Source organism: Pristiophorus japonicus, chromosome 8 (assembly GCF_044704955.1).
Source record: "Pristiophorus japonicus isolate sPriJap1 chromosome 8, sPriJap1.hap1, whole genome shotgun sequence".
Lineage (NCBI taxonomy): Eukaryota > Metazoa > Chordata > Chondrichthyes > Pristiophoridae > Pristiophorus > Pristiophorus japonicus.
Genome location: NC_091984.1, coordinates 177,983,890 through 178,055,978, shown reverse-complemented (window position 1 = coordinate 178,055,978; position 72,089 = coordinate 177,983,890). Strand labels below are relative to the sequence as shown.

The 72,089-nt window shown below is 42.6% G+C and overlaps 2 protein-coding genes across 2 annotated transcripts in view; both read left to right on the top strand.

Annotated features, from left to right (window-relative positions):
• The window catches only part of LOC139268236 (immunoglobulin lambda-1 light chain-like), a 3,346-nt gene extending 2,970 nt beyond the window's left edge, over positions 1-376 (top strand). The window contains exon 3 of the mRNA XM_070886281.1: positions 1-376. This exon is cut by the window's left edge and continues 67 nt beyond it. Coding sequence (XP_070742382.1) covers positions 1-262 — 262 coding nt within the window. The 3' untranslated portion in view covers positions 263-376.
• Positions 377-33,351: 32,975 nt separating this feature from the next.
• On the top strand, positions 33,352-40,709 carry LOC139268235 (immunoglobulin lambda-1 light chain-like). Its single transcript, XM_070886280.1, has 5 exons — positions 33,352-33,403; positions 33,525-33,750; positions 38,305-38,420; positions 40,297-40,302; positions 40,387-40,709. Exons 1-5 carry the CDS (start codon positions 33,352-33,354, stop codon positions 40,707-40,709), a joined length of 723 nt encoding a protein of 240 aa, XP_070742381.1.
• The last annotated feature ends 31,380 nt before the right edge of the window (positions 40,710-72,089 follow it).

Here is a 72,089-nt window from a genome sequence, read left to right as displayed (position 1 = left end):
GGCGGCGACCCTGGTGTGTTTAGTGAATAACTTTTTTCCGGGGTCGGTGGAAGTTTCCTGGAGCGTAGACGGCAAGATCACGGACACTGGTGTCCAGACAACTCGGGCCGTGCGGGACACCGACCAGACGTACAGTGTGAGCAGTTATCTGACCCTGTCCGCCACCGAGTGGAGCTCACACGAAGTGTACACCTGCGGAGTCACACATGAATCTCTCGGGTCTCAACTCAAGCAAAGCCTTCAGAGATCAGGCTGCGAGTGAAAGAGAAAACCCACCCAGTCGGTGCAAACAGTTATTCACAGTGTTTATGCTCGAAGACGGGGTTTAGTTATTGACAATGCATTTCTTTCTATTTCCATATGCCTGGCCTATAATAGTGTCTTAAATCCATTTACATTGTGGCAGAAACCTTTAACCTTGTAATTGTGACGTCGATACCTTAGTTTAATAAAGAATGATATACATTTGTTAGCTGCGGTGTGTTTTGTGAGTGAGTGTGGGGGATAAGCGATTCAGTTTAGCACTGAAAGCCATTGATAACATTGCGCTCATTACCCCCATCTTTTACATCCTATTTATCATGATGTATAATCTAATTGCATTTCAGAAATAGATAGCACAAGCAGAAATCGAAGTCCGAAATAATTTAGTCCTCACTATTTCACACAATTTGTCAAAACGCTTTTTTACTAATGAGTTTGCAGTTAACATTTTTGATTTCATTCCGACATGGATTAAAGCAACATTTAGAAAATGTATACACAGTGAGAGTACAATGGAGTATATGTCAACATTTACATATTTTGTGATCTAGTGTTAATATCCTATTCATCACAATAATTAAAATTCATGGAATGTGTCGTATCTTCCCAGATTGAGTTAGATATGGTTCTGTAATTAAATATAATGGTGGGATTAGCCCAAAAAGCAGAAAGTTGACATATTTCCAATGGTGATTGAAGCCTTCAAAGAAAGCAAGAAGTGACGTACATTTTTAGATGTGTCAGTTGACTGCCCATTCTGTATAAATTGTAATCAAATTACTGTCTTTCTCATATGATAGTAATTCCAGTGTCTCATAGTAATGAACTCTCCCTCGCCGAAATCACCAGCAGTCGACCAGTTGTTCCTGAAGTGGGTCCCTTGTTAGGACGTGAAGTAGCCTGTCTTACTTCCCATGTTCCATTGATGCCTAAAACAACAGAGCTTTTCATTTATGGAGCACGTTCTGAATTCTTAAGCCTGACTGCAAAATAATGAAGGAAAAGTGTAAGCAAGGCATAGAAAAAACACTTCGTCGCATTTCCAGCTACATCATTCCATTCATCTTTCAGATTGACATGCCATGGCACGTACCTTTTCTGAGTAGCTTCAAACCTTCCTCCCAATAGCTCTATTAAATATCGAGCTCGTCCGTCGTCACCATCACTGGTTTCTCCTAGATAACGAGTGTCACATCAAAACATCGCTATGCCTTTCCTGCGACGTTCGATAAGCTTCCCCGCTGTGACCGAACCCCTTTTTCAGAAAGGAGAAAGGCGCGGAGAGGTGGACATTTAGGAAGGGAAGAACAAAACTTAGCACATGTATGGCTGAACGCGGGGCTGCCAAAGGTGGAGAGAAGGAAGTGGGCGTTGCACAGGAGGCCAGATTTGAAGGAACACAACCTTATTTAATAGCTGTAAGGTACTCGCTGCATCTGCTCCATCTTCTTGATAAGGCCATCTAGTATACATATGAACAAAATAAATAAGAGAAATAGTAGGGCATACAGCCCCCACCTCCCCCCCCCCCCCCGCCCTAGGCTGCTCCGCCAATCACTAAGGTCACGGATGGTCTTCTAGTTCACTCCAGTTTCCCACTCATCACAATAACCCTTGATTCCCTTAGTGCCTAAAAATCTATCGATCTCAGTCTTGAATATACTCAATGTCTGCGATAGAGAATTTTATAGCTTCACAATCCTCTGAGTGAAGACATTTCTCCTCACCTCAGTCCTAAATGGCCGACCCCATATGCTGAGACCAGCCAGGGGAAACAGCATCTCAGCATCTGCCCTGTCAAAGCTCTCTTAAGAATTATATAATTTCAATGAGATCACCTCTCATTCTTATAAACTCCAGATAATATATTCTACTCGATCTCTCCTCATAGGGCAATCCTCACATCTTAGAAATTAATAGAATCATAGAATGATAGAAGTTTACAGCATGGAAGGAAGCCATTTCTGCCCACCGTGTCCGCAGCTGCCAACAAAGAGCTATTGAGCTTAATCCCATGTTCTAGCTCTTGGTCCGTAGCCCTGTAGGTTACAGCACTTCAAGTGGACATACTTTTTAAAATGTGGTGAGGGTCTTTGACTTTACAACCCTTTCAGACAATGAGTTCCAGACCACCACCTCCCTCTAGGTGAAGACATTTCACCTCAAATCCCCTCCAGACACTCGACCAATTACTTTAAATCTATGGCCCCTGGTTGTGGACCCTCTGCTCAGGGAAATATATCCGTCCTATCCATTCTATCTAGGCGTCTCATAATTTTATACACCTCAATAAGATTGCACCTCAGCCTCCTCTGTTCCAAAGGAAACAACCCCAGCCTATCCAATCTTTCCTCATAGCTAAAATTTTACAGTCCAGGCAAGATCCTCGCAAATCTCCTCTGTACCCACTCTTGTGCAATCACATCTTTCCCGTATGTGGTGATCAGAACTGCACGCAGTACTCTAGCTGTGGCAGAACTAGAGTTTTATGCAGTTCAAGCATAACGTCCCTGCTCTTGTATTCTATGCCTCGACTAATAAAGGCAAATATTCCCTATGCCTTCTTAATCACCTTATCTACCCGGACTGCTACCTCCAGGGATCTGTGGGCATGCAATCCAAGGTCCCTTTGTTCCTCTGCACTTCTCAGTATCCGACCATTGAATATTTATTCCTCTACCTTGTTGACCCTCCCCAAATGCATTACCTCACACTTCTCCAGATTGAATTCCATTTGCCACTGTTCCGCCCACCTGACCAGTTCATTGATATCTTCCTGCAGTCTACAACTTTCTTCTTCATTGTCAACCACACAACGATTTTAGTAGCATCTGCACACTTCTTAATCATAACCCAGTCTAAATCATAGATATATACCACAAAAAGCAAGGGACCTCATACTGAGCCCTGTGAAACCCCACTGGAAACAGCCTTCCAGTCACAAAAGCACCCATCAACCATTACCCTTTGCTTCCTGCCTTGCCCCATTCCCCTGGATCCCATGGGCTTTTACTTTCATGACCAGTCTGTCATGTGGGACCTTATTAAATGCCTTGCTAAAATCGATATGCACTACATTAAATGCACTACCCTCATCGAACCTCCTTGTTACATCCTCAAAATATTCAATCAAGTTAATCAGACACGACGTCCCCTTAACAAATCCATGCTGATTGTCCTTGATTAATCCATGTCTTTCTAAATGAAGATTTATCCTGTTCCTCCGAATTTCTCCAATAATTTTCCCACCGCTAAAGTTTGGCTGAATGACTGGTACTTACTCGGAATATCCCGTTCACCCTTTTTAATCAAATGTACCACATTAGCAGTCCTCCAGTCCTCCAGCGTCACACCTGTAGCCAGAGAGGAATGGAAAATGATGGTCAGAGCCTCTGCTATTTATTCTTTTGCTTCTCTTAACAGCTTGGGATATATATAATCCGGGCCTGGGGATTTATCTACTTTCAAAATTGCTAAACCCCTTAATACTTCCTCTCTCACTATGTTTATTTCATCTAATATTACACACTCCTCCCTGATCGCAATGTCTGCATCGCCAATTTCTTTTGTGAAAACAGATGGCAAGTGCTCATTAAGAAACATACCCACGTCTTCTGCCTCCACTCACAGATTACCTTTATTGTCTTTAATAGGCCATTCTCTTTCTTTAGTTATCCTCTTGATCTTAATACATTTATAAACCATCTTTGGGTTTTCCTTGATTTTACTTTCCAAAATGTTTTTGTGCTCTCTCTTTGCTTTCCTAACTTCCTTTTTTAATGACACCCCTGTACTTTTTATACTCGTCGAGAGTTTCTGAGTATTCAACCCTCGGTATCTATCATAAGTCTCCGTTTTTTGGTTTCTCCTTCCCTGTATGTCCCCTGACATCTAGGGGCCTCTAGATTTGTTAGTCCCACCCTTTTTCTTTAAGGGAACATACTTGCGCTGAACCCTCAGCATCTCCCCCTTGAATGCCTCCCACTGTTCTAACACTGATTTACCTTCGAGTATCTGTTTCCAGTCCACTATGGCTAAATCACTTCTCAGCTTATCAAAATTGGCTTTTCCCCAATTGAGAACTTTCATTCCTGGTTTATCTTTGTCCTTTTCCACAACTACCCTAAATTTAACGGAATTATGATGAATATCACCAAAATGCTCTTCCACCTGTGCATCTTCATTTCCTAAAACTAATTCCAGAACCACCCCCTCCCTTGTTTGGCTTGCTACATACTGACTTAAAAAAGTTCTCTTGAATGCATTTCAGGAATTCGGCACCATCTTTTGCTTTGACACTAATGTTATCCAGTTAATATTAGGGTAGTTGAAATCCCCTACAAGTGCTGTCCTTTAGTTTTTGCACTTCTCAGACATTTGCCTACATATTTTCTCTTCCATCTCACTCTGACTGTTTGGAGGATCTATAGTACACTTCCAGCAGTGTGATCGCCCCTTTTGTTTCCTTCAATTCGACCCATGTGGCCTCATTTGATGATCCTTCCAATATAATCACCGCTCCTCACAGCTGTAATTGTTTCTTTAATCAATACTGCGACCCCTCCTTTTTACACCCCTCTCTATCCCGTCTGAAAACCCTGTAAACAGGAATGTGGAGATGCCGTTCCTGCTTTCTCGCCATACACCTTGATCCCCCTAGTAGTAAGGACTACATCTAACTCCTTTTTGAATATATTTAGTGAACTGGCCTCAACAACTTCCTGTGGTAGAGAATTCCACAGGTACACCACTATCAGGGTGAAGAAGTTTCTCCTCACCTCGGTCCTAAATGGCTTACCACTTATCCTTAGACTGTGACCCCTGGTTTGGACTTCCCCAACATTGGGAACAATCTTCCTGCATCTAACCTGTCTAAACCCGTCAGAATTTAAAACGTTTCTATGAGATCCTCTCTCATTCTTCTGAACTCCAGTGAATACAAGCCCAGTTGATCCAATCTTTCTTGATATGTCAGTCCCGCCATCCCGGGAATCAGTCTGGTGAATCTTCGCTGCACTCCCTCAAAAGCAAGAATGTCCTTCATCAAGTTAGGAGACCAAAACTGTACACAATACTCCAGGTGTGGCGTCACCAAGGCCCTGTACAACTGTAGCAACACCTCCTTGCCCCTGTACTCAAATCCCCTCGCTATGAAGGCCAACATGCCATTTGCTTTCTTAACCGCCTGCTGTACCTGCATGCCAACCTTCAATGACTGATGTGCCATGACACCCAGGTCTCATTGCACCTCCGCTTTTCCTAATCTGTCACCATTCAGATAATAGTCTGTCTCTCTGTTTTTAACCACCAAAGTGGATAACCTCACATTTATCCACATTATACTTCATCTGCCATGCATTTGCCCACTCACCTAACCTATCCAAGTCATTCTGCAGCCTCATAGCATCCTCCTCGCAGCTCACACTGCCACCCAACTTAGTGTCATCCGCAAATTTGGAGATACTGCATTTAATCCCCTCGTCTAAATCATTAATGTACAAAGTAAATAGCTGGGGCCCCAGCACAGAACCTTGCGGTACCTCACTAGTCACTGCCTGCCATTGTGAAAAGTCCCCATTTACTCCAACTCTTTGCTTCCTGTCTGCCAACCAGTTCTCAATCCATGTCAGCACACTACCCCCAATCCCATGTGCTTTAACGTTGCACATTAATCTCTTGTGTGGGACCTTGTCGATAGCGTTCTGAAAGTCCAAATATACCACATCAACTGGTTCTCCCTTGTCCATTCTACTGGAAACATCCACAAAAAATTCCAGAAGATTTGTCAAGCATGATTTCCCTTTCACAAATCCATGCTGACTTGGACCTATCATGTCACCTCTTTCTAAATGCGCTGCTATGACATCCTTAATAATTGATTCCATCATTTTACCCACTACTGTTGTCAGGCTGACCGGTCTATAATTCCCTATTTTCTCTCTCCCTCCTTTTTTAAAAAGTGGGGTTACATTGGCTACCCTCCACTCCATAGGAACTGATCCAGAGTCTATGGAATGTTGGAAAATGACTGTCAATGCATCCGCTCTTTCCAAGGCCACCTCAAGTACTCTGGGATGCAGTCCATCAGGCCCTGGGGGTTTATCGGTCTTTAATCTCATCAATTTCCCCAACACAATTTCCCGACTAATAAGGATTTCCCTCAGTTCCTCCTTCTTACCAGACCCTCTGACCCCTTTTACATCCAGAAGGTTGTTTGTGTCCTCCTTAGTGAATAGCGAACCAAAGTACTTGCTCAATTGGTCTGCCATTTCTTTGTTCCCCGTTGTGACTTCCCCTGATTCTGACTGCAGTGGACCTACGTTTGTCTTTACTAACCTTTTTCTCTTTACATATCTATAGAAGTATTTGCAGTGTGTCTTAATGTTCCCTGCAAGCTTCCTCTCGTACACTATTTTCCCTGCCCTAATCAAACCCTTTGTCCTCCTCTGCTGAGTTCTAAATTTCTCCCAGACCCGGATTCGATGGTATTTCTGGCCAATTTGTATGCCACTTCCTTGGCTCTAATACTATCCCTGATTTCCCTTGATAGCCACGGTTGAGCCACCTTCCCTTTTTTATTTTTACGCCGGACAGGGATGTACAATTGTTGTAGTTCATCCATGCAGTCTCTAAATGTCTGCCATTGCCCATCCACTGTCAACCCCTTAAGTATCATTCGCCAATCTATCCTAGCCAATTCATGCCTCATACCTTCAACGTTACCCTTCTTAAAGTTCTGGACCAGGATCTCTGAATTAACTGTTTCATTCTCCATTCTAATGTAGAATTACACCATATTATGGTCACTCTTCCCCAAGGGGCCTCGCACAACGAGATTGCTAATTAATCCTCTCTCATTAAACAACCGTCTACGATGGCCTCCCCCCGAGTTGGTTCCTCGACATATTGGTCTAGAAAACCATCCCTTATGCACTCCAGGAAATCCTCCTCCACCGTATTGCTTCATTATACTTGGTCCCCTAATCTAAGACATTGATATTGTTTGCAAATAGCTGAGGCCCAATCACTGATTCTGGCAGCACGCAAATAGTTACAACCTGCGAACCTGAAAATTATTCCCACTCTCTGTTTGCTTCCCACTAACCAATCTTCAATCTATACTAAAATATTACTCCAAATCTCGTGGTCTCTAATCTCGTGTAATAATCTCTTATGTGGCACCTTATTAAATGCCTTCAGAAAATCCAAATATCTTATATCCATTGGTTCCCCTGATCTGCCCTTTTGTTTACACCCTCAAAATCTCAGATTGATTTTAAAAACAAGATTTCCCTTTCATTAAATCGTGTTAACTCTGCCTATTCATGTTATGAATTTCTAAGTGCACTGTTACCACTTCCCTTACAATAGATTCTCGCATTTTCCCTCCTACTGATGTCAACCGAACTGGTCTATAGTTGGCCGTTTTCTCTCTTCCTCCTTTCTTGAACAGCGAGGTTACATTTCTTACCTTCCAATCCACGGGGACCAGTCTAGAATCTGGGGAATTCTGAAAGAATAATACCATGAATACACAATTTCTGCCGGCATCTCATTTAAAAACCAAGAATGCAGGCCATCTGGTCCAGGAGATTTGTCGGCTTTTACTGCTGGTAATTTCTCTAGTACTTTTTCTTAACTAATATTAATTACTTTAAGTTCATCATTCTCATCATTCCATTGGTTCCCCACAATTTCCGTTATGTTTTTGTGTCTTGTACTGTGAGACCGATAAAAATATTTGTTTAATTTCTCTGCCATTTCCTTATTCACCATTGTAATTTCTCCTGTCTGTGCCTCTAAGGGAGCTACTCTGTCCAACACAATAACTGATGTTATTAGATCTATAAACTGGTCCCACCAGAGTTTTCTGACCCTCGGTTATTTCTTAGCTCCACCCATACTTGTTCTACATCTGATTTTCTGGGCTAAGACCCTTTCTCACTGCTGTCTTTATGTCTTCCTTTATTTTCAGGGCTTATCTTTTCTAAAAGGCAAATGGCCTGGAATATTTAGTTCGCAATCTTGGTCACTCTGGAACCATGTCTCCGTAATGGCTATTAGGTCAAACCAATGTACTCTATTTGTGCCATTAATTCATCTATCTTGTTACGATTACTCTGGGCATTCAGATACAGTACCTTTAATTTTAACTTTTCACTATTATTCCCCTGATGCGTCCTTAGTTGCTAATGCCATATTACCATTGTTAAACTCTCAGACCCTTCCTGACACACTCTGCATGATTTTACCCAAATCGTTACTCTACTTTACAGCCTTGGCTTTTCTTTTCAGATGTATAAGTTCATCCTTACCTGAATATTCCCTCACCATTTTAATTGGTACTCCTATCTAACATGCAAATTGTTCGATACACAAGAAGACAGGTCCCAATCCAATGTAAGTTTACTCAATTCCAATGGCACCGCTCACTATTTCCCCAGTGCTGCTCAGGTAGTACTTAGAACCGTAGAAGTTCTGCTCCTCAAACTCCCTCAACAGAACCTCTTTCCTACTTCTATCTGTGTCGTTGGTTCCTACGCGGACCACAACAACAGGATCTTCCCGCTCCGCTCTAATTGTTCTCCAGCTGCGAGGAGATGTCATTACCCCTGGCAACCTAGCCCTCTGGACTTCCGGTTGTGGCCGCAGAGAACAGTATCTATCCCCTTGTCTGTACTATTGACTATCACCTTCCTTTTTCCTCCTCATAATTGAATGGCCTCCTGTGCCACTTTGCCATCGTCAATTGCCGCCTCTACCTCCGCAGTCTTTGGTCTCAGCCACACCAGTAGCAAGAATGTCGTACCTGTTGAGATAGGGAAATGCTGAGAGTACTCTCTCACTTCATCTGAGGTCCCATTACTTGCCTGACTTACAATCACACCCCCTGTCTCTGACCACTAACCAAATGTAAATCACTGTCCAACCTAAGGGCTTTGACTGCCTTCTGCTCAACATGTCCAAGTATCTCTCTCCCCTCCCTAATGCATCAGAATGTGTGTACCTTGGACTCCAGCTCAACAGCACTGAGGCGATGTTCCTCGAGTTGCAGACACTTACTGCAGCTGTGGTTGCCTATAATCACAAACTCTCTCATGCTGCAGATGCAGGCAATGGACACAAGAGGCGAGAAAGAAGATATAGCATAACATGACGCAGCATAACAAGAACAATTTTCATTTATATAGCTGCTTTAACATAGTAAAATGTCGAAAAGTGCTCCACCAGAGGGTAATCAGTCAAGCATTGACAACAAGCCAGAGAAAGATGCATTCGGACAGGCGACCAAACACTTCATCAACGAGGTAGATTTTAAGCAGAGTGTTAAAGGAGGAAAGTGAGTTGTAAATGCAAAGACGTTTTGGGGGAGGTGGGTGATGGAATTACAGAGTATAGTGCCTATATGGTTGAAGGCTTGGCCGCCGGTTGTGGGCCGAAGGGAAGTGGTGTAAGAAAATAAAATACTTTAGGCTTTATGCAGAATAGGATGCTTGATTCAAAGTTATTATTATTAGCAATTCTTGAACTGTCCTTGGTAAATCCAAGTGGGATGGCACACTGTCTCCATTGGGTATCTTATGTTTATGGCTTCATTGCATGGGAAAATAGTTTGATTGCGAGATCTTTATGGGCAGCTTTCTTCCGGGCCTATGCCAAATGAATTTGCTTTGCCACTGACCACAAATTATGGAGCAGATTTTGTTTCAATATGCAAGCAATCTCCAACAATAATTAAAGTGTGAAGAAGTGAGATGCCACACTTGTAAAATTGAATTTTCTGTGGTAGAGAGGTTGTTTAGCAGTAATTAAGATTTATCACGCTGTTCAAAAAAACTTATAAATGAATGCATCAGCCCTAAAATTTTCTGGAGTGTTTCCTGGGAAAGTACAGCAGCTGCACGCCCTTACTGGCTTTAAGTGCCAAGTCTATCGGCGAGGTACTGGTGGAGCAAAGCTTGAGGAGGAGCAGAGCAAACAAGACAGCAACATCTGGATTTCCACTTTCCACCATATTTTTTACGGACTCCAGAAGTTGCTGTCCCGCTTAATCTACAATAACGGTGAATGCTATTAGCCTCACTGCTATTCTTAGCACAAAATCCGAGCCATTATGCTGGACTTAAAAAGCATAGAATGTTACTGTTATGTCTTTAGATGCTCTGATAATGACTTCACGCGGCAATGTATTATACTTGAACTGTAGTGACCTTAGTCCATTTAATGTAACTCTAGAGTGAGGATCACACATGGTGGCCTGCCTTTTATACTAGGCCTGGCACACCTGTACAGGTAACCTACAAGTCTCCCACTGCAGTGCCCTCTGGTGTGAGATATTTGAATTCACTACTTGGGGGACGTTCAATCAGTGCATTGAGGGGTCACATGACATTGGTGCAGTTGATATTGGTCTAACTCAAACTTTTTACCATTAAAACTCCCTTTGCATCATGGGCAGCAAGATGTTCTGTTGGCTGTGCATCCATGTCCGCATTGTTTCCATTATCATTGTTCTTCTGATCCGATGAGGAGTCCTGAGTCCTTCTTCATCCTGAACCGCCAGACCTCTTGTCTGTGCTATGTTGTGTTGGACACAGCATGCAACAATGACCCTTCACTCCCTCGCTGGCGAATAGTGTAGAGAACCTCCAGACCTGTCAAGTCATCTGAATCTTAACTTCAGCTTTTCTACGGTTTGATCGATAACAGATCGCATGGTGATGTAACTGCCATTGTACATCTCCTGCATTAGAGTGGAGGGTTCCTCAGAGGTGTCATAAGCCTCAATTCAATGGGATGTCGCTTGTTCCCACATAGCCATCCTATTAGATTGGTCCCAGGTACAGATTTTGAGGGGATATTCGACTGCCGTGGTATGAAGGCATCATGGCAGCTCCCAGTGAACATGCACAAACAACAACAATTTATATTTAAATAGTACCTTTAATGTAGTAAAACTTCCCAAAGCGCCTTGCAGGATTTTCCCTGGAAAACAATCAATGCATCACCAGCCTGATGCATTTGTGTGCTGCCAACTGTGAACCCTCGAAATGTGTACTGCCGCAGCCTGAAAGTAGACAGCAGCAAAGCAATTCAGGGTGGTGTTTACCATAATTGCCAGTGGCATGGCCGTATTGTTCAGCTGGCAGCGGTTCTTCCTCTAGCAGGCTGCAGAGGTAAGCGACGATCTACTGCGCCTTCTGGAGCATCCAAAACAAAGGCGTTTTTGAAAGGTCAAGGAAACTGAGCCTCTGCCTGTTGGGTGGGTATGGCCTTTCTCCAGTACGGACACTATGTAGCTACCTTCTCTGCTGTCCACCTGCAGCTCCCTCCCTAACTTGCTCTTGCTGTCCGAGCTCCTCTTCCTCCAATTCATCAGTCCAGAGCAATGCAACAATGGCAGCGCATATTATGCGCTGCTCCCTTGCCAACTCTAGATTCTCAAAATCAAAAGTATTGTTACAAAACTGTAGCCCACAATGAACTGAGGTAGCATGTATGAGTGCACAAACTATGCATGGCATGGCTCATGAATCTGGTCCGGAATCCATGTACACATGCACAGCAGACCTACAGTGAGAGTCATGCTATCACAAGGAACATCAAAGAGCATATCACCGGCGTCCTCAAGCAATGTTTCTGCTGCCTGGTCTACGCTGGTGGAGACCTGCAGTATGCAACTGATTGGCAATGAAGATCGGTGGTAGTTTGCTGTATGCCGCACCACCTCGCCATTATGAGGGAACAGCTGCTGCCGCCACCTATTAAGGGAAAAAGTTGAGCAGCAAAAGTCCGAGGAAGAGAAGGAGGAGGAAGTGGAGGAGGAAGAATTACAACCTGAAATTGAGGAACACGTATAGGAAGGGAGTATACATAGACGGCCCCTTTCTGCTCGGGTTCTCAGTGATCAATAATTCATGAGCGACACCAGTGAACTCAACCACACCTCAACATTCAACCATTATCTAACAACGCAACACTCCTTACCTTTCCTCTATCACTGACCATCATATTTTCATCTTTCTGACGTTCAGCACTGTCCCCATTTAGCCCCTGTTTTCACCCTTTGGTCAAAAAAGCCATGCGAAAACCGCTGAATGACCACACAAAACCCACGCAGTTGCTCATAGTGTCTTTAAAAATGGGAATTTCTATAAGTAAAATATTTAACATACTAAATACTGTAATACTAATTTTAATTGAAAACAGGTTATTTGGATCAGGGCCGTCACATATTCTGCGTATCCTGATATATCTACAGAACAAAAGCACTCCAATTGCATCAAATGCTGAGCTACAGTCTACTTGCATTGTTTACATTTCATGAATTAGTCTGCATAAAAAGTAAAGAGGACACACACATGAAGCTATCAAAGAAAGAGAATACTCAGAACATGCCACGGGAAATTCTCCCTCATCTTTTGCTAGCGCTGAAAACAGCGGCAGGTGCTTTGCTCGTGATGTTTCACTTACAATCCGAATGAAATTGTTAGGAAATTGAATATTCCAGAACAGTCCCGCTCTGTTCACAGGGTATTTCATTTGCTCCAAAAGATGGCTCAATAAAATGACAAAACGACCTGCTAGCAAAGCAAGAAATAAACTAATGAACTCTTGCTGAAACATTACACATTTTGTGTTTATCATTTAACTCCCTGAAATTTATTCGGATCTTCCCAAAATTTCAGGTAATTTTCTGTTCCTTTCGCTAAATGATACAACTGATATCCCGGTGGAATAGCACTTAGTGCAAGCTGTATTTCATCCTCTTAATAATACTGTATCATCTTACCATTACTTCAATTGAAATGAAGATCGGGAGAGACCTAAAACGGCGTGTCGGTTTGCTATTGCCCGTTTTACACTATTGCACAAAGTCACGATCTACACCATAGTGTCAATCTTGGTTCAGTAGTAGGATTGTTAACTCTGAACTGAGAGGTTGTAGGTTCAAACGCCTCAGTGCAGTAATAACGGGGTGCTGTATTGTCGGAGGTGTAGTCTATCGGATGGGGTCAAAGCGATGCCACATTTGCCATCTCACGGAACACTTCTTGAAGAAGCGCAGGGGAGTTTTCCTGGTGTCCTGGCGAACTTTTATCCCTCGGGAAATGTAACAGTTTTATTTTTATTATATCTAGCATAGGGTTTGGTTACCTGACCACTCTTAAAAAGAGGAACTCTGAATCTAGGGATAAAATATGGGCGAACGATATAACAATCTTAATTGATGATGCGTTCATTGAGATTTGAAGAACAATAATCAAATCTTTGCAATACAATGGAAAAAGGAAGAGGGAAATACATCAGTAAATTAGATCTGATATTTCTCTGATTTTAATAATGCTTTGACGTTTTTCGCTTTTGAATAATACTAACACGGGAAAGAAAGACAAGGATAATCTGCGTTTAAAGATAGCTCTAGAATAATTTTATACTTTGATTTTTGGAAAGATCTTCCTCCCATTATTACAATTTGCTAATGCATTTCGGGAGTGTTTAAACTAATATGGCAGGGGGATGGGAACCTATGCAGTGAGACAGGGCGATGTAATATGGAGACAGAAACAGATGGTAGAAAGGTAAAAAGCAATAGTGGAAGGCCGAGTAAACAAAGACAAGAAACAAAAAGGGCCACACTACATCATAATTCTAAAAGGACAAAGGGTGCTAAAAAAACAAGCCTGAAGGCTTTGTGTCTTAATGCAAGGAGTATCCATAATAAGGTGGATGAATTAACTGTGCAAATAGATGTGAACAGATATGATGTGATTGGGATTACAGAGACATGGCTCCAGGATGATCAAGGCTGGGAACGCAACATCCAAGGGTATTCAACATTCAGGAAGGATAGAATAAAAGGAAAAGGAGGTGGTGTAGCATTGCTGGTTAAAGAGGAGATTAATGCAATAGTTAGGAAAGACATTAGCTTGGATGATGTGGAATCTATATGGGTAGAGCTGCAGAACACCAAAGGGCAAAAAACGTTAGGAGGAGTTGTGTACAGACCTCCAAAAGTAGTAGTGATGTTGGGGAGGGCATCAAACAGGAAATTAGGGGTGCATGCAATAAAGGTGCAGCAGTTATCATGGGTGACTTTACTATGCATATAGATTGGGCTAACCAAATTGGAAGCAATACGGTGGAGGAGGATTTCCTGGAGTGCATAAGGATGGTTTTCTAGACCAATATGTCGAGGAACCAACTGGGGGGAGGCCATCTTAGACTGGGTGTTGTGTAATGAGAGAAGATTAATTAGCAATCTCGTTGTGCGAGGCCCCTTGGGGAAGAGTGACCATAATATGGTGGAATTCTACATTTGAATGGAGAATGAAACAGTTAATTCAGAGATCATGGTCCAGAACTTAAAGAAGGGTAACGTTGAAGGTATGAGGCATGAATTGGCTAGGATAGATTGGCGAATGATACTTAAGGGGTTGACAGTGGATGGGCAATGGCTGACATTTAGAGACTGCATGGATGAACTACAACAATTGTACATCCCTGTCTGGCGTAAAAATAAAAAAGGGAAGGTGGTTCAACCATGGCTATCGAGGGAAATCAGGGATAGTATGAAAGCCAAGGAAGTGGCATACAAATTGGCCAGAAATAGCAGCGAATCCGGGGACTGGGAGAAATTTAGAACTCAGCAGAGGAGGACAAAGGGTTTGATTAGGGCAGGGAAAATAGTGTACGAGAGGAAGCGTGCAGGGAACATTAAAACGGACTGCAAAAGCTTCGATAGATATGTAAAGAGAAAAAGGTTAGTAAAGACAAACGTAGGTCCCCTGCAGTCAGAATCAGGGGAAGTCATAACGGGGAACAAAGAAATGGCAGACCAATTGAACAAGTACTTTGGTTCGGTATTCACTAAAGAGGACACAAACAACCTTCCGGATATAAAAGGGGTCAGAGGGTCTATTAAGAAGGAGGAACTGAGGGAAATCCTTATTAGTCGGGAAATTGTGTTGGGGAAATTGATGGGATTGAATGCCGATAAATCCCCAGGGCCTGATGGTCTGCATCCCAGAGTAATTAAGGAGGTGGCCTTGGAAATAGCGGATGCATTGACAGTCATTTTCCAACATTCCATAGACTCTGGATCAGATCCTATGGAGTGGAGGGTAGCCAATGTAACCCCACTTTTTAAAAAAGGAGGGAGAGAGAAAACAGGGAATTATAGACCGGTCAGCCTGACATCGGTAGTGGGTAAAATGATGGCATCAATTATTAAGGATGTCATAGCAGCGCATTTGGAAAGAGGTGACAGGATAGGTCGAAGTCAGCATGGATTTGTGAAAGGGAAATCATGCTTGACAAATCTACTGGAATTGTTTGAGGATGTTTCCAGCAGAGTGGACAAGGGAGAACCAGTAGATGTGGTGTATTTGGACTTTCAGAAGGCTTTCGACAAGGTCCCACACAAGAGAATAATGTGCAAAGTTAAAGCACATGGGATTGGGGGTAGTGTGCTGACGTGGATTGAGAACTAGATGGCAGACAGGAAGCAAAGAGTAGGAGTAAATGGGTACTTTTCAGAATGGCAGGCAGTGACTAGTAAGGTACCGCAAGGTTCTTTGCTGGGGTCCCAGCTGTTTACATTGTAGATTAATGATTTAGACGAGGGGATTAAATGTAGTATCTCCAAATTTGCGGATGACACTAAGTTGGGTGGCAGTGTGAGCTGTGAGGAGGTTGCTATGAGGCTGCAGAGTGACTTGGATAGGTTAGATGAGTGGGCAAATGCCTGGCAGATGAAGTATAATGTGGATAAATGTGAGGTTATCCACTTTGGTGGTAAAAACAGAGAGACAGACTATTATGTGAATGGTGACAGATTAGGAAAAGCGGAGGTGCAACGAGACCTCAGTGTCATGGTACATCAGTCATTGAAGGTTGGCATGCAGGTACAGCAGGTGGTTAAGAAAGCAAATGGCATGTTGGCCTTCATAGCGAGGAGATTTGAGTGCAGGGGCAGGGAGGTGTTGCTGCAGTTGTACAGGTCCTTGTTGAGGCCACACCTGGAGTATTGTATACAGTTTTGGTCTTCTAACTTGACGAAGGACATTCTTGCTATTGAGGGAGTGCAGCGAAGGTTCACCAGACTGATTCCCGGGATGGCGGGACTGACATATCAAGAAAGACTGGATCAACTGGGCTTGTATTCACTGGAGTTCAGAAGAATGAGAGGGGATCTCATAGAAACGTTTAAAATTCTGACGGGTTTAGACAGGTTAGATGCAGGAAGAATGTTCCCAATGTTGGGGAAGTCCAGAACCAGGGGTCACAGTCTAAGGATAAGGGGTAAGCCATTTAGGACCGAGATGAGGAGAAACTTCTTCACCCAGAGAGTGGTGAACCTGTGTAATTCTCTACCACAGAAAGTTGTTGAGGCCAATTCACTAAATATATTCAAAAAGGAGTTAGAGAAAATCCTTACCACTAGGGGGATCAAGGGGTATGGCAAGAAAGCAGGAATGGGGTACTGAAATTGCATGTTGAGCCATGAACTAATTGAATGGTGGTGCAGGCTCGAAGGGCCGAATGGCCTACTCCTGCACCTATTTTCTATGTTTCTATGTTTCTAATTTAAAAACTTAGAATAACTCTGTAGATCAGAGATACACAAATCTGGCTGTATACAAACTGTCTGTATGCAAGGCATTATGACAGCAACTCTCAAACCGATGACCTCCAAGGCCGAGAAGGAAAATGGCAACAAGCGCATGTGAACACAATCATCTCCAGTTTCCCCTTCAAGTCACGCACCTTCCCGACTTTGACACGTGTCCATGTCCCTTTATCATCACTGCGTTGATTCTGTGGATCTCACTACCGAATAACACCGTGGCAGTAACTGCACCACATGTAGTGCAGCGGTTCTAGTAAAAGGCTCACCACCATCGTCTCAAATAGAGCAAGGGATGGGCTGCTCCTGTGAACTCGAACCCATCACTTTTATTTCCCCTTTTATCTCCCTCTTTTTCTTCATTTCTCTTCACCCCTCCTAGATCTACCTCTCATGTCATCATTCCTTCTTTCATCCCTCGCTTTTGGATTCTCTGTCCTTCCAAATGCCTATGCAACCCATCATGAGTCCGCAACCATCCTACTGTTCTTTCACCACTCCAGGCTTGACTCCCTCTTAGATAAGAGTACAGATTTCCCCGTTCCTATCTCGGAACAGAATAATAGAATCATAGATATTTACAGCATGGAAGGAGGTGATGTCGCGTGGCCCATCGTGTCCATGCCGGCCGACAAAGAGCTATCCAGCCTAACCCCACTTTTCAGCTCTTGGTCCATAGCCCTGTAGGTTATGGCACTTCATGTGCACATCAAAGTACTTTTTAAATGCTGTCAGGATTTCTGCCTCGACCAGCGTTCCAGACCTCCAGGACCCACTGGGTGAAAACATTCCTCCTCAAATCCACTCTGAACCTTCTAGCAATTACTTTAAATCTCTGCCCTCTGGTTATTGACCACTCCTCTAAGGGAAAACGATCCTTTCTATCCATTCTATCTAGGCACCTCATAATTTTATACACCCCAGTCTTCTCTGTTCCAAAGAAAACAACCCCAGCCTATCCACTCTTTCCTCATAGCTAAAATTCTCTAGTCCAGGCAACATCCTCGTAAATCTCCTCTATTCCTTCTTTCGTGCAATCACACCTTTCCTGTAATGTGGTGACGAGAACTGCACGCAGTATTCTAGCTGTGGCCTAACTAGTTTTTCTTACAGTTCCAGCAGTACCTCACTGTGCTTGTATTGTAAGCCTCGGCTAATAAAGGCAAGTATTCCGTATGCCTGCTTAACCACATTATCTACCTCACCTGCTACCTTCAGGGATCTGTGGACATGCGCTACAAGATCCCTTTGTTCCTCTACACTTCTCAGTGCTCTACTATTGAATGTATATTCCTTTGTTAGTACTCCCCAACTGCATTCCCTCATACTTCTCCGAATTGAATTACTTTTGCCACTGTTCTGCCACCTGACCAGGTCATTGATATCAACTTGCAGTTTACAGCTTTCTTCTTCATTATCTACCACACAGCCGATTTTAGTATCATCCGCAAACTTCTTAATAATACCCCCTAGATTCAAGTCTATTTAATTGATATATACCACAAAAAGCAAGGGACCGAGTACAGAGCACAGCGGAACTCATTTTGTGACTTCAGTCACAAAAACGTCTATTAACCTTTATGCTTTGCTTCCTGCACCTGAGACAATTTTGGATCCAACTTCCCTGGATCACATGGGCTTTTAATTTCATGACCAGTCTGCCATGTGAGACCTTATCATAAGCCTTGCTAAAATCCATATACACTACATCAAACGCACTACCCTCATTGACCCACCGTGTTACCTCCTCAAAAAATTCAATCAAATTAGTCAGACATGGCCTCCCCTTAACAAATCCATGCTGATCATCTTTGATTAATCCCTGTCTTTCTAAGTGAAGACTTATCCTGTCCCTCAGAATTTTCTCCAATAATGTTCCCACCACTGAGGTTAGGCTGACTGGCCTGTAATTACTAGGTCTATCGCTTGCTCCCTGTATTAACATAGGTACTGTTATGTATGTGGACTTGTATTTACTCTGTACAACCACCAGAGGGCTCATCCCCTGGAGTCCCAAAGGATCCCATAATCCCTTGGGAGCACAGGTATTTAAGGAAGCTTCACAGTTTGGAGAGGCATATTGGAGACCTGCAATAAAAGACTAAGGTCACACTTTACTTTGAGCTCACAGTGTTCAATCTGACTCTTTCTTCATACACACCAACTGGCAACGAGATACAGATAGCGAACCCAAAGATACAGAGAACAGTGGGCATTCTGGAGAAATTTTCGGAGGGAGATGATTGGGAAACTTTTGTGGAGCGACTCGACCAATATTTCATGGCCAACGAGCTAGATGGGGAAGACGGCACTGCCAAATGAAGGGTGATCCTCCTCACCATCTGTGGGGCACCAACGTTTGGCCTCATGAAGAATCTGCTCATTCCAGCGAAACCCATGGAGAAATAATATGAGGATTTGTGCACACTGGTCCGAGAGCATCTGAACCTGAAGGAAAGCGTTCTGATGGCGAGGTACTAGTTCTACACCTACAAAAGGTCTGAAGGCCAGGAATTGGCAATTTATGTCGCCGAGCTAAGACGCCTTGCAGGACATTGTGAATTTGAAGGACATTTGGAGCACATGCTCAGAGACCTGTTCATACTTGGCATTGGCAACAAAACCATACTTCGCAAAATTTTGACTGTAGAGACCCCAACCTTGAGTAAGGCCATAGCGATAGCCCAGGCGTTCATTGCCACCAGTGACAATATGAACCAAATCTCTCAACACACAAATGCTGCTACAAGTACTGTGAACAAAGTGATGTTGTTTTCGAATCGTAACATACAGGGCAGGTCACACATACCTGCAGCTGCACATCCGCAAGGGTGATGAATGCAAGGCCATTAATACCTTGTTGGAGCTGCGGGGATGATCATCATTTCCATTCATGCCAATTCAAAGAGTACGTTTGCAAGGGCTATGGAACAATGGGCCACCTCCAACGAGTGTGCAGGCGAGCTGCTAAGCCTGTTAAACCTGCAAATAACCATGTTGTAGAGGAGGACAGATCCACGGAGGATCATGACTAACCAGAGCCTCAGAGAGAAGAGGCAGAGGTACATGGGGTGCACACATTCACCACAAATTGTCCCCCAATAATGCTGAATGTTGAACTAAATGGACTCCTGGTGCCAATGGAGCTGGACACGGGCGTGAGCCAGTCCATCATGGGCAAAAAGACTTTCGAAAGGTTGTGGTGCAACAAGGCCTCAAGGCCAGTCTTCACTCCAGTTTGCATGAAACTAAGAACTTACATGAAAGAACTGATTCCTGTAATTGGCAGTGCTACCATAAAGGTCTCCTATGATGGAGTGGTGCACAATCTGCCACTCTGTGTGGTACCGGGCGATGGTCCCACGCTGTTCGGCAGGAGCTGGCTGGGAAAGATACGCTGGAACTGGGATGACGTCCAAGCGCTATCGCCCACTGATGACACTTCATGTGCCCAGGTCTTAAACAAATTTCCTTCACTTTTCGAACCAGGCATTGGGAAATTCCAAGGAGCAAAAGTGCAGATCCACCTAACTCCGGGGGCATGACCTATCCATCACAAGGTGAGAGCAGTACCGTTCTTGATGAAAGAAAGGGTAGAGATCGAGCTAGACTGGCTGCAAAGTGAGGGCATCATTTCCCCGATCCAGTTCAGTGAGTGGGCCAATCCTATTGTCCCAGTCCTCAAGGGAGACGGCACCGTCAGAATCTGTGGAGATTACAAAGTAACTATAAATCGTTTCTCCCTGCAGGACCAATACCCACTACCAAAGACTGACGACCTCTTTGCAACGCTGGCAAAAGGAAACACATTCACGAAGCTGGATCTGACTTCAGCCTACATGATGCAAGAACTGGAGGAATCATCGAAGACCCTCACCTGCATCAACACGCACAAGGTTCTTTTTGTTTATTACAGATGCCCGTTTGGAATCCAATCAGCAGCAGCAATATTCCAGAGAAACATGGAAAGTTTCCTGAAGTCGGTCCCGCATACCGTGGTCTTCCAGGACAACATCTTGGTCACAGGTTGGAACACAGTCGAGCACCTCCAGAACCTGGAGGAGGTTCTTAGTCGTGTGGGGCTCTGGTTTAAATGCTTGAAGTACGTTTTCCTGCAGCCTGAAGTGGAGTTCTTGGAAACGAGGATTGCGGCGGATGGCATCAGGCCCACCAACGCGAAGACGAAGGCACCGAGGCCACAGAATGTGATGGAGCTGCGGTCATTTCAGGGACTCTTGAACTACTTTGGCAACTTCTCACCAGGTCTCAGCACACTGCTAGAACGACTATTTGTCTTACTACGAAAAGGGGGCGAATGCATTTGGGGCAAAAGCCAAGATAATGCTTTGTAAAAGCGAGAAAATTGTTATGCTCAAACAAATTGCTTGTGTTGTATGATCCATGTAAGTGTTTGGTACTAGCATGTGATGCGTCATCATATGGTGTCAGGTGTGTATTGCAACAAGCATCCAGGAGTCTGTCTAAGGCTGACAGAGCCTACAGCATGATTGAAAAAGAAGCATTAGCGTGTGTCTATAGGATAAAGAAAATACATCAATAACTGTTTGGGCTAAAATTCGTATTGGAAACTCACCATAAGCCACTTATATTCCTGTTTTCCAACAGTAAAGGGATAATTACAAATGCATCGGCCCGCATCCAGAGAAGGGCGTTCACATTGTCCACATACAACTATGCCATCTGCCACAGGCCAGGGACAGAAAACTTTGCCGATGCTCTCAGTAGGCTGCCATTGCCCACGACGGGTGTGGAAATGGCACAGTCCACAGATCTAGCCATGGTTATGGAAGCATTTGAGAGTGAGCAATCACCCGTCACTGCCCAGCAGATCAAAACCTGGACAAACCAGGACCCCTTATTATCTCTAGTCAAAAGCTGTGTGCCTCATGGGAGCTGGTCCAGTGTCCCAGTGGAAATGCAGGAAGAGATAAAGCCATTCCAGTGGCGCAAAGATGAAATGCGTATACAGGCAGGCTGCCTTCTGTGGGACAGTCGAGTAGTGGTCCCCAAGAAGGGCAGAGACACCTTCATCAATGACCTCCACAGTACCCACCCAGGAATCGTAATGATGAAAGCGATAACCAGATCCCACGTGTGGTGGCTCAGTATCGATGCGGACTTAGAGTCCTGCATTCACATATGTAATACATGCTCGCAGTTAAGAAATGTACCCAGGGAGGCGCTGCTAAGTTTATGGTCTTGGCCCTCCAAACTGTGGTCTAGGGTACAAGCCAATTATGCAGGCCCGTTCTTGGGTAAAATGTTCCTTGTAGTTGTAGACGCGCACTCCAAGTGGATTGAATGTGAGATAATGCCGGCTAGCATGTCCGCTGCCACGGCTGAAAGCCTGCGGGCCATGTTTGCCACACATGGCCTACCCGATGGCCTGGTGACTGACAACGTGCCATGTTTTACTAGCGCTGAGTTCAAAGAATTCATGACCTGTAACGGGATCAAACATGTCACATCTGCCCCGTTTAAACCAGCGCCCAATGGTCAGGCAGAGAGAGCAGTGCAAACCATCAAGCAAGGCTTGAAGAGGGTAACTGAAGGCTCACTGCAGACTCGCCTATCCCGAATCCTGCTTAGCTGCCATACGAGACTCCACTCAATCACTGGGATCCCAACTGCTGAACTGCTCATGAAAAGAGCACTTTAGACAAGACTCTCGTTAGTTCACCCTGATCTATATGAACAAGTAGAGAGCAGGCAGCTTCAACAAAGTGCATACCATGATAGCGCAAATGTGTCATGCGAGATTGAAATCAATGACCCTGTATTTGTATTCAATTATGGACAAGGTCCCAAGTGGCTTCCCGGCACTGTCGTGGCCAAAGAGGGAAGCAGTGTGTTTCGGGACAAACTTTCAAATGTACTTATTCACCGAAAACACGATCACATAAAACTCAGAATCACGGACAATCCTGTGCAACCCACCTTGGATCCTACCTTTTTTGATCCACAACATACACACCAGTGGCAACCAGCACCACGATTGACCACGATACAGAACCCATCATCCACAGCAGCCCAGCAGGGCCCAACACACCAGGCAGCCCAGCAAGGCCAGCTGCACAGCAGCCCAGTGAGGGCCCAACAAATGATTCAACAACACCAGCTTTCACACCGAGACGATCAACCAGGGCAAGAGGGGCCCCAGATCGACTCACATTCTAAATCGTTACACTATTGACTTTGGGGGTGGGGGGCAGTGTTATTAGAAAATGTGGACTTATATTTACTCTGTACAGCCACCAGAGGGCTCATCCCCTGGAGTCCCAAGGGATCCCATAATCCTTTGGGAGCACAGGTATTTAAGGAAGCTTCACAGTTTGGAGAGGTACTCTGGAGACCTGCAATAAAAGACTAAGGTCACACTTTACTTTGAGCTCAGTGTTTGGTCTGACTCTTTCTCCATACACAACAGGTACCACATTAGCAGTCCTCCAGTCTTCCAGCAGCACACCTGTAGCCAGAGGGGATTGGAAAATGATGGTCAGAGCCTCTGCTATTTCCTTTTTTGCTTCTCTTAACAGCCTGGGATACACTTCGTCATGGCCTGGGGATTTATCCACTTTCAAAGCTGCTAAACCTCTTAATAATTGCTATCTCACAATGTTTATTTCATCTAATATTTCACACTCCTCCTCCCTGATTGCAATGTCTGTATTACCCCTCTCTTTTGTGAAAACAGATGCAAAGTATTAATTAAGAATCAAACCCATGTCTTGCGCCTCCACACACAGATTGCCTTTATGGTCTCTAATTGACCCTCATCTTTCTTTAGTTAACCTCTTATTCTTAATGTATTTATAAAAAATATTTGGTGTTTCCTTTATCTTACTTGCTGAATAATTCTCATGCTCTCTTTTGGCTTTCCTAATTTCGTTTTTAATTTCACCCCTGCACTTTCTATGCTCTTCTAGAGTTCGTGAAGTGTTGAGCCTTGATATCTGTCATAAGCCTCCCTTGTTTTTGTTTGTCCTTCCTTGTATGTCCTTTGACCTCCAGGGTTCTCTAGATTTGTTAGTCCCACCCTTTTTCTTCAAGGGAACATGCTTGCACTGAATCCTCCGGATCTCCTCGTTCAATGCCTCCCACTGCTCTGACACTGATTTAACTTCAAGTTTTTTTTTCGGTCCACTGTGGCTAAATCACCTCTCAACTTATCAAATTGGCTTTTCCCCAATTGAGAACTTTTGTTCCCGGTCTATCTTTGTCCTTTTCCATAACTACCCTAAATCTAACGGAATTATGATCACTAGCACCAAAATGCTGTCCCACTGAAACCCCTTCCACCTGCCCAGCTTCATTCCCTAAAACTAAGTCGAAAACCGCCCCCTCCCTTGTTGGACTTGTTACATATTGGCTAAAAAAGTTCTCCTGAATGCATTTTAGGAATTCCACACCCTCTATACCTGTCACACTAATGTTATCCCAATTAATATTGGGGTAGTTGAAATCCCCTACTATTGCTGCCCTATAGTTTTTGCACTTCTCAGAAATCTGCCTACATATTTGCTCTTCTATCGCCCTCTAACTGTGTTGGGTCTATAGTACACGCCCGGCAATGTGATTGCCCCTTTTTTGTTCTTTAATTCGACCCATATGACCTCATTTCATTATCCTTTAACCATATCATTCCTCCTCACAAATATAATTGTTTTTTTAATCAATACTGCAACCCCTCCATTTTACTCCCTCTATATTCCATCTGCAAACCCTGTAACCAGGAATGTTGAGCTGTCATACTTGCTCTTCGTTCAGCCATGTCTCATTAATAGCTATAATATTTTACTCCCAAATGCATATCTGTGCTCTCAGCTCATCTGCCTTAATCTATATACTACTTGCATTGAAGTAAAGACCATTTATCACTGCCAAACCTCCCTGTTGTCTATTTTATAGTGCTTGTTTCCGCTGTCTTCCAAATTCACTTTCTACTTTGTTACTTTCCAATTCCAGCTTTGTTTCTCTCCCGACTGAATCTACTCTCAGGTTCCCATCCTCCTGCCAAGCTAGTATAAATCCTCCCTAACAGCACCTGTGAAGGGCCCATCGAGGCACTCATCACTGCCGCATTACCAGCAGCAGCCAAAACTGTCCCATCCTATTCTCTTGTTTGCCTTCTCCGCTGCCTCCTCTGCACTCAGCTCTAACAACAACTGCGTGGAGCTCATGGACTGCTTTGTCACTAAGATTGTGACCATCCATTCAGTTGCCTCTGCCGCTTCCCTCCTTTCTCCTAGCCCACCGGGCCATACTACACCTAAGAATCCGCACATCCCTAGCCTTGAACATACACTTTTCTCTAGCTTCTATCCTATTTCTGCGTATGTTCGCTTGTAACTCATTTGGACGATGAGCCTGCTCCTTGGTCTCTATTCCTAACAAATTGCTGACCACCCAACGTTCCTTCCTGGCCCCCATATTAGCTGATATTTTTAAAGGTTCCCACTCCTCAGGTACTGTCCCCTACTCTTGCAAATCTGCTGTCAAACCCCCTCTCTTCATAACACCGACCCTTGATCCCTCTGTCCTTCCAAACTACCACTCCATCTCCAATCTCCCCTTTCACTCCAAATGTCCTGAAATATGTTGTTGCCTCATAAATCGTGCCCATGTTTCCTGCAACTCCATGTTTCAATCCCTCCAATCAGGTTTCTTCCCATGCCACAGTACTTAAACAGACCTTATCAATGTTGTAAATTAAATCTATATCATTGTGACCATGGACATCTATCCCTCCTTATCCTTCTCAACGTTTCTGCAGACTTTTTTATGATTGACCACACCAGCCTCCTCCAATGCCATTCCTCCATCACCAGCCGCCCTCGCTTGGTTTCATTCTTATCTATCCAAACGTAGCCAGAGAATCACTTGCAATGGCCTCTTTTCTCACTCCTGCACCTTTACCCCTGGAGTTCCCCAAAAATCTATCCTTAGCTTCCACCTATTTCAGATGCCCCTTGGCAACATCATCCAAAACACAATGTCAGGTTCCACATGTACACCGATGAAACCCAGATCTGTCACACTACCAGCTCTCTCAACCGCTCCACTGTCTCTAAATTGTCATAGTTCCTGACATCTAGTACTGGAGGTGCAGAAATGTCTTCCATTTAAAAATTGGGCCGAACCAAGAGATTTTTTCTGGTCCCTGCCACAAAATCCATTGCCGAGCCACTGAATCCATCCCTCTCCCTGGCAACTGTCTGAGACTGAACCATTCGTAATCTTGGTGTCATAGTTGACCCTGAGGTGACCACACATGCACTCTATCACCAATATGGCTATTTCCACCTCCGTAAGATTGCCTGACTCTGCCCCAGCTCAGTTCCTCTGCTGATAAACTGTCATCCATGCTTTTTATTACCACTGGACTATTCCAATGTTCTCTTGGCTGGATTCCAATCTTCCTTCATCCATATACTTGGGCTCATCCAAAATTCTGCTGCCCATACCTAACTTGCAACAAATTCCGTTCACCCATCACCCCTGTACTCACCAACGTAAATTGTCTTCCAGTGTGGCAACGCCTCTATTCTAAAATTCTCATTCTTGTCTTCAAATCTCTCCATGGCCTCACACCTCCCTACCTCTTTAACCTCCTCCAGTCCAGCAATCGTCTGAGATTTCTGCACTTGCCAATTCTGGCCTCATGCAAATCCCTGATTTCCATCGTCCCGCCACTGCCAGCCATATCTCCGCTCCCCAGGCACTAAGTTCTAGATTTCCTCCTTAAATTCTGGCCTCTTGCGCAGCCTCGATTTTAATTGCTCAACATTTGTCCCCAAGCACTGTAATTCTCTTCCGAAATGTCTCCACCTCTCTACCTCTCTCTCCTCCTTTAAATCTGCCTTAAAACCTAGCTGTTTGACCAAATATTTTTTTCATCTGTCTTTTTCTCTTCTTACGTGGCTAGGTGTCAAATCTTGTTTGATAATGCTCTTGTGAAGTGCGTGGGACGTTTTACTACATTTATAGCACTATATAATTGCAAGTTCTTGTTGTTTTGCAATACATGCTGACCTTACCAACATTCGCCATTTCGAGAGAATGAGACAGATGAGAGCAGAAACAAATCCATATACTGTTTTATTTCATAGATAGTGTCTAATAATGTTAAAAAGACAAATTTAAAAGCATTGTATCTGAGTGCACGAACCATCTGTAATAAGGTAGACGAATTAACAGTGCAAATAGATGTAAACGGATATGATATAGTTGCAATTACGGAGACATGGTTGCAGCATGACCAAGGTTAAGAACTGAATATGCAAGGATATTCGATATTTAGGAAGGACAGGCAAAAAGTAAGAGATTTGGTGTGGCGTTGTTATTAAAGGATGAAATCAGAGCAATAGTGAGAAAGGTTATTGGCTTAGAAAATCAAGATGTAGAATCAGTCTGTAGGAGCTAAGGAAAACCAAGGGGTAGAAAATATTAGTGGGAGTTGTCTATAGGCCTCCAAATAGTAGTGGTGGTGTAGGGGACGGCATCAAATAGGAAATTAGAGATGCATGTAGCAAGGGTACTACAGTAATCGTATGTGACTTTAACCTACATATAGACTGGACAAACCAAATTAGCAATAATACTGTGGCAGATGAATGCGTGGAGTGTGTACAAGATGTTTTTTTAGACCAGTACGTTGAGGAGCATATTAGGGAACAGGCTATCCTAGATTGAGTATTGTGTAATGAGAAGGAGTTAATTAACAGTCTTGTTGTGCAGAGTCCTTTAGTGAAGAGTGACCATAACATGTTTGAATTTCTTATTAAGACGGAAAGTGAAGTAGTCCAATCCGAAACTAGGGTCCTAAATCTAAACAAAGGAAACTACGAAAATATGAGGAATGAATTGGCTATGATAGATTGGGAAGATTTATTAAATGGCATGACAGTGGATAGGCAATGGCTAATATTTAAGGAACGAATGCATGAATTGCAACAGTTCTACATTCCTTTTTGGCGTAAAAACGTAAAAGGAAAAGTGGCCCAACCAAAAACTCAAAGAGCAAGTTATTATTTAAAGGAAGAAATATTGCAAAGTTCCATACTGCAGCGGAACTTGGAGGTACTTAAACATGAAACGCAAAAGGATAGTATGCAGGTAGAGCAAGTGATCAGGAAGGCCAATGGTATCTTGGCCTTTCTTGCAAAGGGGATGGAGTGTAAAAGCAGGGAAGTCTTGCTACAGCTATATAAGGTATTGGTGAGGCCACACCTGTAATACTGTGTGCAGTTTTGGTTTCCATGTTTACGAAAGGATATACTTGCTTTGGAGGCAGTTCATAGAATGTACACTAGGTTGATTCCGGGGTTGAGGGGGTTGAATTATGAGGAAATGTTGAGTAGATTGGGCCTCTACTCATTGCAGTTCAGAAGAATGAGAGGTGATCTTATCAAAACATATAAGATTATAAAGGGGCTTGACAAGGTGGATGCAGAGAGGATGTTTCCACTGTTGGGGGAGACGAGAGGGCATGATCTTAGAATAACGGGCCACCCATTTAAAACAGAGATGAGGAGGAATTTCCTCTCTCAGAGGGTTGTAAATCTATGGAATTTGCTGCCTTATAGAGCTGTGGAATCTGGGACCTTCAATAAATTTGACAGAAATAGACAGTTTCTTGAGCGATAAGCAGTTATGGGGAGCGGGCGGGGAAGTGGAGCTGAGTCCATGATCTTATTGAATGGTGGAGCAGGCTCGAGGGGCTGTATGGCCTACTTCTGTTCCTATTTCTAATGTTCTTATGGTTAACAAAAGAAATTAAGGATAGTATTAGATCCAAAGAGGAGTTATACAAAGTTGCCAGAAAAAGTAGCAAGCCTGAGCATTGGGAGCAGTTTAGAATTCAGCAAAAAAGGACCAAGAGATTGATTAAGAGGGGAAAAATAGAGTATGAGAGTAAACATGCAAGGAACATAAAATCTGACTGAAAAAGTTTCTACAAGTACGTAAAAAGAAAAAGATTAATGAAGACTAATGTAGGTCCTTTACAGACAGAAATGGGAGAATTTGTATTGTGGAACAAGGAAATGACAGAACAATTAAATAAAAATTTCCGTTCTGTCTTCATGGAGGAGGGCACAAATAATGTCCAAGAAATGCTGGGAAACTAAAGGTCTAGTGAGCAAGAGGAATTAAAGGAAATGATAATTAGTAAGAAAGTAGTGCTGGAGAAACTAATGGGATTGAAGGCAGATAAATCCCCAGGGTCTTGTGATCTGCATCCCTGAGTACTAAAAAAGGTAGCCATGAAAATAGTAGATGCATTGGATGTCATCTTCCGAAATTCTATAGATTATGGAACAGTTCCTGAAGGGTGGCAAATGTAACCTCACTATTTAAAAAAAGGAGGGAGAGGGAAAATGGGGTACTACAGACCGGTTAGCCTGACATCAGTAGTAGGGAATATGCTGGAATCTATTATAAAGAATGTGATAACGGCACATTTAGATAATACCAACGGGATTAACAAAGTCAACATGGATTTATGAAAGGAAAATCATGTTTGACAAACCTACTGGAGTTTTTTGAGGATGCAACTGATAGAATAGATAAAGAAGAACCAGTGGATGTAGTGTATTTGGATTTTCAGAAGGCCTTTGATAAACTCCCACATAAGAGGTTAGTGTGCAAAATTAAAGCACATGGGATTGAGGATAACGTATTGGTATGGATTGAAAATTGGTTAACTGACAGGAAACAGTGAGTAGGAATAAACGGATAATTTTTGGGGTGGCGGGCAGTGACTAGTGGGGTACCACATGAATCAGTGCTTGGGCCCCAGCTATTCACAATATATATAAATGATTTGGATGAGGGAACCAAATGTAATATTTCTAAGTTTACTGATGACACAAAACTAGGTGGGATTGTGAGTTGTGAGGAGGATGTAAAGAACCTGCAAGGCGATTTAGATAGGTTGAGTGAGTGGGCAAACGCATGGCAGATGAAGTATAACGTGCATAAATGTAAAGTTATCCACTTTGGTAGGAAAAAGTTAAGGACAAAGTATTATTTAAATGGTGATGGCTAGGGAAGTGTCGATGTAAAGAGGGACCTGGGTGCTCTTGTACACCAGTCGTTGAAAGCAAACATGCAGGTGCAACAAGCAGTTAGGAAGGCAAACGGCATGTTGACCTTAATTGCAAGAAGATTTGAGTAGAGAAGCAATGATGTCTTACAACAGTTATACAGGGCCTTGGTGAGACCGCACCTGGAGTATTGTGTGCAGTTTTGATCTCCTTACCTCAGAAAGGATATACTTGCCATAGAGGGAGTGCAGCGAAGCTTCACCAGACTGATTCCTGGGATGCCGGGACTGTTGTATGAGGAGAGATTGGGTCGACTAGGCCTGTACTCACTAGAGTTTAGAAGAATGAGAGAGGATCTCATTGAAACGTATAAAATTCTGATTGGGTTGGATAGACTGGATGCGGGGAGGATGTTTCTCCTGGCTGGGAAGTCTAGAACAAGGGGTCACAGTCTCAGGATACAGGGTAGGAAATTTAGGACTGAGATGAGGAGAAATGTTTTCACTCAGAGGGTGGAATTCTCTACCACAGAAGGCTGTGGCAGCCAAGTCACTGAATATATTTAAGAGGAAGAAAGATGGATTTGTAGAAACAAAAAGCATCAAGGGGTATGGGGAAAAAGCGAGAATATGGTGTTGAGATGGAGGATCAGCCATGATCATATTGAATGGTGGTACAGACTCGAAGGGCCGAATGGCCTACTACTGCTCCTATTTTCTATGTTTTCTATGTACAGAGCAGAAGTGAGGATCAGACTCACTTGATTTAATCGGCACAACTTTTCTTCATGTTATAATACATGAATGAGAAATTCAGCTTGATTAAGCAAAATGAGTTCTACCTTTCTTCCAGCATTTCAACTTTTTGTGCCAGGTGAAAATTTTCCATCAGAACATTCGGTTAAATAATTTGATTACCAGTTTCTGTTTCTGTGTTATTTAAGTCCACGTTAGAAGATGGAAGGGAAGGACCAGAGAGCCGCTTTTGCTCGCCCAACACAGTGGGTATGAGATATGTATTGATTACAGATATAGGCGAAATAATTTTTTGTTGTCTATGATCATTAGGGAATAACATCTAAAAGACTAGATATTACTATCTTGATTACCTTCCCTCTCATGTTTAAACTTGTATGGCTACACTTTGCTTTAGAAATTGAATCCTTTATGTGTAAAACTGGTTGAAAAGAAACCCTGAAACGTATTATACATATTGATTAGTTACCCAATTCATGACAAATTAAAGGTAAAAGCGAATATCAGATCAACCTCATCCAATTGTTAACTGAACAGCAATTGACAGGTGATAAAGAAAGATCTGTGAACCCCTCATGCCTCACATAAAGTTTGTAATGGAGAATACCCACGCGAGGTACTGCTTTATGACTGGTCGGTGGACATAATTGCAGCAAATGATACTTTTTGTATAAAACAGGTCTGCACGAGGTTACTTTTCTGGTATCACAAATGACGTGCAAGCAATATACCATAAGGTCTAAATCTGGTAAATGTTAGCAGGACGTGAACATTAGTATAATTAATTTTTATCCTGTGGCAATACATTTATATCTCAGATCTGCATTTTCAACGTACAATTCTCTGCAGATTCAGATATATTTGTGACGTGGATAATTAGATAAACTGTAAAGTTGTGAACAGGTGCTAATAATAAGAAACGGCAGTGTGAAATGCATAATGCATTTTTTTGCTTTCAGTCGGTTGATTGGCATGGGACTTTCCGGCTTAAGGGCGAATCAACTAATAAAGGCAACGATACCTGTCTGATATATTCTGTAACCAGGGGAATCGAAGGAGATGAATTAAACCTTTAATGTGAAGACGCCTGTGGTTTTAGAAAATTATAGAATTATACAGCAATGCATAATTAGCCCTGCACATTGTCCCACTTCAATTATTTATCCAATTACATCTTCAAAGTTATTATTGAAACTGCTTCCACCACCTTTTCAAGAAGTGCATTCCAGATTGTACCAGCTTGCTACGTGATTTTTTTTCTCATGTCACATCCGGTTCTTTTACCAATTACTACTGGTTACTGACCCTTCTGCAACTGGAAACAGTTTCACATTATTTACTCTATCAAAACCCTTCAAGATTTTGAACAAATCCTCAAACTACTCTGCTCCAAGGAGAACAATCCTGATTTCTCCAATCTCTCCAGGTAATTGAAGTATTTCACCCCTGGCACAATTCTAGTCCGTCTCCTCTGCATCTACTCTGTGGCCTTGACATTCTTCCTAAAGTCTGGTGCCCAGAATTGGCCACAATATTCCAGCCTAACCATTGTTGTATACTCCCTTGCTTTTGTACTTTGCCTCTATTTCTGAAGCCAATGATCCCGTATGTCTTTTATAGCAGCCTTGTCAACTTGTACCGCCATCTCAAAGACTTTGATAAATACATCTCCAGCTCTCTCTGTTCCTGCACCCGCTTTAAATTTGCACCATTTAGTTTATATTACGTCACATTATTCTTCCTATATAATTAAATAACCACACTTCTCTGCATTTTATTTAATCTGCCATGTATCTGCCCATTTCTCCATCCTAATACGAATTATTTCATTTTGATGTATTTTCAAATCGCACAAGGCATAACAAATCCCTGAAAAAAAACAATTATTAAACTATGTAAACGAAAAATATCGTCAGTGTCAAAATATATATTTTTTCTGCTAAAGTATCAGAACTTTGTTTTGAAGAAAACATTTATCAATGTGTGGTATAAATTAGACTAAGCTTTCACTTTAAGATATTCTCACATGAGTACATCTGGTAGGGAAGGCTGAAATAAATCACAGTGTTCTAACATCTTTAAGTAATTCATAAAACGGTAATTCATAAAAAGTTACTTCATTGTAAAGATTATATATTCTGCAGGAATGGGGCTGAATTTCTATAGAATGATCTCTAAGTGTATGGCAGATTGTTGTTATACATTGCACAGTTAGAACAGCACTGCCTTTAGAGGGGGCACAAGTAATGATTAAAGTTGCTTCCTAATCTGATATGAGCAAAAAGGAAAGATCAAGAATCAATACCTTAGTGAATTTGTCAAAAATAATTACTTATTTACACTTGTTTACACAATTATAAATTTCAATACGTTGCTGTACTTATTAGTAAATCCTGTGCATGATGCACAACATCATGCTGTAGATCGGTTCTGTTATCCAATGTCCCTTCTCCAGTTTGGAAATCTTGTGACGTGGAGGCTCAATTGGGGTTTGAAACGTCAGTGGTCATTTGCATAATTAAGGAATACTTGGTAATACACCCTCAATCATACCATTGATAAGACAAGGCGAGCCTGGTGAACATTAACATAATCTGCCTGCAAAATGCCGAGGTTTCGGAGCCTAACTGAATTCATGGTGTCCGAGTGGGTACGTGTCCTCACAATGCTGATCATTTGCGCAGTCTGTAAGTATTCAGCAAACGTTTCGTTGGATTCATTGTGAATCATCTTTTGTTTCATAGAGATATAAAGTGACAATATTAATCAGAGGATGCCCACCTCTAATATTGCTCCATCTTTTGATAGGTTCAAAGGCGCAGATTAAATTAACTCAACCGCAATCGTTATCCGTGGTGCCACAAGGAATGATTAAATTAAGCTGCAGCGTGTCTGGGGGTACCTTGGGAAACTCTGACATAGGATGGTACCAGCAGAACCCTGGGGATGGTCCTCGATTTCTACTCTATCATGATATTAATTGTGATAGCAGGGGATCCGGGATTCCTGATCGATTCTCTGGAAGGAGTCAATCTCCTGACGGACCACATTGCGAAATTGGAACTGAAGGTGGATTCACTCTAGAGCAGCCACGGTGCTGAGAATGACGTGAATAGCACTGTAGCGAGTTGGTCTTACCGCAGGTAAAGGGTCCACAGCCAGATAGGGAATGGATGACCAAAAGGATGAGGAGTGCAAGGAAGGTAGTGCAGGGCTCCCCTGCGGTCATCCCCCTGCAATACAGATACACCGCTTTGAGTACTGTTGAGGGGGATGACCCATCAGGGGAGGGCAGCAGCAGCCAAGTTCATGGCACCGTGGCTGGCTCTGCTGCACAGGAGGGCAGGAAAAAGAGTGGGAGTGCAATAGTGATAGGGGATTCAATTGTAAGGGGAATAGATAGGCGTTTCTGCGGCCGCAACCAAGACTCCAGGATGGTATGTTGCCTCCCTGGTGCAAGGGTCCAGGATGTCTCGGAGCAGGTGCAGGACATTCTAAAAAGGGAGGGTGAACAGCCAGTTGTCATGGTGCACATAGGTACCAATGACATAGGTAAAAAACGGGATGAGGTCCTACGAGACGAATTTAGGGAGCTAGGAGTTAAATTAAAAAGTAGGACCTCAAAACTAATAATCTCAGGATTGCTACCAGTGCCACGTGCTACTCAGAGTAGGAATCGCAGGATAGCTCAGATGAATACATGGCTTGAGAAGTGGTGCACAAGGGAGGGATTCAAATTCCTGGGACATTGGAACCGGTTCTGGGGGAGGTGGGACCAGTACAAACCGGACGGTCTGCATCTGGGCAGGACCAGAACCAATGTCCTCGGGGGAATGTTTGCTAGTGCTGTTGGGGAGGAGTTAAACTAATATGGGAGGGGGATGGGAACCAATGCAGAGAGACAAAGGGAAACAAAAAGGAGACAAAAGCAAAAGACAGAAAGGAGAAGAGTAAAAGTGGAGGGCAGAGAATCCCAAGGCAAAAAACAAAAAGGGCCACTGAATATAAAGGGGCTGCAGGAGGGGTCAAAACTAAAAATCATGGTTTAAAAACTAGTATTAAAACACTCTACCTAAACGCACGCAGCATTCGAAATAAAGTAAATGAGTTGACGGCACAAATCATTACAAATGGGTATGATTTGGTGGCCATTACAGAAACGTGGTTGCAGGGTGGCCAAGACTAGGAATTAAACATACAGGGGTATCTGGTGATTCGGAAAGATAGACAAGAAGGGAAAGGAGGAGGGGTAGCTCTGCTAATAAATGCTGATATCAGGGCAGTTGTGAGAGATGATATTGGCTCTAATGAACAAAATATTGAATCATTGTGGGTGGAGATTAGAGATAGTAAGGGGAAAAAGTCACTGGTGGGCGTAGTTTATAGGCCCCCAAATAACGGTGGGGTGGGCAATAATCAAGGGAATAATGGAGGCATGTGAAAAAGGAACGGCAGTAATCATGGGGGATTTTAACCTACATATCGATTGGTTAAATCAAATCGCACGGGGTAGCCTGGAGGAGGAATTCATACGGGATTGTTTCTTCGAACCCTATGTTACAGAACCTACAAGGGAGAAAGCTATCTTAGATCTGGTCCTGTGTAATGAGACAGGAATAATAAACGATCTCCGAGTAAAAGATCCTCTCGGAATGAGTGATCACAGTATGGTTGAATTTGTAATACAGATTGAGGGTGAGGAAGTAGTGTCTCAAAGGAGCGTACTATGCTTAAACAAAGGGGACTACAGTGGGATGAGGGCAGAGTTGGCTAAAATAGACTGGAAACACAGACTAAATAGTGGCACAATTGAGGAACAGTGGATGACTTTTAAGGAGCTCTTTCATAGTGCTCAACAAAAATATATTCCAGTGAAAAAGAAGGGCGGTAAGAGAAGGGATAACCAGCCGTGGATAACCAAGGAAATAAGGGAGAGTATCAAATTAAAAATCAATGCGTATAAGGTGGCCAAGGTTAGTGGGAAACTAGAAGATTGGGAAAATTTTAAACAACAGCAAAGAATGACTAAGAAAGCAATAAAGAAAGGAAAGATAGATTACGAAGGTAAACTTGCACAAAACATAAAAACAGATAGTAAAAGCTTTTACAGGTATATAAAGCAGAAAAGAGTGACTAAAGTAAATGTTGGTCCCTTAGAAGATGAGAAGGGGGATTTAATAATGGGAAATGTGGAAATGGCTGAGACATTAAACAATTATTTTGCTTCGGTCTTCACAGTGGAAGACACAAAAACCATGCCAAAAATTACTGGTCACAGGAATGTGGGAAGGGAGGACCTTGAGACAATCAATATCACTAGGGGGGTAGTGCTGGACAGGCTAATGGGACTCAAGGTAGACAAGTCCCCTGGTCCTGATGAAATGCATTAATCCAGGGTATTGAAAGAGATGGCAGAAGTTATAGCAGCTGCATTCGTTATAAACTACCAAAATTCTCTGGACTCTGGGGAGGTATCAGCGGATTGGAAAGCAGCTAATGTAACGCCTCTGTTTAAAAAAGGGGGCAGACGAAAGGCAGGTAACTATAGGCCGTTAAGTTTAACATCTGTAGTGGGGAAAATGCTTGAAACTATCATTAAGGAAGAAATAGCGGGACATCTAGATAGGAATAGTGCAATCAAACAGACGCAGCATGGATTCATGAAGGGGAAATCATGTTTAACTAATTTACTGGAATTCTTTGAGGATATAACGAGCATGGTGGATAGAGGTGTACTGGTGGATGTGGTGTATTTAGATTTCCAAAAGGCATTCGATAAGGTGCCACACAAAAGGTTACTGCAGAAGATAAAGGCACGCGGAGTCACAGAAAATGTATTAGCATGGATAGAGAATTGGCTGGCTAACAGAAAGCAGAGAGTCGGGATAAATGGGTCCTTTTCGGATTGGAAATCGGTGGTTAGTGGTGTGCCACAGGGATCGGTGCTGGGACCACAAGTGTTCACAATATACATAGATGACCTGGAAGAGAGTACTGAGTGTAGTGTTACAAAATTTGCAGATGACACAAAGATTAGTGGGAAAGCGGGTTGTGTAGAGGACACAGAGAGGCTGCAAAGAGATTTAGATAGGTTAAGCGAATGGGCTAAGGTTTGGCAGATGGAATAAAATGTTGGAAATTGTGATGTCATCCACCTTGGGGAAAAAAACAGTAAAAGGGAATATTATTTGAATGGGGAGAAATTACAACATGCTGCGGTGCAGAGGGATCTGGGGGTCCTTGTGCATGAATCCCAAAAAGTTAGTTTGCAGATGCAGCAGGTAATCAGGAAGGCGAATGGAATGTTGGCCTTCATTGCGAGAGGGATGGAGTGCAAAAGCAGGGAGGTCCTGCTGCAATTGTATAGGGTATTGTTGAGGCCGCACCTGGAGTACTGCGTACAGTTTTGGTTACCTTACTTAAGGAAGGATATACTAGCTTTGGAAGGGTACAGAGACGATTCACTAGGCTGATTCCGGAGATGAGGGGGTTACATTATGATGATAGATTGAGTAGACTGGGTGTTTACTCGTTCGAGTTCAAAAGGATGAGGGGTGATCTTACAGAAACATTTAAAATAATGAAAGGGATGGACAAGATAGAGGCAGAGAGGTTGTTTCCACTGGTCGGGAAGACGAGAACTTGGGGGCACAGCCTCAAAATACGGGGGAGCCAATTTAAAACCGAGTTGAGAAGGAATTTCTTCTCCCAGAGGCTTGTGAATCTGTGGAATTCTCTGCCCAAGGAAGCAGTTGAGGCTAGCTCATTGAATGCAGTCAAGTCACGGATAGATAGATTTTTAACCAATAAGGGAATTAAGGGTTATGGGGCGTGGGCGGGTAAGTGGAGCTGAGTCCACGGCCAGATCAGCCATGATCTTGTTGAATGGCAGAGCAGGTTCGAGGGGCTAGATGGCCTACTCCTGTTCCAAATTCTGATGTTCTTATGTTCTTATGTTCTTCATAGCTAGGGGATTTGAATATTGGAGCAGGGCGGTCTTAATGCAGTTGTACAGGGCCTTAGTGAGGCTCACCTGGAATATTGTGTTCAGTTTTGGTTTCCTAGTCTGAGGAAGGACGTTCTTGCAAGAGGGAGTGCAGCGAAAGTTCACCAGACTGATTCCAGGGATCGCTGGGCTGTCATATGAGGCGAGACTGGATCAATTGGGCCTTTTATCATTGGAGTTTGGAAGAATGAGAGGGAATCTCATAGAAACTTATAAGATTCTGACGGGACTGGACAGGCTAGCTGCGGGATGAATGTTCCCGATGTTATGGAAGTCCAGAACCAGGGGACATTGTGTTAGGATAAGGGGTAGGCCATTTAGGACTGAGATGAGGAGAAACTTCTTCACTCAGAGAGTTGTTAACCTGTGGAATTCCCTAACGCAGAGAGTCGTTGAGGCCAGTTCATTGGATATATTCGAGAACAAGTTAGATATGGCCCTTACGGCTGAAGGGATCAAGGGGTATGGAGAGAAAGCAGGAAAGGGGTACTGAAGGAATGATCAGCCATGATTTTATTGAATGGCAGTGCAGGCTCGAAGGGCCGAGCGGCCTACTCCTGCACCTATTTTCTATGTTTCTATGTCAACCAACGCCGCATATTTAACCATCAGCGGTGTTCAATCCGAGGACGACGCCGATTACTATTGTGCTTGGAGCAGCAACGGCTTCGGTGGAGGCACCAAGTTGACTGTTCTGAGTAAGTAACTTTTACTTGATTCATTCTGTTCAATGAATATTGTTTTTTCTTCGTTTATGCAACAAATAGTCAAATACATTCTCATTTGGATTATTAATATAATAATTTGCGGCAGATTGAACAATTGGTGCTGTAGGTTACAACTAAACTTTAAACGGTGATTGGTTTATTAGGGAAATAAAACAATCATATTTTGAAACCATAAAGGAAACAATGGGGTTTATTCTATGATTAATTTCACCCTTGGAGCTGAGATAGTGAACAATAGAAGCAATTCATAGATTGTTAAATTCGGTGTTTCAAACATAATTAAAAGTGACGCACAAATGGTGAACATGCAAAAACAGAGAGTCAAATAGACAGACGGTGAGATAGATAGTTAGAGGGAGAGTGACAGTGATAAAGACAAAGGCAAAAAAAAGAGATGTACATAGTTAGAGAGAGCAAGAAAAAGCATATCGTTACCTCCCTTAATTCCTGGTGCATTTAGGAGGGTAATAATCACCCGGAACTTGTCTCATATCCCCAAAATAACACCGAACTCACGACATACTTTCGATAACAGGTACTGTTTCTCACTAGGAGAGAGGTTCGCTGCGTAACGAATTTCTTTTATAAACAGAGGGGTTGTGATTTCATTACATACAGAGCTGAGAGAGAAAACTCTGCTGTACGTTAATCTGAAGTCGGTAACTGTCCGTTTTTTTACTAGTTGGAACTTCAAGATATAAAAGTCTGTTTGAACTCACGGTTGCGAATTTATATATAATTTGAGTGCAACTATGCACAGGCACATTTAATACCTGATCTGGGGCGACTGGGTTCACTCCCATTGATACCATAAAGCTATCAATTAGAAGACTGTTGGAAACACCTACTTTCTGCCTTCCACCTATTACTTGGCATTGGTGACACAAAATGATTTTGATTTCAACCAAAAGTTACCGATCTTTATGCTAATATCAGCATGTTGAACACAGAGAGATTGAATTTCCACTGAGTTTTCTCTCGGATTTTTTGCGGGACCATTGGAATAAACCCTGCAGAAACGGCAAAAAGGATATTTTTTCCAGTTTTACATATTGTTGGTATAAAGTATTCTTCAACGTAGCAAACATTTTACTCCTCTGTATGTGAACATCATTCTTTTACAAACAGATGTTAGTCAATACTTAAAGATTATTATTCTCTGAAATGAATCGTTGTGTAGCAATTATGAAATCTTAATTTTCTTCTGAGAAAATTTCCTCTGTGTAAAATATGTAATGATTTAATAAATCGCGTTGTATATAACTACTGTTTCTGTAATACTGGGAATGGTGACCATAGGTTTTTCCATACTTCGACATCAATTTGACAGTAAAGGATCTGGCCGAACGATTCAGAGAGCATGATTAGTTCTATAATCCGTTGTTATGATTTAAGGACGAAAATGAAAGAAGGAACTTGCATTTATATCGCGCCTTTCATGATCTCAGGGAAATGCTTTTACAGCAAATGAAGTACGTGTCGAGTTCAGTCAATGTTGTAATTTGGAAATGGAGCAGTGGTTTTGGGCACAGCAAGGTCCCACTAATTGCTATATGATAATGACCAGATAATCTGTCTTACTGTTTTGGGTGAGCGATCAATATTGGCCAGGATACCAGGGAGATGCCCCGGCTCTTCTTCGAAATACTGTCATGATATCTTTTACAGCCCCTGCGGCGGCTGCTTAAAAACAGTTTAACGTCTCATCCAAAAGACTGCATCTCTGCCAGTGCAGCACTCCGTCAGTACTGTACTGGAGTGTCAGTCTACATTTACTGCTCAAGTCTTTGGCGTGAGACATAAATCCACAAACTTCTGACTCAGAGGCCGGAATGCTACCACTGAGCAAGGAGTTTCATTGTACGTGTGTGCAATATATGTTATACGATTGCAATATCTTTATTTAATAATCACAATCCTTTTCATTAATGCCGAGAGCCGTCCAAACCTTCGGTGTCGCTTCTCCCACCAAGGTCCGATCAGATCTCCGCAGCAAAGGCGGCGACCCTGGTGTGTTTAGTGAATAACTTTTTTCCGGTTTCGGTGGAAGTTTCGTGGAGCGTCGTCGGCAAGATCACGGACACTGGTGTACAGACAACTCGGGCCGTGCGGGACATCGATCAGACGTACAGTGTGAACAGTTATCTGACCCTGTCCGCCACCGAGTGGAGCTCACACGAAGTGTACACCTGCAGGGTCACACACGAATCTCTCGGGTCTCAACTCAATCAAAGCATCCAGAGATCAGGCTGCGAGTGAAAGCGAAAACCCGCCCAGTCGGTGCAAACAGTTAATCATAGTGTTTATGCTCGAAGACGGATTTTAGTTATTGACAATGCATTTCTTTCTATTTCCATGTGCCTGGCCTATAATAATGTCTTAAATCCATTTACATTGTGGCAGAAACTTTTCATCTTGTTATTGTCATGTAGGGACATTGATTTAATAAATAATGATAGCCATTTGTTAGCTGCGGTGTGTTTTGTGAGTGAGTGTTGGGGATAAACGATTCAGTTTAGCACTGACAGTCATTGATAATATTTATAGCTTTGTATGTGCATTGCGCTCATGACCCGCATCTTTTACATCCAATTTGACTTGATATATAATCATAAACAGCTAGCACAAGCAGAAATCGAACAAGGAAATAATTTAGTCCTCACTTTTTCCATATTTTGTCAAAACGATTTTCAATTAATAGTGAGTTTGCATTTAACACGTTTGATTTAATTCCAGCATGAAATAAAGCAGTATTTATAAAGTGTATAGATAATTGTATACACTATGAGAGTACAATTCGAGTATAAGTCAACACGTTCATATTTTGTGATCTAGTGCTAAAATCCTATTAATCACAATAATGAAAATTCCTAGAATGTATCGTTTCTTTCCAGATTGAGTTAGAAATAGTTTTGTAATTTAATTTAATGGTGTGATTTGTCTCAAAAGCAGAAAGTTGAAAAATTTCCATTGGTGGTTGAACCCTTCAGAGATAGCAAGAACTGACGTACATTTCTAAAAGTGTCAGCTGTCTGCCCATCGGTGTATAAATTGTATTGAAATTGCTGTCTGTTCTCGGATGGTACGAACTCCAATGTCTCACTCGCCGAGATCCCTAGCAGTAGACCAGTTGTTCCGGACGTGGGTCCCTTGTTAGACGTGAGGTAGCCTGTCTTACTTCCCATGTTACCTTGATGCCCAAAACAATACAGCTTTTCATTTATGCAGCATGCCCTGCATTCTTAACCATGACTCCAAAATACTGAAGGAAAAGTGTAAGCAAGACGTGGAAAATGTACTTCAACGATTTCCAACGACAGCACATGATAATCCTCGTAACCGTATTCCATTTCATCTTACAGATTGGCATACTTTGGCACTTTCCTTCTCTGAGTAGTTTCAAACCTTCTTAACAATAGTTCTATTAAATATCGAGCTCGTCGGTCATCACCATCAATGTTTTCTCCTAGATAATAGGTGTCATATCAGAAATTCGCTGTGCCTTTCCCACGATGTTCGTTAAGCTTCCCCGCTGTGGGTTAGGCCATGTTTTAAGGGAAAGGTAAGGCGTGGAGAGGTGCAGAGATTTAGAGTAGGAAGTTCAATCCTGAGCGCCCATATGGCTGAAAGCGGGGCTGCCAAAGCTGGAGTGAAGGAAGTAAGCGATGCACAAGATTCCACATTGGGAGCAACACAGAACCTCCTTTAATAATCGTTAATTGCTGGCTCCATAAGTTCCATCATCTTACTATACATAAAAACTTAATAAATAAGAGGAATGATAGGCCATACAGACCCGCCAGACTGCTCCAACAATCACGAAGATCATGGATCTTGTTCCAGTTCACTCCACCTTCCCGCCCTATCGCTATATCCCCTGACTCTCTTATATCTAAAATCTATCGAGCAGCCACAGCCCTCTGGGTAGAGAAATCCAAAGGTTCACATTCCTCTGAGTGACGAAAATTTCTCCTCATCTCAGTCCTAAATAGTCAACCCCTTACGTTGAGACGATGACCACCATTTCTACACTCTTCAGCCAAGAGAAACAGCCTCTCAGCATCCACCCTGTCTAGCCCTCTAATAATCATATTCTTTCAATGAGGTTACATAACATTCTTCTAAACACCAGAGAATATATTCTGCTAATCTTTCCTTATTGTTTGCTGTACCTGCATGTTAACATTCTATGATTCGGGTACAGGAACACACAAATCCTTCTGAATACAACATTAACTGGTCTCTCAAATTTAATAAAAAAAATCTACTGATCTCTTCTTGCTACCAATATGGATAATTTCACAGTTCCCCACATTATACTTCATCAGGCATCTTCTTGCCCAATAAATTACTCGGTCTATATCCCTTTGTAACCTATTTGCATCCACCTTACACCTTACTTTCGCACTTAGCTTTGCATCAGTTGCAAACTTGGATATATTTTAGTTGGTCCCCTTATCTAAGATACTGATATAGATTGTAAAAAGTTGAGGTGCAAGCACTGAGCCTTTTGGCACACAGAGAGTTACAACTGACCAATCCAAAAATGATTTCCACTCTCAGTTTGCTTCCTACTAATCAATCCTCAATCCATGTTAACATATTATACCTAATCCCATGAGATCCAATCTAATGTAATAACCTCTTGTGTGGCACCTTATCAAATGCCTTTTCAAAATCCAAATATACCACATTTACTGGTTACCCTGATCTTTCGATTACACCCACCAAAAACTCTGATTGATTTGTCAAACACAATTTCCCTTTCATTAAGTCCTGTTGAATCTTTCTAACCCTGTTCTGATTTTCTAGCTGCCCTTATAAAAGTTTTATCATTTTTGAGATGATTGATGTCAGGCTAATTGGCCAATAGTTCCATGTTTTCTTTCTTCCTCCTTTTTGAACAGTTTTTTGTGAAGGTCGAGAGTCTAGAGGATTCTGGTAGAACAAAACTATGGATTCACCATCTCTGCTGCTACTTCTTTTAAAAAGCTAGGATGTAGGCCATCAGATCCAGGAGATTTGTCGGCTTTTATTTCCGTTAATTTCTCCAATACTTTTTCTTTACTAAAGCTAATTACTTTAAGTTCCTCACTGTCATCATTCCATTCGTTCCCACATTATGTTTTTGTGCCTTGTACTGTGAGATGTTTGTTTAATGTCTCTGCCATTTCCTTATTCCCCATTTTAATTTCTCCTGCCTGTGCCCCTAAGGGACTTACTCTGTTCAACACAATAACTAATGCTATTGGGTCTGTAAAGTGGTCCAACCAGTATTTTCAGCCCTTTGTTATTTCTTAGCTTTACCCATACCAATTCTTCATCCTGATTTTCTGGGCTAAGATCCTTTCTCACTGCTCTCTTTTTTCCTTCCTTTATTATAAAGGCTGCCCACTCCTTTTCCATGTTGCCTATCTTTTCTAAAAGACAGATAACCTGGAATATTTAGTTCCCAAACTTGGTCACCCTGGAATCACGTCTCAGTAATGGCTTTTCGATCAAATCAATGTATCTCTATTTAAGGCATTAATTCATCATTATTGTTATGACTACTCCATGCATTCAGATATAGCGCCTTTAATTTTAACTTTTCATTATTTTTCCCTGATGTGGCCTTAATCATTAATACCCTATTACCGTTGGTAAACTCTCTGTCCCTTCCTGACACACTCTGCTTGATTTTACCCAAATCGCTATTTTACTCCACAGCCTTGACATTTCTTTGTAGATTTATAAGTTAATCCTTACCTGAACCCTACATCCACCTCATTTGATTTTTCTTCTTCTTAGGTGGTCTCTCGTATCGAGAATGACTTGCCTCCACCAAAAAGGGACGAGTTCACAGGACCTAATATTCCAGGTCCCAAACTGCATATTGAAGGGTGGAAGATACCTGTGAGTGGATTTTTTGATGTGTGGTGGCCGTTGCACACCATCCACCACACTGGCTTGACAGAGCTAAATCCTGGTCCAGTGCTAAGGATTAACCAAGACGACTGGAGACCAACTCTCCTTCACGGACCTCATATGTATACATATCGCAGTATAGGTTGGCCTGTGCTGCCCCTGGGCCCTCGCCTCTTCTGGGCCCCGAACTCATGCCTCTCCTGGGTCTCAATCACGTTGCTCTATAATCTCTCGCTGCTCCTGCACCCCAACTTCGCCGCTCCTGCTGTACCTGCCCACGCTATCAATCAGCAATCTGGATTTTGGTGACGTCGAACCCAGTTGCACTCTTCACAGCCATCGCCCTCCCGGACTGGCTCGCGCTGTACCTTGAAGTGGCATGCCGCCGCAATTCCGCTCCTTTTATGGCCCCGACCTGCAGCAGATGGTTCCTCCCCGTTGTGCCTTTGCTGTGAGCTGGGACTCTGCACCTCCACTCCTTTTATGGCCCAGACCAGCTGCAGATGATTCCTTGCAGGTTGGGGCCTCGCTGTGGTCCCACCCTGATTTAAGTGTATTCCATTCCAACGGAACTGCCCCCTCTTCCCCCAGTACTGGTGCCACTGCCCGAAAAAATGAAATCCTTGCCTCCCACCATCTCTCAGCCACCTATTTAAACCTCTCATCTATTTCTCCCTATGCCAATTCGCTGACATAGTAATCCAGAGATTACTTAGAACCTTAAAGTTTCTGCCCCTCAAACTCCTTCAGCAATACCTCATTCCTAGTTGTATCTGTGTCGTTGGTTCCTACGTGGACCAGAACAACAAGATGCTCCCCTTCCTGCTCCAAGTTGTTCTACAGCCGCAAGGAGATGTCATTAACCCTGGCATCGGGCAGACAACATAGCCTTTGGAACTCCTGGCCACGGCTGCAGAGAACTGTATCTATCCCCCTGACGATACTATTGACTGCCAGCTTTCTTTTTGGTCCCCTTAATTGAATGGCTCCTGTACCACTGTGCCATAGTCAATTGGCCATCCTTCCTTCAATCGATCTTCTAATCCACACCAGTAGCAAGAACCTCGTACCTGTTAGACAAGGGCAAAGGCTGAGTGTACTCTGCCACTGCATCTGAGTTCCCATTACCTGCTTGACTCACAATCAAATCCTCCTATCCACGACATCTAAATCCCTACCGAACCTAAGCGGTGTGACTGCTCCATGGTCAAAATGTCCAGGTATCTCTCTCCCCTCCCTGATGCATCGGAATGTCTGCATCTCGGACTCCAGCTCAACAATTCTGAAGCGATGTTCCCCGAGTTGCAGATACTTACTGCAGATGTGGTTTCCTGGGATCATGCTGCTTTCCGCATGCTTCCTCATGCTGCAGATACGATCAGTGAACACAAAGGGCTAAAAGGTAGATATAACATAGCATAACAAGAATAATTTGTATTTATCTAACTTCTTTAACATACTATAATGTCCAAAAGGACTTCACGACAGGATAATCAGTCAATCATTGATACCAAGCCAGAGAAGGATGCATTAGGACAGGTGACCAAACACTTGATATAGAGGAAAAAAATTACGCAGAATCTTAAAGGAGGAGTGTGAGTTGTAGATGCAAAGAGGTTTTGGGGGGTGGGAAATGGAATTACAAAACATAGGTCCTAGATGACTGGATGCACGGCCGCCAGTCGTGGGGCAAATGAAGTGGTGTAAGAAAATAGTTGAATTTGTTATTTTCTGTAGAATAGGACTTTTGATTCAAAGTTGTTATTATCAGCAGTTCTTGAACTGCCCTTGGTAAACGCAAGTCGGAAAACTCACTGGGTGGAATTTTCACATTGCAGTGGTTGTTGTGCTACTTCAGTAAGTGGCAGCTGGAAAAGCCATATCAAAACTCATATCTTAGACTTGCTTCCTTGTCTAGGCGAAAGACTCTGGCTGACGCCATTTTGTGCAGAGATTTATCTTTCGGGAGTTTGCAGGTGAGTTCTGCAACTTCGGAAGCACATTGCGAGGCAATCTCAGTATATTTGAGGATTGTGCCTCTGACCTCTAATTTACCTGGCATGTATTAGATCAGCATTGGTGCTGCTTATGCTGTCTCACCTTGGATTTCAGAATCGGACCAAGATGAGCCCCAGCACCAATAGCATCAGCCACATCAGCAGCAAAAACACCACGAGCAACAACAGCAACCACAACATCAGCTTTCTCTTCGCCAAGCTGTTGCTCCACAGGAGAGATGGTATCAGCAGAGGGGTGCAGCGTGCCAGAGGCGATAACCCTCTGTAGGGAGAGGACGAGGTTCCTGGACATCATTGAACAGCAGTGCTTCAGGAGGCTCAAGCTCCATTGACAGTTTAACGCAGTCGTTTGTAGCTTGCTGGAAGACATGCTACCCAAAGGACCTGATGGACATGCCTTAGCAACGGCTGGGAAAATCACAACCACCCGCAACTTCTTCGTCTCGGGCCTCTTCCAGGAATCTACAGCAGTCATTTGCAGGATCTCACAGTCGGCTACCCACAAATGCATCACCCAGGTGACCGATGCCATGTTTCACAAGTCAGCCACTTATGTAAACTTTTCCAATGATGAATCCAGTGTTACTGAGCGGGCTCTCGGCTTTGAGGCTCTGTCTGGCTTCCCACAGGTGTAGGGCATCATCGACTGCACACATGTGGCCATCAGCGCACCTCCACATGACCAAGGAGTTTTTTTGAACCTCAAGGACTTTCCACTCCTTCAACCTGCAGCTCGTCTGCAACCATAAAAAGATCATCATGCATGTGTGTTCCAGATTCCCTGGTAGCTGCCATGAATCTTTCCTGCTCTGGTAGTCCACCCTCCCACAGCTCTTAACACCTTCAAACAAACTTACTTGCTGGCTTCTTGGAGACAAGGGCTTGCCACTGAAGATGTAGTTGATGACACCCTTGAGGAGGCCATCGGCGTCCGAGGCAGCATGTGGGGCTCTGAGTGAGATGGAGGGATCATGGGAGAATTGGACCTGCTTTCATCATCCGTCTCATGGACCACCACACTTCCCGGCTAGCAAAGAGCTGGAAACGACCTTGCTATACATCATTGGCGCGATGAACGCTCAAGTCTGTGTTAGTATCCCTCATCGAGATGGGATCAATTAGTCTACAATCTGTTGTTCACAGAAAACCTTTTCTCATTTGGCTGCCGCATTTGATGCCCCATGCAGATGGTCATCCTCCCCATGGAACAGCACATCGTTGCCACTGACTGTGAGATGGTGGTGATCATGATGGAGATGGTCTGCACCATTCTCTGTACAGTGACACACATCGTGGCTGGAAAAGCTGCCAGAGCCACGCACAATTGTTGCTGCCCTCCAAGATCACCCTCTTTCTTGATGGCCCCGAGGTTCAGCATCTGCATGCAGCTCAGCAGAGCTTGGAGTGTCCTGCACCCTCCGGCGAAGGCGTTCGAATCTGCTGTCCCTGTCAACATCATCTGCTCTTGCCCAGTTGTGACGCGTAAGACACCAGGTGACAGCACTACTCTATTTCTCACAGGATGCACCAAGGTGTCCGTATCTAAGCACCTCCTCCTCTGGAGTGAAATTGAAGAACATTGGAGGGTCATTTTTGGTTCTCTCCCTCTCTGTTGTTCTGGGCTCTCTTCACCTGCAAGGAGGAAAGGAAGCAACCTTTGAGTGAGAGTGATGGAATGAGTGTAACGGAGGGTGGGCTTTATGTATAGAGGCTGACTATGTATAGTGGTGTGACATTGCTAAATGACCTCCTTCTGTGGTGTTACTTCATATGATTTCTTTAGGGTTAGGCTGAGTGTCAGTTTTGGTTATTCAGATAGGGATGTGAGTAGATGCATAGACAGAGAGGTATGGGTACACCTGCAAGGTAGATTGGTGTGAGGAGTGAAGTGCAAGAGTAGGGTTGGGAAGGCAGAGCGATGTGGTTGCTGTGACAGACACATCAGGATGTAGGTAAATGTGGTATTGCACTCATCTTTCATCACCTCATGAGATCATCAAATCTTTTGCGGCACTGGATCCACATCTGCGTCAGACATTCCTGCTCCTGACCTCCTCTGCAATCACCAACCATGCCCTCTTAATGTCTCTAGGTGGTGTTTTGCGACGATCCACGAGGAAGAGGACCACCCTCCGTGCACTGACTCCTTGGACCAGCACTTCCAAGGAGGCATAAGAGAATCTTGGCACAGCCTCTGTCTGTATGACGCCACATCCCACGCAAATATCAGTGATATACAGCAATTTGAGACCCTCCCAAGCACCTTTATCTCTGCTACAACAAACCTCAACGGGGAAGTGTGCAAGGCTGCTTTAAATATCCGCAGTGAAACTGAGTCATAATAATATATAATAATAATATATAACAATAATAAAAAGGAGCAGGAGTAGGCCGTACGGCACCTCAAGCCTGCTCCACCATTCAGTAAGATCATTGTTGATCATCGAACTCAACTCCACTTTCCTGCCAGATCTCCATATCCCTTGATTCCCCTAGACCCCAAACATCTATCTATCACAGCCTTTAATATATTCAAAAACGCAGCATCTACAGCCGTTTGGGGCAGAGAATTCCAAAGATTCACAACTCTCTGAATAAAGTAATTGCTCTCCTTCTCTGTCTTAACTGGTCTAACCATTATCCTGACACTGTGTCCCCTAGTTCTAGACACTCCAGCCAGGGGGACCAACCTCGCAACAACTACCGTGTCAAACCCCTTCAGAATATTTTACGTTTCAATGAGATCACCTCTCACTCTTCTAAACTCCAGAGAGTATCGGCCCATTCTGCACAATCCCTCATCATAAAACAGCCCTCTAATCGCAGGAATCAATCTAGTAAACCTTCATTGCGCCACCTCCAAGGCACGTATATCCTCCATTAGACAACGAGATGAAAATTGTGCACAGTACTCCAAGTGTGGTCTCATCAAGGCTCTATAAAATTGTAGCAAGACTTACTTACTCTTATATTCCAACTCCCTTGCAATAAAGGACAACATGCCATTGGCTTCCTTATTGTTTGCTGTACCTGCATGCCAGCTTTTTGTATTTCTTGCACAAGAACACCCAAATCCCTCTGCACACCAACATGTAAAAGTTTCTCATCGCTTAAAAATATTCTGGTTATCTATTCTTCCTACCAAAGCGAACAACGTCTCATTTCCCAATATTATACTCCATCTGCCACCTTACTGCCCACTCACTTAGTCTATTTATATCCTTTTGCAGTTCTCCTCATATCTTACTGTCTCACCAAGTTTGTATCATCAGCAAACTTGGATACTTTACACTCGGTCCCTCCATCTAGGTCATTAATATAGATAGTAAATAACTGAGGAGAATACAATGCGTCTGCAAAGGGATATAGATAGTCTAAGTGAGTGGGTAGTAAGCTGGCAGCTGGAGCATAATGTAGGGAAATGTAAGGTTATTCACTTTGGTCGGAAGAATAGAAAAACAGAAATTTTTTAAAAATGGTGAGAAACTTTTAAATGTTGATTTTAGAGAGATTTGGGTGTCCTTGTGCAAGAAACACAGAAAGCTAGCATGCAGTTAGAGCAAGCAATAAGGAAGGCAAATGGCATGTTGTCCTTTCTTGCAATGGAGTATAAGAGTAAGGAAGGCTTGCTAGAATTGTATAGGACCTTGGTGATACCTCACCTAGAGTACAGTGCACAGTTTTGATCTACTTATCTAAGGAAGGATATACTTGCCTTAGAGGCGGTGCAATAAACATTCACTAGATTGATTACTGGGCTCAGAGGACTATCTTATGAAGAGGCCATATTCTCTGGAGTTTAGAATAATGAGATGTGATCTCATTGAAATATACATGATTCTGAAGGGGATTGATAGGTTAGATGCTCAGAGGTTCTTTCCCCTGGCTGGAATGTCTAGAACTAGGGTGCACAGTGTCAGGATAAGGGGTAGGCCATTTAAGACAGAGATGAGGAGGAATTTCTTCGCTCGGATGGTTGTGATGTTGAATCTCTGAATATATTCAAGGCACTATCTTATCCTTTTCAGATTTGGAGTTTACCATCTTCATTAGCTTTTTGTCAGCTAGAAAATTAGCTACTGTGCTCGTGACCTCGCTGGTAACATTTTCGCGGGCTGATGGTAATCCTTGTACACAAACACACTAGTTTGGCAAGGGTTCTATCGATCTACCAAATGTATGTACATTTTAAAATATTTCCAATGTTTCCTGCATTCGTTATTTTTAGAAAATCAGTAAGTTAGATTGACAAATCCTCCCCTTCATGAACACATATTGCATAGCTTTAATTATTTTATTTATATCCTGATGCTCTATGACCTGATGTTTAATAGGGGTTTCCATTATTTTACCACAATGCACGTCAAACTCATTGATCTGTAGTTCCATGAATCACTTCTGCTACCTTTTCAAAAGCATCTGCCTTTTTCCAGTCCACAGGCACCTCTCTAGTATTCAGTGATTTGTGTCAGGGTTCTTGCAATTTGCTCCCTTACTTCTTAAAGTATCCTTAGATTCAGCTTATGAGGCCCCTGAGATATATTCACCTTATCCTACACTACTGTTCGGTCACCATTTGATCTGAATTGAGAGGTTTTTCTTTTGCGAAAAAAGAGTATAAAACAGGGTCCAATGTTCGGGATCAACTGCAGGAGCAATCATACATGCTGCCCGTACCTATTTAGTAGAACAAGCCTGGGTAGATATTATGATGCTGCTTCTGTTCCTTTACAATGCACTGGTAATTTGAACGGACTATTTCTACAATTTAGTGTAAATAACCTTATTCCTTTATTTACTTGCTTTTGAATAGTATGAGGAGCTCATGGATTTATTTGTCACTAAGATTTAGGCCATCCGTTCAGCTTCATCTTCTGCTTTCGTGTTCCTCTCTGTCCTGGCACTGAAATTGTAGGTTTCTCCAGTTTCTCTTCTGTTTCCCCTCATACCTTCTCCACGCTCATCTTGTCCATGTGGCCTACATCCTTTGCCTTTACACATTCTCACTAAATTGCTGACCATCCAACTTCCCTTCTTGGGCCACATGCCAGTTAACATTGTAAATTATTACCTCTCCTCAAGCACTGTCTCCCTCCCTTTGAAAACTACTATCACCGCTGTCCTGACAAAAATCACACTTGAACTTGCTGTCCTTCTCCAACCAGGCCTTTCATTCTAAAGACGTTGAACACATTGCCACCTCCCAAATCCATATCCATCTTTTCGGAAACCCTGGATTTGAATCTCTGTAATCAGATTTCCACCCCTGACACAACAAAGAAACTGCCCTAATCAAAGTCATTAATCCAGTCGTGGGAGATTTACAATTTACTCAAATTAAACATTAGGAAGACTAAAGTCATGTCTTCATCCACCACCACAAAATCTGTACACTACCAACCGATTCCATCTGTCCTTGGTTATGTGTAACTTCTGCATCCGATCTGAACTGGAGCTGAGCTTTCAATCAGATATCTTTTCCATCACAAATACTGCCACCTATATTTCTGTAAGAATTCTCACCCTTTCCCCTGCCTTAGCACATGTGCTACTGAAACCCTCATCCGTGTCTTTGTTACCTACTGACTGGACTATTTCAATGCTCTCCTCGCCGATCGCGATCCTCCACCCTTGCATAAACTTCAGCTGATCCAAAACTGCATTAATTTCTACTAACCGATTACGTCAGTGCTTATAGATCCAGATTACTGTCTTGTCACCGACTGCCTCCAGTTTAAAATTCTCATCCACATGGTAAAACCATTCATGGCCTTACCTGACAGTATCTGTCTATTTTCCTAAAACCGTCCAAGTAATCTGCATGTCTCCAAACGAACCTCTTGCAATCCCCAATTCCCTTTGCTCTACAAATGGCACGAGTGCCTTCAGCCATCAAGAACATATGGTTTGCGATTCACTTCCTAAACCTTTCCATCTGCCTCTCCTTTATAAAGACTCTCCTCAAAACTCACCTGTCACCACGCTTTTGAACATGCTAATGGGATAAAATTGTGAGGTGTTGCGTCTATTTTGTGGGCATAAAATCGGTACAAAGCATAATAATTTAACAGTGACAGTCTGTGTCTAAGCTGTGCAACCGTTGGTCCCATCACTATCTTTGGCATCATTTTTAACAGGCATTAGGCCCATTAAATATATTAATGAGGTGCCTAACCGTTGTTGAAGGACATCTCTTCAAATTTCCAGATGAAATTGGCAAGTATCAGGCGTGCTCAGCTCAGGATTCTTCAGCAGCGGCGTCCAAATAAATGTAGGTTTCAAACAAAAATTCTGTGGAGCCAGGATAAGCACAACTGTTTTCCCTGAGTCCATAGTCCTGGCGATGCCTCCCACCACCCATGTTGCCCAATCCAAGCCCCTTTGAGAACCTACAAACGTAATGTATCTCCTGAGGTGAGCTGTCTGTGGGTGCTCAATAGGTCAGGCCTCTCGCCCCGGACATATAGATGAGGCCCGAGCCTCAAATTCGGGAGGCCGGCAAACAGGCTCAGACTAAATTCTACCCCAATATTTCCTCCCTTGACTTCCCAGTGACGCCTGAATTCTGTTAAAAGCTGTGTATGAATTGAAACCTCATTGTTAATTAATCCAGATTATATCCAGTAACATTAATTACGTTGTTGGTGACCTTGTCGGTACTGATTTGGACACCAGTGAACACTACAAGGCAAAGTTTCAACTTGCTGTTGGGGAGTTATATGTCAATTATAGACACCGCCCAATTTTGTGCCCTTGACTTTAGTGGAAATGTAATCAGGTGGTTCTAAAGCCTGTGGCTGATCAATCGCCTTGCTGGAGGCGGAAAGATGAAATTGTACCCCATTAAGTTAAATTATGGGGCTTAAATTGAGAAATACCGCTCAACGCATCCAAACGACAACAGTCAGCCATTCCGTTCGTGTGTGGTTCCGCTGCCGCACGCCAGTGTGTGTGTGCAATAATATTGTCACATCAGTCACACACTGCTTTGCTTTTAGATAACGTTGTGCACTCTTTATTAAGTGAGCTTTAATAATACAGCAAAACAGTAAATTACGAAAACTTATTTTGCACCAGAAATAAAATACACGAAAAACCGTATTGCATTTGAGATCGGATCAATCATTTTATTAAACAGCTTTATTGGAATAGATTAGCGGTAAGCAAAATCTTAGAATGCAATAATCATATTGTTGCCTTTTAATTAATGTTACTGGATGCATATAACCTGGATTAATTAACAATGAGGTTTTAATTAACATCGAAAATCATTCGATCGAAGAGCATTTAAAATTAGCAAGTCTTTATAAATGAAGTTCCAACCGCAATGGCTATTTTTTTCAATATCCGACATTAAATTTCTACATATATTGTCCCATTAAATAAACGAATGGGGATAAAGAAACTTTGTCAGCTCAGTCAAGTACAGGTTCCGAATCAGATACAATTGCTCACACTGAACGTATTGTCCGTTTGCTGCTGGATCCGACTGGTCTCAACACCATTCGCTCTCACCCTACCATTCACAGTCCACTCAATCTCCACAGCACCTGGGTTAATCCGTTCACCAAACACACCAGGGTTACCGTGTTCTTTGCTGTAATTTGATCCGATGAAGGCGGAAGGACTGTCACCGCGAGGACCAACTGACCTGTTTTTGTAAAAAAAAGCATGTTTATTAATGTTGGGGAATTGCTTTGGTTGGAACAGAAGATCTTTCCATACCAGATCAATCCATTCAATATAATGAATAGATCACTTTGCTTTGTACATATTTCAAAATGTTACAGCTCTGTAAACATTTGCCAGCTCTAGTGCTCTGGCCAATAATTGTTATTAAATATATTTGTATAGATGTTGACTTTGTGAGATAGTTTAAAGTGGATGGCAGTGAATCGCCCATTTTATAGTTTTGCCTATTTTTATTTCCATTGACTTCAATTTAAATAAAAATCATGAGAAGCCGTTTCACTCTCACCTGCTTTAGATTATCGCGCAGTGTCAAGATCTACTCCATTTACCTTATTTAAAACTTATTGTAATGTGTTCACATGGCTCAACTATTTAGTCACCAAGAAGAGAGTCGAACATATGATTTACAACCTGTGTGTACAGATACACAGACAACATCATCATCATCATAAGCAGTCCCTTGGAATCGAGGCTTCCACTCTTACATGAGTTCTTAGGTGGCTGTACAGTCCAATATAGGAACCACAATCTCTGTCACAGTAGGAACAGAGAGTCGTTGAGGGAAGGGGTGGGTGGGACTGGTTTGCCGCATGCTCTTTCAGCTGCCTGTACTTGATTTCTGCCTGCTCTCGGCAACAAGACTCGAGTTGCTCAGCCCCCTCCCAGATGCACTTCCTCCACTTAGGGTGGTCTTTGGCCAGGGAATCCCAGTTGTCAGTGGGAATGTTGCACTTGATCAGGGGGGCTTTGAGGGTGTCGTTGTAACGTTTCCACTGCTCACCTTTGGCTCGTTTGCTGTGAAAGAGTTCTGAGTAGAGCGCTTGCTTTGGGAATCCCATGTCTGGCATGCAAACTAAGTGACCTGCCCAGTGGAGCTGATCAAGTGTGGTCAGTGCTTCAATGCTGGGGATGTTGGCCTGGTCGAGGACGCTAATGTTGGTGCATCTGTCCTCTCCGGGCAATTATAGAATCTTGCGGAGATATTGTTGGTGGTATTTCTCCAGCGACTTGAGGTGTCTACTGTACATGGTCCATGTTTCTGAGCCATACAGGAGGGCGGGTATTACTACAGCTCTGTTGACCATGAGCTTGGTGGCAGTTTTGAGGGCCTGGTCTTCAAACACTCTTTTCCTAAGGCGGCCGAAGGCTGCACTGGTGCACTGGAGGCGCTTTTGGATCTCGTAGTCAATGCCTGCTCCTGTTAATAGGAGGCTCCCGAGATATGGGAAGTGGTCCAAGTTGTCCAGGGCCACGCCGTGGACCTTGATGAATGGGGACAATGATGTGCAGCGAGGACAGGCTGGTGGAGGCCCTTTGTCTCACTGATGTTTAGCGTAAGCCCCATGCTTTATTACACCTCAGTAAACACGTCAGCTATGTCCTGAAGTTCAGCCTCTGTATGTGCACAGACACAGGCATCATCCATACTGTAGCTTGACCACAGAGGTTGCGGTGGTCTTGGACCTGGTCTGGAGATGGCGAAGGGTGAACAGGTTCCCACTGGTTCTGTAGGTTAGTTCCACTCCAGCGGGGAGCTTGTCGAGTGTGAGGTGGGGCATAGCAGCGAGGAAGATTGAAAAGAGAGTTGGGGCGATGACGCAGCCCTGTTTGACCCTGGTCCGGATTTGGATTGGGTCTGTGATTGATCCGTTGGTAAGAATCACAGCCTGCATGTCTTCGTGGAGCAGGCGGGGGGGGGGGGGATGGTGACGTACTTTTGGGGGTATCTGAAACGGAGGAGGATGCTCCGTAGACTAGCAGTTGACAGTGTCAAAGACCTTTGTAATGTCATACCTTTGTAAGGTACACAAACAACGTAATACAGATAAAACGTCTTGGCGGCTTCACAATCTAGCCGCTTTCATTACTGGCCTGCCGAAATCGCTAGGCACCCATTGCTGAACCTACAGTGCAATGCATCTTTAATCATATTTCAAATGTTTGTTTTATAAGATTTCTCGAAGCACTACCATGTGCATTGAAACAACTAGCAGCTTAGATCAGATTTCTGAAGTGGACCGGTGAATCATGCACTCACAAGAAACATTTATCAACAAGACGCGTCATTATTTGGGCAGAAAAATCATGTCATATTATTACGCGAAGCAAAATTAAAACAGTTTCGTTAAGGATTGGTGATGAACTCATATTAAACAGGCACTTTAGTTTTACTTGCAGGTTTAACTTTTTTAACAGATTTTTTGTTGTGCCTGTTTGAAACTTGTCCATCTTTTCTTGCGCTGAACCTGTTACATTTTCGGCAATTTATTTCACTACAGGATAGCCACATTCCATACCATGAGAATGTGAGTGCGCTTTATTATCTCACATCAAAGCCCACACACATCGCGATGTCAGAAATTACGAAGACATTTCAAAATCCACATGAAAAAGACACGGTTCATCAATCCATATGGATTGAAATGAAGGATAAGATGTGATAGGTCACACTCTTCGGCTATATTACAAATGACAAAACAGTGTTAAAAAGTGCGTTGTGAAATATGCAAGCAAATATATTAAATTAATAAAAGAAAAGTGCATAATCATAATCATGGGGATCTGAACTACCCCAAAGTCGAGTTACATCAGTGGGATCTGCCCAAAAAAAATCTGCGCTTTACTGTTTTCATGCCAATATCTTCCGTTCACCACTATTATTCGGTTCAAGACTGCACTCAGATTACAATCTGTATCTGAGATATTAGTATATCAATGCTAAAACAATTGTAATAAATTATTCTTTATTATAACAAAGAAATTAAACTGTTGCACTAAAGTGTTTGCTCCCTTCTTTTAAATATCCGAAAAAGCAACGATGAACATACAAGTTGTTCCTATCAGGATATCACGCACTGCTGGTTGAACGAGAGCAAAGGATCACTCTGTGACATAGCGGCAGCCTAAAGGCGTTCGTTAGATTGTTCATTCATTTATTCAGTCATTTGTTCATTAATGCACTGATTTCTTCCAGGTGCAATTTTTTTAGAAAGTGTTTACTATGTTGTTTCTAAAAACGGGCACCGGTATAATTTCCCCCATCCCAATTAGTTTACCAAACCATAGTTTCAGATCAGCTACAGTAAATTTAATTAGTAGAAAAGGCATTGCCTCCAATCTCCATGATTTGGTCATGCTTCAGGTTTTGTGCGAAACTTTACTATGCTGGCTATTTTAGGGGAAATATTTTGTAAATAAACGCCTTATAACTTAGCTAATATACAGCGAGAGGAAACCTCACTGTTAGCTAATCCTTTCCACTTCTAGGATCTGTTTACACTGTTGGTGTTGACACTAAATACCATTTCCAAACTATAAAATAAATTCTCATAAATTATTATAGAAAGTCCAGTACTATGAATATGATTAATACCAGGCCTACCAATCAATACTAAAGCAATTCGAAACGACAATAATTAGCTTCAGCCGAATTGCAGTTAGGGAGATTACAGGTTACTGCTGTCGAGCCTGAATTTGAGATTATGCTGCAGAATTGTTCTTCTTTCAACTTACATACTTCCAAAAACGCTGGCCTTCACTGGGCTGTGATTGCACGGGTGGTGGACCCTCTCCCACACTTAGCACGCGATCCTAGACAGTTATTGTCAGTCGGCTTTGTGAACACGTTTCATACGGGCTTGATGCTGTCATCAGCGGAGATGCACAGGACACAACTTCCAATATAGCTACTGGGGAGCAATCACGAGCGTGAAACTTGATTAAACTTTCCCATTGCCTAACGCGGCGATATCGAGTCCAATACTTATCCTAGTGTGAGTTATTCAGCACTAATGGAGGAGACAACCTGAAGCAATAACGGGTGCAAACCTTCTGAAACTTGATGGTTAGTTCCCTACTTAGGCAGAGCTACCACCCGAGGTCCGGTAAAAATCTGACGACTTGAAACTCTCACTTTTTCAAGCAATTGAATTAAGTGAACCAAAATATGACATAACCTAATTACTTCCCTCTAAAGGAAAAACAACCCTCACAAAACTGTACAAATGAGGGGATCTCACTGACCGCCAACGCCCAGCCTCCTTCCTTTACTGAAGATTAATCATTATGCTGTGGAAGCTGGGTCATTGAATATATTTAAGACAGAGATTGACAGTTTCTTAACCGAAAAGGGATTATGCGGAGTGGGCAGGGAAGTGGACCTTAGTTCATGAGCAGATCAACCATGATCTTATTGAATGGAGGAGCAGGCTTAAGGGGCCAAAGGCCTTCTCCTGCTCCTATTTATTTTGTTCTTATGTTTATGTCACATAGCACAGTAATAGTCCACAGCCCGTCCTCCGATTGTATATTAGACATTGTAAACATCCCCGTGTTGCCTGATACAGAGCCGGAGAACCGTTCTGAAATACCCGGGCCTCTAAATACTGCTTCCCGAATAATAGTAGAAAAAAAGCCGGGGCGTATTTCCAGGAATCTGCTTCTACCAGGAGACAACATCGCCTCCTATAATGGCACCAGACATGGTACAACTTATTTGGAAGTCCTTTCCCGGAGAAGTTGACATCGAAAGCGGCTGGTTTACTGTAATTTGGGCGTTTAAATCTGAAAATAAAGATCAATGTCAGAAAAGAGGCAGGACAGAGAGATCAATAATTTGCAATGAAAGTGGGGTGAGAAATTTCACAGAAAATGGTCCTCGAGATGAAATCTAGTCAGTCGATGAAAGGAAAATACTCACAGACTACGCAAACACCAACGCACTGACAACACGGATCCAGTAAGACATTGTAAAGAATTGAATGAAGCTCAGACACGGCGACAGTTTTCAGTTGAAAATTATTATAAAGTTCCCCGCCAATTCCACTTATCAACCATGAGAAGAGGTGCTCCGTATTTATGCAAATCAGTCTACAACTTGACGTCAATCCGAAGTTGCCAGATTCTTACTATGTATCAAATTAATCTCAAACTACCATAAAAAAAGGGATTGTTTTTGCGTTTTGTATTTCGGCATACTTAAACGTATTTTTAGTCGTAGGTTTAGTCTTAAGCGAAGAGCGAAATAGAAATAATTGAACCCATACCTTCTTGATATTTAGTTAACACAATCAGTAGCCTTTTTCATTTATATTGCATATTTTTCTGTGCAGCCTCACAGAGCTTATAACTAACACTTTCCATGTTTATATCATAATATTCGTGATGATTTTAGTTGCCAAAGATGAATGAAGGGAAATATTCCAACTAAAACGTGTACCAAAACTTTAGTTCCGAGAAAATGACCTCGCGGCAGACACCGTTCTAAGCATGATTTATCCTACTATAACTTTACTTATATATATTTTCTGAATCTGAAAATTCAAAAATTACACGGTTTAGTATTGTGGATGGCAGATGGCAGCTCTCTGATTGAAAGCACCAGGCGAATGAAACAATTGACTATAAATTATTTACATAAGAACTTAAGACATAGGAACAACAGTAGGCCATACGGTCTCTCGAGCAAGCTCCATCGTTCAATAACATCATGGCTGATCTCACCATGGACTCCACTTCCCTGCCCGCTCCCCATAACGCCTTATCCCCTTATAGTTTAAGAAACTGTCTACTTCTGTCTTAAATTTATTCAATATCCCAGCTTCCACAGTTCTCTGAGGCAGCGAATTCCACAGATTTACAACTCTCTGAGAGAAGACATTTCTCCTCATCTCTGTTTTAAATGGGCGGCCCTTTAGTCTAAGATGATGTCCTCTAGTTCTAGTTTCCCCCAGCAGTGGAGACATCCTCTCTGCATCCACCTTGTCAAGACCCCTCATAATCTTAGACGTTTCGATAAAATCACCTCTCATTCTTCTGAAATCCAATGAGTAGAGACCCAAACTACTCAACCTTTCCTCATAATTCATCCCCGGAATCAACCTAGTGAACCTTCTCTGAACTGCCTCCAAAGCAAGTATATCCTTTCGTAAATAAGGAAACCAAAACTGCGTGCAGTATTCCAGGTGTGGCCTCACCAATACCCTGTATAGCTGTAGCAAGATTTCCCTGTTTTAATATTCCATCCCCTTTGCGATAAAGGCCAAGATACCATTGGCCTTCCTGATCACTTGCTGTACCTGCATACTATCCTTTTGGTTTCATGCACATGTACCCACAGGTCCCACTGTACTGCAGCACTTTGCAATCTTTCCTCATTTAAATAATTACTTGCTCTTTGATTTCTTCTGCCAAAGTGAATGACCTCACACTTTCCAACATTGTACTTCATCTGCCAAATTTTTGCTCAATCACTTAGCCTGTCCATGTCCTTTTGCAGATGTTTTGTGTCCTCCTCACACATTTCTTTTCCTCCCATCGTCAGCAAATTTGGTTATGTTACGCTCAGTCCCTTCTTCCAAGTCGTTAATGTAGATTGTATATAGTTGGGGTCACAGCACTGATCCCTGCGGCACCACACTATTTACTAGGTGCCAACCAGAGAATGAACCATTTATCCCGACTCTCTGTTTTCTGTTAGTTAGCCAATCCTTTATCGATGCTAATATATTACCCCAGCCCCGTGAACTTTTATCTTGTGCAGTAACCTTTTATGTAGCATTGGCAGACATGGCTGAAAACTCTGTGCTGTAGAAAAGCGTAACAAAATGTTGTCAGAAGAACGTTAACAACACATGAACTTGGAACGATGACACTCATGTTGCTATTGTATTTGACTTCAATGGAAAGTGAACTGGTAGAGATGTTTAACGTCGACTAAGCTGATATAGCACGTTTTACACTATGGTCTAAAGTCCCAATTATCCACAGTGTGTCGGAACATTGGAGCCGTGTCTGGTGCCTGATATTATAAATTCGGCATATCTTAAATGGTATTAAATTACGTGCTTCTAATGTTAGGTTATTGATATTTTATATGTTTAGACTTTATATAATTGATGTATAGTTAATATGCAGTACTTGTGAATATCACGCGGTGAAGTGCATGAGCAGTAAAGACCAGGCATAGTCCAAGTGAAACATAGGAGTAGATCTTGAGTTTGTGGGATAGTATAAACGGGCGATATATTTAATATTTTATATGACCACATAAAGTCGATCTACGCCCAGTAGTTCTAATGGAGAATCATCAAATGAAACGTTCACTCTGTTTCTCTCTCCATAGATGCTGCTTGACCTGCTGAATGTTTCTAGCATTTTCTGTTTTTACTTTAGTCAAGATATTCCCTCATATTTAAAAGGGGGTATTTGAATTAGTGCATGCGGACGTATTCCAGCGTAGTTTTTAAGTCATGTAGTTTGCCCTTATTTTTATATAATAATTTGATTTTATATTATTAGTTATATATAAATAGCAAAATTTGCAGCAATTTGAGAATCCGAATAGTAGATTTGGTCTGTGCATAGGAAGTTCCCTACAATGCAGGCCAAGTGGCTGAGTGGGGCAAAATGGAAACTATAGTGCCACTGCTGCCTGCGGCTGTAATTATAAAGTTACAACTTTACATAGGCATTTTACATTATAGATGTGGACCTCGGATTTATAAGGGCATTAAGTTGACACAAAAGTGTCATTAAATTGTGGTAACAGTAAGAAAGCTGTTTGAGACCACAAGCGCATGCTGATATAGGTTTTTGACTACATTGGTATTCAATCTCCCGTAGCATCTTACATACAGAGTCAAGACCAAATATAGAGGGGTGAATTTCTTCGGGGTTCTCCTGATTGGCCACCATAACTTCAGCGGGAGATATCCAAAATTGCACTGATGGTGTTTCCGCTGACCTTTCCCTAAAGTTATGGCCTCGAATCTGGAAAAATCCCAATTAAATTCCTGATGGTAGTCTGCAGCTTAAGTGGGGTTAGAGGGTGAGCGTAATTGGACGAGGACACGAAGATGTAATTTATTCGCCATTATATAGTCGTATATTCTGTCACTATTTTTATTCCAACTTTTGATTTTATTTTCTGCAGGGCAGGCTGAGGAGCTGGGCAGTGTAGAACTGAGATGCTCAGCTTGTTAGAACGAAATTATGTGAGAAAGATATGCAATGTCCTCTGACTAAAGATCAGCAAAACCATCTGAGTTTCAATGGTAATATTTTAAATTGTTCAATTTTCTTGTTTGTCGTGACCATTTTCCCTTGGCAATATTTAGTATTAATATCACCTAAAGATAATAGCGAAAGGCAATACTTAAAATGGAACCGCGCCTTTTCTGCAAGAAGTAAGAACTACAGCCAAGATTGGAGAAAGGGACAATGACACTCCAGATCTGCGTATGTCTCAGACATTACCGTTATGGTACATTGGGCCGGAATTTGTGGTAGGAGGTGTACCTCTGGAGTACAATTCTGACCTGACCTGTTGGCTTCTGGGCTTTGGAGACTTCGGGTCCTGGGCCTTCAGATGTATGCATGCGTAAAGGCCCATGGATCTCAGGGATGCAGGTGGTTCGGAAACGTCCTATGGATCACATGGGCCAGGATCTTTCTATTAGAAATGAGGATTCTTATCATGCTTATGGAATTCCATTTGGCATCCCCATTGGCAGATGAGGGATCCCCAAGTAATGAAATCATTTATAGAAATTGATTTATTTCCTATTTTCAAATTTAATTGAAAGTCTACTTAACGAAGCATATACAATAAAAAATGTTAAAAATGTAAACTTTAGAATCCGTGCCAAAACTTACATACTCTAATTTTAAATGATTGTGAAAGATTTTTCTTATATTTACATTTTTAATTTAACATTTCTATTAACCCTTATGTTGATGAAAGCAGACCCTATATCTGCTGTTACCAGATGTAAGGGTAGCATGGGCATTTGCTCGGCAGTAGTAAGGGGGGGGGGGTAGCTTAAGGGATTTTTGGGTCAGTTCTTATGATCTGTTAAGGCAAACTTTGACAGATCGCAAATTCTAAGTTTGCGCGCAAGTGCAGTGTATGCAGAAACCCAGAATTTGCGGGGCCATTTACAAGGCTTGTGACAGCATACGTGCACTGTACGCCGTCATCGGCCTTGCAAAATCCAAACCATTATTAACGCTACTCTGGTACTTACTGATTTGAATGGACTAATAACTTTACAGTGTTATAGACTGATTTGAATGTGTTGACGGCATTGTATAAGAAAAATAGAATTGGTCTGAGCATAGTACGTTCTCTATAAAGCAGCAGAGGAGCTGAGTGGTGCAATACGGAGACACTAAAGTTGCACCACTGCCAGCGGCTGTAATTCTAAAGTTATCGCTTTGTCCAGGCAATTTCCATTATAGATATAGACACAGGATTTATAATGGAATAAATTGATACAAAAGTGCGATTGCATGCTGATATAAGATTTTGATTACATTGGTATTCAATCGCCTGTGGCATTGTACTTAAGGAGTCAAGACCAAATGTAGAGGAGCGAATTTCCTTTGAGCTTCTCCTGACCGGGCACCATTTACTTCAGCGGGAGACTCCAAAACTGCGCAGCTGAAATTTCCGTTGATGTTCCCCCTGAGGTTACTGCTTCGAAAGCAAAAAAAAAAGACTTGCATTTATATAGAGTCTTTCACGACCATCGAACGTCCCAAATTGCTTTACAGCCAATTACATACTTTTCGAAGTGCAGTCACTGTTGGAAAATAGGAGACGCAGCAGTCAATTTGTGCACAGCAAGCTTCCGCAGACAGCAGTTTAATAGTGACCAGATGATCTGTTTTATTGATGTTGATTGAGGGATAAATATTGCCAGGATATATCGGATAAGAAAGACGCTTTGCAAAAAGAAGCTTCACTTCATCGATAGTTGGAAGGTGTTTGCTGGAGAAGCTATATTGTTTGTTGAAGTTAACGTTGTTGGAGCAAAAAGGCTGGCAGAAAGCATTTAAATGAATTAAGTACGGGGATAGTGCAGATCAGTTCAAAGTTAAGGTACTGCACGTGATAACTATATAGGTGCTAAGCATGAAGATGATCCAGGTAGGAAGCAAATAAGAATTAATAACTTGAAGAAATTAGATGGGAGACCTTTAAATTGCGTTTATGTAAATTCAAGGAGTGATAGAAGCAAATTGTTAGAATTGCAATCCTATACTGTATTGGAGAATTTAGGCATATTGAGTATTTCTGAGACATGGCTAGATGACAATTATTGCATAGAAATTCACCTAAATGACTACAAGGGTTTTAGAACGGATAGGGTAGGTCAAAGGGGAGGTGCGTTTGATATTATTATCAGTGAGAATCCAACAGCTAGGGAGAGACTTGATATTGCCTCAGCAGGCTCAGCTGAAGCTATCTGGGTTCAGGTGGACCAATTTAATGGGCAGGAATTAATTATTGCGATCGATTGTTACAGGCCCCCGGGTCAGGCACTTGAACCCGATGAGTTATTATGGAAACAGATCAATGATGCTTTTAATATAAAATGCCACCTTTGCTTTTTGGGTGATTTTAATTGCCCTAGCATTCAGTGGCACGACGGTTTACCTGCTGTTGTAGTGGGAAGTGGAGCTGAAAAAATTATTGAAAATATACAAGACTGTTTCCTGACTCAACATGTTAATAAACTAGGGAAAATCGTATATTGGATCTGGTGTTTAGTAGTGAGCCTGAACTGGTATCAGGCCTCCATGTGGGGGAACATCTGGGCAACAGTGATCAAAACTTTATACGGTTCCAATTGGCTAGTAAAACAAAAGATACTGAGGATTTGCAACTCGTACCGGATTTCAGAAGAGAAAACTTCTCCAAAATGGCAGATAATTTGGAACAGGTAAATTGGCGAACCCTCCTAGGTGGTTTCCAATCGAGGTTGAATATAAATGGAAAGTTTTTAAGAATACATTTGAAAATGTGGAAAACAAACATATGTCCAAAATCAAAAGAAGGAAATATGGTATTAAAAAGCCAACGTGGCTGATTGGGTATGCACAAAGACAAATAAGATGTAAACAGAAATGTTTCTATAAATTAAAGAAAGTTAACACTCAAATAAATAGGGTTGAATTCAAAGAACAACTAAAGAAAACGAAGGCTGCTATTAGATCAACAAAACGGCTAATGAAAAAAAGAATTGTCGACAACTGTGGCAGTAATGGAAGAGTTTTTTTAGTTATGTAAAGAGTCAGAGAACTATCAAGGACTGTATTGGGCCACTGAAGGCAGGCCCGGGTAATTATAGGCCCATCAGTTTAACATCAGTACTAGGTAAGATACTTAAAAAAATCATAAGGGATGCAATATATGAATTCTTGGATAGGGAGGGACATATTTGGGACACCCAACATGGCTTAATAAAAAGAGGTTATGTCTCACAAATCTAATTGTATTTTTCGAAAAAAATTACAAAGTTGGTGGATGAGGGAAGCCTAGTGGACATTGACATGGAAATGTTGGCCTCCCGGGTCCGTCTGAAGTTTCTACAGACCTGGCAAGGCATCAGAAAAGCCGGTTTTCAACATGCAATGCGCATGTGCTGAAAACTGTTTTTTTCCGATCTGTCCAGGACATCTGCAAGGGCAAGATTGTGGGAGTTATGCATATCATGTCCAGCAAATGTCCTCAAAACTCTTGCGTCTGTTCCTATAACTATGCTGCTGTTCTTCAAATAGTGCCATTGGATCTTTTATGTCCACCTGGGAGAGCAGACAGGGTTTGTTTTAACATCTCATCCCAAAAGTGGCAGCTCCAACAGTGCAGTACTCCTTCAGTACTTTACTGGAGTGTCACCCTAGATGTTTGTGTTCAAGTGTCTGGAGTGGGATCTGAATTCACAACTTTCTGACTCGGAGACGAGGATGCTACTAACGGAGCCAATGGCTTACAAATCGGGAGAACTCCAATAAACTTCCCGATGGTAACTCGAGCATGCACCTTTTAACCTGGACGAAAGGCATCCGTGGGAGGTCATCATACTGGATGATGTAAATGGTATGGAAAAAGTCAATCCAGAAAATTACTTTAAACTAAATTAGAAGAGTAGGGCTTAGGATAGCAGCGTGTGTGCAGATGTGGAATCTTGTGCATGAAGCACCTGTTATGCGGAATGCATGATGAAGATGCATGGAAGATTGAGTCCCAATCATGCTCAATGAAGTGGATAACACCACACATGGAATGGCTAATATGGCTCAGCAGACTGAAATCATATATCGTATCACTAATGAGTTTAGCCTTTTAATGTCAGGATCATAATTCATTCGAGAACTAAGCAGAATAGAAAAAGTACAAGTGGAAATTAAAATAGGAAATATGACGTGTAAATAGAGTGTATGAGAATAGATTAGCGAGAAACATGAAATGGAATAAAAAATATTTGGTAAACATTTAAATATTAAATGAATATTCAAAGGATTGGTAGGACCGATTAGGGACCAAATGGAGATATTCTACTGGAGGCAGAGGGCATGGCTGAGATATTAAAGGAGCACTTTGCATTTGTCTTAATTAAAGAAGAGGAGGCTGCCAATGTCATAGCGAAGGCAGAGGTAGTAGACCAAAGGTAGTGAATTGGATCAGACTAAAATAGATTAATAGGAGTAAATTAAAAGGTTGGCAGCGCTCAAAGTAGTAATCTCATCCCGTTTCATCTTATGCTTACGAGGAAAGTAAATTTGGAAATCGCAGAAGCTCTGTCCACAATCTTCCAACTCAAATAAATAAAGAAAGACTTACATTTATTTATATAGCGCCTTTCCCGACCACCCGGCGTCTGAAAGCACTTTACAGCCAATGAAGTACTTTTGGAGTGCAGTCACTTTTGTAATGTAGGAACCGTCGCCGCCAATTTGCACATAACAAGCTCCCACAAACTACAATGTGATAATGACCTGATCAACTGTTTTTGTTATGTTGATTGGAGGATAAATATTGGCCAGTAGAAGGGGATAACTCCCCTGCTCTTCTCCAAAATAGCGCCATGGGAACTTTGATGTTCACCAGAGAGAGCAGGCGGTACCTTGGTTTAATGTCTCAAAATCTTTTAGAAATGATAGTGATGCCAGAGGACTGAAGGATCAAAAATATTACATGCGAATTGAAAAAAGGCGAGAGGGATAAACCGGACAACTACAGGCCAGTCAGGCTAACGTTGGTGGTGGGATACTTTGAGAAACAATAATCTGGGATGTCACATTTCATCAAGAAGGCTTTCAGGGCGTCCGTGAAGTGTTTTCTCTGCCCTCCTGGGACTTGCTTGCCATAACGGAGCTCAGAGTAGAGTGCTTGTGTTGGGAGTCTAGCATCGGGCATGTGGACAATGTGGCCCATCCATCGGAGTTGATCGAGCATGGTCAATGTTTCAAAGCTTGGGATTTTGGCGTGAGAGAGAACACTGATGTTGGTGCGACTATCCTGCCAATGGAGTTGCAGGATTTTGTGGTGACAACGTCGGTGGTACTTCTCTAATGCTCTGAGGCGCCTACTGTACATTGTCCATGTCTCTGAAGCATATAGGAGGGCGGGTATCACTACTGCTCTGTAGACCATGAGCTTGCTGCCGGGTTTGACGTCCTGGTCTTCGAACCCTCTTTTCCTCAGGCGACTGAAGGCTGGAATGGCAACCTGAAAGCTGTGTTTGACTTGCTGAGAGTAAACACCTGAGTTGTGGAAAATGGTCCACATTTTCCAAGGTCTCGTCATGGATCTTGGTAATTGGAGGGCAGTGCTGTGCTGCAGGAGAAAGTTGGTCGAGAAGCTTTATCTAATGTGATATTTAAGGTAATCTCATATACGACAGTGAAAATGTCAACGAGCCAATGATAGTTTGGAGCTCGGCCTCCGAGTGTGCACAAATGCAAACATAGTTTGCATATTGTAGGTCAAAGACAGAAGTTGGAACAATCTTAGATCTGGACTAGAGGTGACGATTTTTTGTAATCAATAACCAAGCCACTTAAAAAACGGGCCAAAATCATTTCAAAGAATGTTGGCGAGACTCCAAACGTACAGTCTCAAAGTTTACTGTAAGGAAGTGGAGAAGATGTTTCTAGGTGGTACACTTAGTGGAGCATACCTGCCAGAAGATAAAGCCTGTGATTTGACACATTGGTAATAGTGAATCACTTCCGGTTGGAGGCTTATGGTGCCAACAACGCAATCATGTTGCAGCAGATGACCCATTTCTGAAGCAACTGCATGTAATCATTTAGCAAGACTTGCCTGGGATCAAGTCGGTGGTAACAGAATGCCTCTATCCGTACTTTGACTTACAAGATGAACTAACGATATCAACAACAGCATCTTGTATTTATACAGTGCCTTCAACGTAGTGAAAAGGTGCTTTGCAGGAGAAATATGATATAAAAAATGTAACACCCAGTCGTATAACTAGAAATTACCGCAGGTGACAAAAAGCTTGGTCGAGCAGAAACTGAAGGATGAAAGAGAGGTAGAGAGGTGAAAGATTTAGGCAGGGAGTTCCAAAGTTTATTAGATTGTTGAGCGATTAAATTCAGGGATACTCAAGAGGGCAGAATTTGAGGAGTGCAGACATCTCCAGGGGTTGAGGCGCTGGAGCAGATTACAGAGATAATGACGGGCGAGGCCATGGAGTGATTTCAAAATAAGGATGTCAATTTTGAAATAGAGGCGTTGCTTAACCGGAAGCCAATGTCGATCAGCGAGCACATGGCTGATGGGTGAGCTGGACTTGGTGTGATTTAGGACATGATCAGCCGAGTATTGGATTACCTCTAGTATATGTAGGGCAGAATGTGGAAGGCCATCCAAGAATGTTTTACAATTGTCAAGTCTAGAGGTAACAAAGGCACGGATGAGGGCTTCAGCAACGGTCAAGATGACTTGATATTCAACAGACAGCAGCTCGTGGTGTCAGCTGCACTATGCAAGGAAATAATGTTGTGTTGTCGATATTCGACCGAGGAAGACACTTGTTCTCTTGACGGCATGAAACAAGGTCAGCATACATGCTGCATCACATCAAGCAATAAACCCTGGTGATAAAGTGCGGATGAAACTTCCTGGCCTGAGTATTTAGAATGCTGGTACATGCACAAGTATGGTAGATCCTAGAATTTTCAACGTGCAAGTTGGGGACTCATCATACCACAGGAAACGGCGTCAATTGAATTATGCTGATGAGTCACCTGTTAGTACAGTCCTCAGATTGAGGACTTTCCTGAAACGCAGGTCCTCAGCAGTCCTCTGAACTGTCTACAGTCTCCAAATCATGCAGCAACACCTACAACACCGGAAACAACTCTTCATTCAATGGATACTGGCATAGAAGTTTGTATCCTCAGAGCCCATGACAGCCTCTAATGGTCCAGGATTTCAACAGAACTCATTACAATTTTCCAAGTAAGGAACCACAAATAGAGCAGGAGATTAAGGCTAATCCTTGGTCCAAGGTTGCAGCTGATGTTTGTGAGCTACATGGCTGCACCCATGTTCATCGTGTGTGATTGCCACAGTAAATTGATCTAAGTAGACAGCCTCACTTCAGTTACAACATGCAGCGTTCTGAGAGAACTCAAGGAAATGTTTGTGACATTTGGACTACCAGACGTCCTACTTTCAGTTAACGATACACAATTCGCCTCAGCTCAATTTGCAATATTTGACAAGACATGGGGATTTAAATATGGAATTGCCAAATTTGCCATCAAGACCATGAAATGACTTTTCATGAAAAGCAAAGAGTCCGGTCAATCAGCGTTCATAGCTCTATTACACTGGCACAACAATTCAAGTGAAGAATTTGACACAAGCCCTGTACAGAGACTTATGGTTCGTAGATGCAAGACATCTGCTTCCTATAGTTGAAACACTCCTGCTGCGTCGATATTCGACCGAGGAAGACACTTGTTCTCTTGACGGCATGAAACAAGGTCAGCATACATGCTGCATCACATCAAGCAATAAACCCTGGTGATAAAGTGCGGATGAAACTTCCTGGCCTGAGTATTTAGAATGCTGGTACATGCGCAAGTATGGTAGATCCTAGAATTTTCAACGTGCAAGTTGCGGACTCATCATACCACAGGAAACAGCGTCAATTGAATTATGCTGATGAGTCACCTGTAAACAACAGTCCTCAGATTGAGGACTTTCCTAGGCCTGGCTAGCTCAGTCGGTAGAGCACGTGATTCTTAATTCCAAGTTCGTAGATTCAAAGCTTCCATTGGGCGATTAATTTTAGGCTGCCTGCAATTTCTGCGGTCTGGAAGAGTCCGTGTTCCATGTTGTTATTGAATGCACGAGGTTGCAGCCCCTGTTTTATTATTGAAAGGGGCTGCTCCTGAAATTCTGGCTGCACTTCAGTCCCACACTCCTGATCTTTGGGCACCCTGTGCGGAGGGGAGCGGGTAGGTCCGAGGGCCTCCTCGTAGGACTGCTCCTGGGCACGGCCAAGGGTGCCATCAGCCGGTCCAGGCAGCGGGCGGTCGAGGGGGTCGTTTAGCCTGACTGCCTGCCTCTCTTCCGCGCGTACCTCCACGCCAGGGTGTCCTTGGAGATGGAGCACGCGGTGTCCACCGGTACGTTCGCGGCCTTCCACGAGAGGTGGGCGCCGGAGGGACTGGAGTGCATCATTACCCCTGACAACCAAATTTTAATTTGATTTTATGTTTTAAAGTTTAATTTGTTTTAATTGCCGGGGTTTTAGTGCCCCCTCCGCTTTTATAGGGGGCACTTGGAAAATATTGAATTTTAATGCCCTAAAAAAAGACAAAAAACACCCTACAAAAATACAAATAAAAACAAAAACAAATAAAAGAGGGCTGTTATAAGTGTCTGGAGTGTCCCCCAGATCGGGGGGCACTCGATCTAATGTTGATTTGTTTACTCTAAAAGAGTTGTGGACTTTCCTGAAACGCAGGTCCTCAGCGGTCCTCTGAACTGTCTACAGGTCTCCAAATCATGCAGCAACACCTACAACACCGGAAACAACTCTTCGTCTTCAGGCACTAACTGCAGATCACAGATCTGGAAAGCAGTGCAAGCTTCCAGTTCAGCTGAAGGACTATGTTTTACATTGTGCCTCTTTGTGGTTGTGTGTTTTGTTTTGGGTAAATTTCAGAGTTCTATTGTATGTACACATTTTTTGAAGATGAGGAAACTCAATGTAATATTTGGAGTTTGGAACGGGTAAACACCATATTTTCTTCTGTGAGGGAAAGGTTGCTAATTTTAGTGCGTGTGTGGCGTCTGTGTCACATTCACGTGTCTTGCATGCGTCCAGGCTGTTGGTTCGTGATCTGTGGAACTCCCAGCTCTGACTCCCGCAAATCCTGTTGTTTAACTGGTGTAGGTAATAAAACGTGGATAAGCAACAAACATATGGCCTCGCCTGCTCTTTATAGAACTATCTGTACATTGCCCTGTCTTTCTCCTTTCTCTTTACAATAGTTGATTTTGTACCATTCTCGCTTGCAAAAGCATGCTACTGCTACTTTCCCTTTGTCTCTAAGCCTTGGTTCGAAAAAGCTGATGTTACAGCGTTTGATTTACAACAGTTTCCTCAGACTTCAAGGCCTAGCTAAGCAGATGTCTTATCTTTATGATGGCTGGTTAAGCAACACCCCGATTTTGAAATTCTGATTCTTGGTTTCAAATTCCTCCACGGCCTCACCCTTCCCTATCTTTGTAATCTCTTTCAGCCCTACAACCATCCGATACATCTGTACTCCTCTAATTATGGCCTCTTGAGCATCCACGATTTTTATCGGTCCATCATTAGCAACCGTGCCTTCAGCAGCCGGGCCATTAGCTTTGCAAGTTCCTCTCCAAATCTCTCCAGCTCTCTAACTCTCTTTCCTCCATTAAAACGCTCCTTAAGACCTCCATCTTCTTACCTAATAAATCGTTATGTGTTTTGCTGAGCCATTTTGTTTGATAAGGCACCTCTGAAGCAGTTTTGGATGTTTTACTAGGTTAAAGGCTTATATAAATACAAGTTGTCGTTGGCGTTGTTACTTTGTCTCTGTCACGTTGTGCAGTATTACTCAAAGAAAACTTAGATTAGAAAGGCAAAAGCCTCACTATAGGAATGTGATGTTAACAAGCTAAGGTGTGGATCTTAGGTAAAATCCCAAGATCCCAGAAAAA

Excerpts from the sequence above, each read along its gene's own strand:
- LOC139268235 (XM_070886280.1), top strand. The coding sequence starts at position 33,352 with ATGGTGTCCGAGTGGGTACGTGTCCTCACAATGCTGATCATTTGCGCA. Across the intron at positions 33,404-33,524 it reads GCTGATCATTTGCGCAGTCT|GTTCAAAGGCGCAGATTAAA; the intron begins GTAAGTATTCAG and ends ATCTTTTGATAG. Across the intron at positions 33,751-38,304 it reads TTCTCTGGAAGGAGTCAATC|GTCAACCAACGCCGCATATT; the intron begins TCCTGACGGACC and ends CTATGTTTCTAT.